General features: G+C 42.8%; 1 protein-coding gene, 1 long non-coding RNA gene and 1 pseudogene across 11 annotated transcripts in view; 1 reads left to right on the top strand and 2 right to left on the bottom strand.

The window, feature by feature from the left end:
- Nucleotides 1-4,256: 4,256 nt before the first annotated feature.
- On the bottom strand, nt 4,257-36,004 carry Adh6 (alcohol dehydrogenase 6 (class V)). Of its 9 annotated transcripts, XM_063281977.1 has the most exons (11): nt 35,912-36,001; nt 27,548-32,224; nt 27,328-27,453; nt 26,815-26,916; nt 25,577-25,718; nt 16,536-16,623; nt 16,215-16,431; nt 13,526-13,786; nt 12,248-12,386; nt 6,148-6,286; nt 4,309-5,398 (listed from the first exon to the last, which is right to left on the bottom strand). In XM_063281977.1, exons 5-11 carry the CDS (start codon nt 25,716-25,718, stop codon nt 5,374-5,376), a joined length of 1,011 nt encoding a protein of 336 aa, XP_063138047.1. In that variant the 5' UTR covers nt 26,815-26,916; nt 27,328-27,453; nt 27,548-32,224; nt 35,912-36,001; the 3' UTR covers nt 4,309-5,373. The 9 variants fall into 9 exon arrangements, 8 of the variants coding, with proteins under 8 accessions (XP_063138044.1, XP_063138046.1, XP_063138045.1 ...); XM_063281974.1 differs by lacking the exon at nt 27,328-27,453 and having other exon boundaries at nt 4,305-5,398; nt 35,912-36,002; XM_063281976.1 differs by having other exon boundaries at nt 4,308-5,398; nt 26,815-27,456; nt 35,912-36,002.
- A 19,866-nt stretch (nt 36,005-55,870) lies between these two features.
- Nucleotides 55,871-59,947, top strand: LOC108350123 (uncharacterized). Its single transcript, XR_001836926.2, has 2 exons — nt 55,871-58,128; nt 59,646-59,947. It is a non-coding gene; the product is annotated as an uncharacterized LOC108350123 (long non-coding RNA).
- The window catches only part of Adh1-ps1 (alcohol dehydrogenase 1C (class I), gamma polypeptide, pseudogene 1), an 18,177-nt pseudogene continuing 12,311 nt past the window's right edge, over nt 58,060-63,925 (bottom strand). The window contains exons 8-9 of the transcript XR_005501336.2: nt 58,989-59,126; nt 58,060-58,090 (exon numbers count right to left, since the gene is read on the bottom strand). The product of XR_005501336.2 is annotated as an alcohol dehydrogenase 1C (class I), gamma polypeptide, pseudogene 1 (transcript). The remainder of the gene's footprint in view (nt 58,091-58,988; nt 59,127-63,925) is intronic.

The raw sequence follows: 63,925 nt of genomic DNA, 5'->3' as shown, positions 1-63,925 counted from the left end.
GCAACTTGCTGCTGGACAGATAGAACACGCATGTGTTATCTAAGTTTTTTGTTGGCCATGAGTCTGACAGCATAGAGGCTTAGCTTAGAAGGTCTCCGTTCCATGTGCTGACCAGAACTGCTGTCACCTCACAGGTCATCTCTGGGAGAATCTGCTTCCCAGTTTTTCCTCAGGTCACCAAAAGGCCTTGAGGTCAACTCCAGCCTCACAGGTTCTCTTCTCAGGGCTGCTACCCAAGATGCATCACAAAACAAGTTCACCACTCTACATGCAAACTGATTCTCCTACTTCACAGAAGCCATTGCATGCACTGAGGGTCAGCTACTCCCTCTGAGTTTTTTCTCATCTCATGGGCAGGAAGAATTTCCCCTCCGCTTTGCTGCCTGCTTATGATAATGCTTTTTATACTGAATTTTAATTATTTGCCTACCTTAGATGTTGGGCTGTCCCAATCCTCCAGGACATAGACTAATAAATGGTTAGTGCTGTGATTAGTTAACTGACTAGCAGAGCTCAGTTAAAAGACAAAGAAAAGCTAGTGGACTACATTAGGATCGTGAAAGTCATTCTGGTGGTGGGTTGTCTGGCCTTAGAAGGAAGTTAGAGAGGAACAGTTGGGAGCAGTCAACATGTTTTGAAGTCACAGTGTAGGGTAATGATAAATGCCACCACCAGGGAGAAGGCTAGCACTAATTTACAACCCTTAGTAGGAAATTGAGATGGACTGTGAAAGTGAACGCTTTAAACCATCACAGGCGTGGAGGAACCTCAGCATGGTGGCAAGTCAGGACTTCCCGGAAGGTGCTACTAAGACCCAAGTCTTCAGGCTACTCCGAATATCTCTTTATGACTGGCCTCTCTTACTGAGGCTTCCAGTGGAAGGACTTGGAGTTAACTGAATTGCTGGCCACATTTATTGTCCCCTTCTGAGGAGTGTTAAGTAGGAAACTTCTGTAACCTTCTCTTCAGGGTGTGCCTCCCAGTGAGTGTCAAGACTCTATTCACTCCCCCCACCCCCACACCTTTCTGAGTCTGAGAGGTTGGAGCTGCCAAATGCCAACCTTCCTTGACCACCGAAGAAGGCTGAAGTTTCATTGTCAATACAGGAGAGAGGAGAGCCATGGGGTTATCATAAGGGAACAAAGGGTTAAGGCTGAGCTCATGTGTTTCCAGGTTAACTTGAGTTCGATGAATGTATTAGTGCCATGCCCAATTTCAACAAACCCCAAGTTGTATGCTAAGACGAAATGTTGCTTTCTGCAAACTGACAGAGAGGCCCCATAGTTGAGGAATATATCACACAGCTCACTGGAGAGGCTGAGCTGGTGCCTGAATGGAGTCCTCACACTTATATTCTCATGACTTTGATGTGAGAAAGGACTTTGCAGGCTACTGAAAGAGAACATGGAGACCAGCTCAGCCATAAAACCTTTGCGATACAATCTGTCCTGCCTACAGAGTATGCTAGGACAATATTGGCACAGGGCTGTGAGTAACCAACCAATGCCTGGTTTGACCTAAAGCCCAGTCCATGAGAAGGATCTCATACCAGACACTGCTTAGGTTACTGAGAACTAGAGGCTAAATAGCTCAGAAACATAAGGTAAAACCAAACAGGATAGGGGGAAAAAGGAAAGAAAAAGAAGAAACAAACAAGAAAATAATCCCAAGTGATGTTGTGCTCTACTCAGACCAGAGCTTTATCCGGTCACCACCAGAGAGGCTTTCTTCAACAGCAGATAGGAAGAGATGCAGAGACCCACAGCCAGGTATTATGCAGAGAGGGTGGGCATCAGAATCAAATTCCTCTCCTCAGAGCTCAAGGAATCTCATGGAAGAGAAGGTGGAAAGATTATAAGAGCCAGAGGGGATGGAGGACCCCAGGAGAACAAGACTTTCTGAATCAGCTAAGCAGAGCGCATGTGAGCTCACAGAGACAGAAGCAGCCAGCAGAGGGACTACGTGGGTCTGCACCAGGTCCTCAGTGTATGTATTACAGCTATTAGGTGGCGTTTTTAATGGACTCCTGCCTGTGAGAGCGTATGGGTCCTAAGTATTGTACCTGCTCTCGGGACTCTTTTCCTCCTTTTGGATTGCCATGCCCAATTTCAATATGACAGCTTTATATTTTGCTTCATCATGTTTGTTATTATCTCTTAGAAGCCTGTTCTTTTCAAATGAGAGACAGATCCGGAGGGGAGAGGATATGGGGAGGATCTGGGAGGAGCAGAGGGAAACAATAATCCTGATATAGTGTATGAGAAAAGAATGCCTTTTGAACAAGTCAAGGATACCATTTTCAGTAGCTTGTAACACACCAACGTGAAGGGTCCCTTGTGATTATGCAGGAGCCGATGGTTCTCACTTCCAAGCTATTAGGGAAGAATGCAGTGTCAATCAATGTGGGGATGTTTTCTTTTTTAAGGGATTTATTTTGTTTGTAGTTCTCTCTCTCTCTCTCTCTCTCTCTCTCTCTCTCTCTCTCTCTCTCTCTCTCTCTCTCTCTCTCTCTCTGTATTGTGTACATATGAGTTCTGAAGCCTGCAGAAGTCATAGGATGCCCAGGAGCTGGAGTTACAGGTGCTGGTGAGCCACCTGTTGTGGACACTGGGAACCAAACTCAGGTCCTCTGCAAGAGCAGCATGTACTCTTCCTGCTGATCAAGCTCTCCAGCCCTGGGAGTTTTATTTCAAGTAATTGTATTTCTTTTTAATCTGAAACTCTAAGCCCAGATAAAATACTTTCTTCTCTCAGGTTTCTTATCAAACGGAAGTAACTAGGACAGGGGGCTTTATTTCACTTAACAATTAATGTATTTTTATTTCTATGTTTTTGAAAATAGATTTATGTTTTCATGTGAATGGATATTTTGACTGCATGTATGTCTGTATGCTGTGTACATGCTATGTCCATGGAGGCCAGAAGAGGGCACTGGATCTCCTGGAGCTGGAGTTACAGATCATTGTGCACTGCCCTGTGTGTGTGTGTGTGTGTGTGTGTGTGTGTGTGTGTGTGTGTGTGTGTGTTTGGAACTGAACCTGAGTCATCAGAAAGAGCGCTCAGTGCTCCTAACCATGAACCATCTTGTCACCGTCTTCCACTTATTTTTCACGGGTGTATAAAAGCATAAAGTCACACATAATTATGGAGAAGCCTGTGATTACACTTTAGGATGTTATATTATTCCTGAAAAATAATTTCTGTATGAGAACAGGGTTTGAAATCCTTTCTTTTGGAATGTGAAGCACACAGTGTGTTTTCTGCCCTCGCCTTCCACTGTCAGGAGCACAGCGGCCCTTCCTTTACCATGCTCCTGAACTAGCCTGCGATTGCATACTGCCTTTCACTCAGGTGACAGCTGCCCTCGCTGGGCAGAGGCCTTTTGGTTGGTAATCACACTTGTCTAAGTTTTCTTCGTTTCCTCTGCCTAGGGTACGTCGTCCAAGAATCCCTTGCCCATTTTCAGGCTCCAGAATGGTGCCCTCTGTTTCCTTATAGTAGTTTAGTGGTTTCAGTCCCTCCACTGAAGACTTCAGGGTGTTTAGGGTTCACTTTTGTAACTGGCAAGGGGGCAATCTAGCTTTATTTTTTCCATGTAGGTTAAGTATCTTATTTTCCATATCTAATTTTCCTAGAACCAATGATTGAAAAGACTCTCTTTCCTCTGATGTATCTTCATAGTTCCTTCTAGGCCTGCTGTGTTCAGTGTTTCTCTGGCCTCGCTGCTTGGTTCCATTGATCTGTGATTATGGTTTCTGGCTAAACCGTGGTGCTTCGGTCACTCCGACTCAGTAGTGTATTTTGGGGTACGGCTTCTGCTTTGTACTTTATGATCAGGATCACTTTGCCTATTTGCATTTTTGAGGTTTCACACGGATTTGGAGGCTATATTTTATCTGTGAGGAATTTTACTGGTGTTTTGTTAAGACTGCATTGAATCTGTAGATTTCTTTGGATAGCATAGACATTTAACAATACAGATTCTTTAATTCTTCAATTCACGAACAAAGAATTTTTTCATTTTATATATATTCAAATATGTATGTGTTTGAGACATGATCAGTTTAACACAATCAAGCTGTGTAGAATTTGCTATGTGACCAGTCTAGTCCTGAACTCCCACAGTCTGCCCTTCTTGGCCATCAAGATGCTTGGATAAAAGAAGTGGACCACGATGCTCTGCAATGTTTTATACTTTTTTTTTGACCCAATTTGTAAGATGTAATTGCCCACTTAAACATACAAAGCCCAGTACCATCCATCCCTTAAGAACATTAATAACAACCTATAAATACACAGAGCAGAATCTTTTTTTCCTCCATCTTTATTAACTTGGGTATTTCTTATTTACATTTCATTTGTTATTCCCTTTCCTGGTTTCCAGGCTAACAACCCTCTAGCCCCTCCCCCTTCCCTTCTCTATGGGTGTTCCCTTCCCCATCCTCCCCCCATTGCTGCCCTCCCCCCAACAGTCTAGTTCACTAGGGGTTCAGTCTTAGCAGGACCCAGGGCTTCCCCTTCCACTGGTGCTCTTACTAGGATATTCATTGCTACCTATGGGGTCAGAGTCCAGGGTCAGTCCATGTATAGTCTTTAGGTAGTGGCTTAGTCCCTGTAAGTCTGGTTGGTTGGCATTGTTGTTCATATGGGGTCTCAAGCGGAATCTTTTTTTTTTTTTTTTTTTTTTTTGGTTCTTTTTTTCGGAGCTGGGGACCGAACCCAGGGCCTTGCGCTTCCTAGGTAAGCGCTCTACCACTGAGCTACATCCCCAGCCCCTCAAGCGGAATCTTAATGTGAGCCTCCATTGTCCTGCCACAGCTTCTCTCTTGTTTTATACTTTTTATTGTAGGGATATTTCACCTTTGATTAAATTGATTTCTATGTTGTTAATTTATTTGCGAGATCAATCTCACAGCAGTTGTGAGATTGTCTCCTTGACTCCATATGAGATAACTTGCTGTTGCCATACAACCACACCGTGGGTTCTGGGGGTGGTGGTTTTGTGACCTAAACATTCGCCCATTTGTTTATCAGTTCCAGTAACTTCTCTGGTGGGATCCATACAGCGTGGGAAAGATTCAGTGAGTGAGGAAATGTGCATCCCTACGTAGGGACCTCCGTGCCATTGGAGCATCTTGGTGTGCCCTCCTCTGCGGACTCTGCCACTGGGCGACTCAAATCGACCCTCACAGCTGTAAAAGGGAGACTGTATTCCAACGGTACTGGGTCACAGGGGAAGATTTCGATGGTGTGAACAGGTGAGAACTTGATAAAAGATTGTTGCCGAGTGAATGAAAGGCAAGAAAATAGAAAAGCATTGCGTGGTGGATTCTTCTAAATCTTGACACGTGGTGACATATGTAGATCTCGTAGTTATAGGAGCAGGACACAGCGGATACTGAAAAACGAGAAGAAGAAAGAGAAAACGTTGGGGAAATTCTGAGGCACCATGTGGTTTGGATTCAAATTCTCCTGTTTTAGATCTGTAAACTAGAGTCACTTCCCCTGATATTGGGTAAAATTGAGCACAGATTAACAAGCTGGGAGAAAAATGGAAAAAGCAACATGAGGTTCTCAGGGTAATGGAGTAGGTGAGGAGCTTTCACTGAGCGAGGAGCTGATGTCATGCATGGTCCCCTCTGCTGGGAAGAGGTGCCAGCATTAGGAATCTTATAGACGATCCCCACACAGAAACAAAACCCGATAATGACAACAAAACCCTCTTGTAAAATGGCTTCGGTCTTTCTCTCCATATTTTACCTTACTGTGGGGGAGGCGTGGAGCATGGGCGTGAGCCAGCGCGTGCATAAGGCAGTCGGGGCTCTTCTATCATATCTATGGGGTCTGGGGCTTAAACCCAGGGTGCCCGTTGTTGCAGCAAATGGTTTTACCTGCAGAGCCATCTCTCCAACTCTGGAAATTGTGCTCCTAAACTTGGACTCTAACCTATGGGGTGGCATCGTCAGCTGCGTCTTGTATAAAGAAATAATGTGAACACTATCTACTACCTTAATACTTCCAGGAACACATCTAAGTCAGCAACAGGCAAAATTCCGGGGGTAAGGGGAGGTCTTTATGGAGTGCTGGAGCAGTGACAACCCTCTGTCCCCACATCCACACACAGACACAGGCGGCTTGCGTGATTACCATTGCCCACTTTTCATGAGCTGAACTGCCTCATTGGCCTCGCTGAGAGTCAGGGTGTGGGTGATCAGAGGATCTATGTTAAACTTCTTTGCCATATAGTCAGAAACCAGCTTAGGGATTTCTTCTTTCGTTTTCCAGCCTGGAAATGCACAAAATAACACAGACTTAGGAAGGGTTCTACTTGTGAGGTCTCAATATAAAGAAAGGCCGTGTTACAAATGGCATGCAGATTTGATAACACCATATATGCACGCATGAAATCCTCAACTGGTAAAAAAAAAAAAAAAAGATTAAAAAAGAAAGGATGATGGGAGGAAAGAAGGCCATGTTAAATGGTTAGAGGTGTTTTCTGCCTCATCCACTTGCCCCAGTCGGGAGAGGCACTATTCCTACCACACAGCCAACACTCAGGGTGTGCTACTCTGGGAGGCCTCTGGCATCTCTGACACAGAGGAAGAAATAAAAAAAAAAAAAAACAATAGAAACTAAATCTCATCTGTGGTGTTCCCACCTTAGATCTAATCTCTGTGGATCGTCGAATTCAAATGTATAATGAAGGCCACAGTCTTGGGATGCCTGACCTGAACGAATTAAAGGGGTAGAACTGGGGGCTGGGGAAGCAGCTCAGTTGGGAGAGCATGGGACTATGTGCATGAGGGTCTAGGTCTGCTCCTCAGCACGGAGCTCGCTGAATGTCTCCCTCTTTCTCTGCATGTGCATGCACACCCATGTGAGCATACATGCATGTGCTGTGTGTTCCCACATGCAGTTTCATGAACGATCCTAACAATCTATGGGAAGAGAAGAACATGTTGGCAGCAACTCCAGAGGAGCAGAAAATGGATGTGTGGAAATTATTCAAATGGGTCCTCTGACTGTAAAGATGAGGCCAGCTAGGGCAACACAAGCCGCAAAATGTATTGTCTCTTCTCTTCCGAGTTTCAAAAAGTGTCGATATTTCACACTGTGCCAAGCACTTTTGGCAGCTGCCTGATTATTTTTAAGATAAAATAGGTAAGAAGTACTGGATGCTCTTCAAAGGACATGGATACCATTTTTTTAATACCCACATGACAATATACAACTGTCTATAACTGTTTCTAGGGCATTTGACACCCTCTTTGGGCCTCCATGGGCACACTTCGTATCTGTGGTGCAGACATTATGTAGGCAAAACATTTCACACATATAAAAATGAATTAATTAAAAATCGTGATGCACGCCATGTCACGGCTTATCCTGCAAAAGAGAAAAGATTCATTTTTATTAATATTTTAAATGATGTGTACGTGTGTATACGTGTTTGTATGTACATGTGTGTTCAAGCATGTATGTGTGTGCAGGTGCCGTAGGAGGCCAGAGACATTGGATCTTCTGATCATGTGGGATTTAGGAATTCAGGTCCTTTGCAAAACACACATGCTTGTAACTGCTGAGCCGTCTTTACAAGCCTCATGCTTGCTTTTCTCTGTTCCAATTAACGTTGGGTTCTCTAGCCTTCCTACCTAGTCCAAAACAGTCCCAAACTCTTCCAAAAGCTAACTTTGCTATACATAACTAAAAATTCTAACTAGTGGTATCTGTCCCAGACTATGACTCTCATCAGTTTTTCTTTATGTTTTGTTTTGTTTTTACTGGTGATATAATGAAGCATTTTTGTACGCATGTAAAAATACTTTTGTTGTTACTTCTTATTTTAATGGAAGAACATTAAGAAAGGCACTGGGCTGGGGAGATGCCTCAGCGGGTGGAAGTGCTGTGGTGAAATTCTGGAGATCCCTGACTGGATCCCTGGAAGCCTTTAAAGGTGGAATGGAGTTTTCTACCTTTGAATGGAGTGGAAGAGAATTTTGTGGGACTTACTCCACAAACTGTTCTTTGACCTCCACACATGCACGAAGGCAAGCATTTTCCCACCTTATTACATCCACACACTAAAATAAAGTAAAAACGATTAGAGACAGAAGGTCCCAGGCACATAGACAAAATTAGGCAGTGTTTCTCAAAGACAGAGAGGACCATGTTGTTTCTCAGTGAGGGCACAGATTGCATTTTGAGTAGGGGAAGTTCTTCACTATACACACTGTAGGAACTTAGAGGAACTACTTGCCCAACATAAACAATACCCTCGATTACAAACGGTAAAACCAGAGAACTGCCCTCTCTCTCAATAGGAGGAATTAACTTCATTTATGATCACTGAATGAATATTTGAGTAGTTGAAGAATTTGTTTATGAGGGTTAAGATAATATGGTCTATTTTTACAAAGCTTAGTTAAACATATGCCTTTTGAATGAACACCTCACCGATTGACAAAGGATGAGAAAATAGCTGTGGTGTATACCCAGTGATCTAAATAGAGGACCTGGGGCCACAGTGTTCAGCTGAATCAGGACTTACCTCCCTTACAGGTCTTGCCACTTGCTCAGGAAGTGGCGAAGTCTCCTAATATCTAACAATCCATTGCCACCAATAGCTTGGCCATCATCATTCCCAGCATTCAGCAATCTCTTAATTTCATGTGTTTGTTCAAGAACTCAGAGTACCTAGAGTCTTCTTAAAAATGGGATTGTGCGGCGCTGTGATGGCTCAGCCGTCACAAGCACCAGCTGCTCTCCCAGAGGGAGATTTCCAGCACTCATAATTTAGCTCACAACTACGACTTCAGTGCAGAGGACCGGGCACCAGGGACTCAAGTGGTGTACAGACTGACATGTAGGTAAAACATGTACATACATTGTAATAAATAATCACTAAAAATGAAAAAAAATCATGTTGCTTGCAGATAAGCTGAGAAGCTTAGGCAGGGGTACACACTTTCATTTATTTTCTACTTTTTAAATATGGGAGGCAGAGGCAGATAGCTCTCTGAGTTTAAGGCCAGCCTGGTTTACAGAGTGAGTTTTAGGACAGCCAGGACTACTTGAAAATCAAAAGGAAAAAGTAAATAAGTAAAAATCCTCTAAAGTTTTAAATAATGGCAAATCAAGGATTTCATGAAAAGATTTATTTCTCAGGATAAGAGAATTTGCATTTGCTTGCTATTAAAGTGCCCTTCCCCTTTGATAGTATTTCTTGACAATTATGAATGTACCATTTTTCAGACCATTGAGTTGGTATGATGACAACTCATTTGTCTGGATAAGATTATGCTGCCTGACAATAACTATTAATAGTTGAGCATATATGTGAAAGAATCCCAGTGAACATTTATATAACTAAACTGGGGTGCACCTACTGATTTTAATACTGTTAAAGTTTGGGTCATTTTGAATCTAAGACTTTAGCATTCTGTCACCAAGTTATATTCCCAGCCTCTACCAGTGGTTTTCAACCTGTGGATCATGACCCGTTTGGCAAACCTCTATCTCTGAAAATATTTACATGTGATTCATAACAATAGCAAAATTACAGTTAGGAAGTAGAGTTCAAACAAATCAGTAGCTTTCCTGTACTCAAAGGATAGACAGGCTGAGAAAGAAATTAGAGAAATGGCACCCTTCACAATGGCCACAAATAATATAAAATATCTTGGTGTGACTCTAACCAAGCAAGTGAAAGAGATATATGACAAGAACTTCAAGTCTCTGAAGAAAGGAATCGATGAAGATCTCAGAAGATGGAAAGGTCTCCCATGCTCATGGATTGGCAGGATTAATATAGTAAAAATAGCCATCTTGCTTTAAACAATCTACAGATTCAATGCAATCCCCATCAAAATCCCAAGTCAATTCTTCACAGAGTTAGAAAGAGCAATTTGCAAATTCATTTGGAATAACAAAACACCCAAGATAGTGAAAACTATTCTCAACAATAAAAGAACTTCTGGGGGAATCACCACCTATGACCTCAAACAGTATTACAGAGCAATCATGATAAAAACTGCATGGTATTGGTACAGAGACAGGCAGAGAGATCAATGGAACAGAATTGAAGACCCAGAAATGAACCTACATGCCTATGGTCACTTGATCTTTGACAAAGGAGCTAAAACCATCCAGTGAAAAAAGACAGCATTTTTAACAAATGGTGCTGGTTCAACTTGTGGGCAGCATGTAAAAGAATGCAAATGGATCCATTCTTTTGCCCTGTACAAAGCTCAAGTCTAAGTGGATCCAGGACCTCCACATCAAACCAGATACACTCAAACTAATAGAAAAAAAATTGGGGAACACATGGGCACTGGGGAAAATTTCCTGAACAGAACACCAATGGCTTATGCTCTAAGATCAAGAATCAACAAATGGGACCTCATAAAATCACAAAGCTTCTGTAAGGCAAAGGACTGTCAATAGGACAAAACGGCAACCAACAGATTAGGAAAAGGACTTTACCAATCCTACATCCAATAGACGGTTAATATCGAATATATACAAAGAACTCAAGAAGGTAGACTCCAGAGAATCAAATAATCCTATTAAAAATGGGGTACAGAGCTAAACGAAGAATTCTCAGTTGAGGAATACCTAATGGTTAAGAAACACCTAAAGAAATGTTCAACATCCTTAGTCATCAGGGAAATGCAAATCAAAACAACCCTGAGATTTCACCTCACACCAGTCAGAATGGCTAAGATCAAAAACTCAGGTGACAACAGATGCTGGCGAGGATATGGAGAAAGAGGAACACTCCTCCATTGCTGGTGGGATTGCAGACTGGTACAAGCACTCTGGAAATCAGTATGAAGGTTCCTCAGAAAATTGAACATAGTACTACCTTAGGACCCAGCTATACCACTCCTGGGCATATGCCCAAAAGATGCTCCAATACAGAACAAGGACACATGCTCCACTATGTTCATAGCAGCCTTATTATTATAATAATAGCCAGAAGCTGGAAAGAACCCAGATGTCCCTTCAACAGAGGAATGAATGCAGAAAATGTGGTACATTTATACAATGGAGTATCACTCAGCTATTAAAAACAATGATTACATGAAATTCTTAGGAAAAATGGATGGAACTCGAAAATATTATCCTGAGTGAGGTAACCTAGTCACAAAAGAACACAAATGCTATACACTTGCAGATAAGTGGATATTAGCCCAAAAGCTCTGAATACACAAGATATAATTCACAGATTATATGAAGTTCATGAATAAGGAAGACCAAGTATGGATGCTTCAGTCCTTCTTAGAAAGGGGAACAAAATACTCACAGGAGGAAATATAGGGACAAAGAGTGGAGCAGAGAAGGAAGGAAAGGCCATCTAGAGACTTCCCCAGATGGGGATCCATCCCAGATACAGCCACCAAACCCAGTCACTATTGCTGATGCCAAGAAGTACATGCTGACAGGAGCCTGATATAGACATCTCCTGAGAGGCTCTGTCAGAGCCTGACAAATACAGAGGCAGATTCTAGCAGCCAACCATTGGACTGAGCATGGGAACCCCAACAAAGAAGTTAGAGAGAGGACTGAAGGAGCTGAGGGGGTTTGCAACCCCATAGGAAGACAACAATATCAACCAACCAGACCACCAGAGCTCCCAGGGACTAAACCACCAACCAAAGAGCACACATGGAGGGACCCATGGCTCCATCCACATATATAGCAGAGAATGGCATTGTCAGGCATCACTGGGAGGAGAGGCTCTTGGTCCTGTGAGGGCTCTTTTATGCCAGGGTATTGAGATTAGGAGTGGGTGGGTAGAAGGGAGAGCATCCTTATAGAAGCAGTGGGGAAGGGGAATGGGGGAGGGGAGAGGGAGGAACCAGGAAAGGAAATAACATTTGAAATATTAATATACAAAATATCCAATAAAATTGAATGAATAAAAATAGTTTTATGAGTGGGGTTCCCAGGACATGAGGGACTGTATTAAGGCATTAAGAAGGCTGAGGACCACTGAACTAAGCAGTGTTTTGTTCTTGGTTCTACCAGTCAATTAAAAATATTTTTTCTCTCCTTGTATGAGATAAAGCGCATGGGGAGACCAAGGACACAGGTAATATCCTCTCTCTTAATGTGGGTTTTAAAAAGTTGAAACAAACACCGTGATCTAGAATTGACCAATGTCCTTTTTAAGGCTCTTCTGACCCATTTTTCTCTCTCCTACTTGTGTCTCATCTTTGCCATTCACTGTTTCTTCCATACATACCTCCCAAAATAGACCCTTTCAGAATGCGTCCTGAGAAGAACAAGTGGCTTCTAATGCTGAGTGTACTGGTGAAAGATGCTAGGGCTCCAACAGTCACGCAGACCCCGTGGTCCTTGTGACAGGAGCCCAGGGCAGCTCCCTGTTGTGAAGCAAAGCGAGAGAGAAAAGGGATAAACCACGGAGGTCAGAGTCAGACACAAGTCTTGCCCAGTTTGACTGCTTAATGGCCTATGAGTTCCTTTCTGGCTTCCCCTTTCGTTTTTGAAATTGTATCGATATTATAAAGATGTTCTATAACATAGCTAAGATATTGTTTCTGCCTAGAATAGCCCTTGGCATTTTAGAATTCAACAAACAGAATAAAGAAGAAGACCGTTACAGCTGTGGTAACAAAAATTATTGTTTTTATAAGGAATGATAGTGTGGGTGGTTGGAGTTGATGTTTTTCTTCTTCTACATATAAAATGGGATATTCAGATGTTTGCATGAGATGACATGCTAATAAAATGGCTACCTGCCATCTTCCCATTAGTGATTTTCAAAGCTATTTCTCAGAACAAGGCTGGGATAAAGGCTTTGCTGTGTATTCCTCAGGTGAGAGGATTATCTACAGTGAACCGTAAGAAAATTCTGAATGCTGGAAAAAAAGACCAAGCTTGGAAAGGAATCCTCTTTGCTTTCTATGTAACTTCCATGCAACAAAAATACATCCAAGACCAAAGGAAGACTCTCCTCAGAGTCTGACGTGACTGACTGCCTTTCACTTTTATCTCCTTGTATGAACCATGTTCAGGCAGAAAAATCACTACTGTTTTTCTCCATGTTTTGGAAGTGACCCATTGAATCAAGGTGAGGATAGGATTGTCTTGTTTCAGAAGCTTACGTCTAACATGAAAGATCTTAGTGAAATGAAGAAGGTCATTCATTGTTCTCTAGGACAATTAGGTAAAGCCTGTTCTCATCTAAGTTATTTGCCTTGAACATCATAGTCGTCTCAGGCTACTTGTTGTTATGCAGTCTCTGAGTGGGAATTCTATATGGTTAATTGAAGGAGATGTATGTGGGAACAGAGAGGGAAAAATGAACTCAAGAGCAGAGCTGTCATTTGAGTGGGACAGTGAATGGACAGGGCTCTGGTGGGCATGTCGCGATGGGCATGTGGTGGCCCACAGGAAATTAGAAAAATGTGGAAGGAAATGTAGTATTCTCACTATGTTAAAATAGTAAGCAACAACTGGTGTAATATACTGGTAATTTTCACTTCCAAAGGTCACATACCACTGCTTCTGTGTTCCCAGTGACCTCAAAGCAGAAGTCCACGCCACCATCTATCATATCGGATAAAACTTCCTCAATGGGTTTCTCGAAGTCCCGTGGGTCGACGCAGTCAGTGGCACCCACTGTCTTGGCCTTCGCAAACCTGTCTTTGTTGATGTCCACGGCAATGATCCTGGCTGCTCCTGCTGCTTTACAGCCAATGATGACAGACAGACCGACACCTCCGAGGCCAAACACCGCACAGGTGGAGCCTGGGGTCACCTAGGCATAAAGGCAGAAACTCAAAAAGCAAAAGGAAGGCGAACTTTCCTTCTCTGTGGTAGAGAGTGAAGCCGACACATGACAACTGAGGAGCCTCTGCCAGTGCACTTTCCCCAGTCCTGTGTGTCCTTACCGACCTATGGAGGCCAAGGCAGTTGCTTTCCATGAGACAGAAGGAAAGGACGTTTTCAAGTAAAATACATCAAGAGAATCTTAGTTCTTCAGGCTATTTCTAGGTGTGCGATACTTATAGTGCAGTAACAAAAACCTACCTACAAGGGTTCAAGTCTCAGGAAGGAATTAGCATGAGGAGAAGTAACACAATAAAACCTTCCTGGATCTTTCATTGGGGCAGATGATTTCCTTAGTTGTAAGAGAGTTTTGAGTTCTTTCAAATACCTCCTTCATCTTCTTGCAAATTCTCTTTCTCTTTTCTTCTGGGTATCTGGGAACTATCAGAGTCATCACTTCTGATGCAATCAATTCTCTCTCTCTCTCTCTCTCTCTCTCTCTCTCTCTCTCTCTCCTTCTGTCCCTCCTTCCTTCTGTCCTTCCTTCTGTCCTTCCTTCCTTCTGTCTTCCTTCCTTCTGTCTCTCCTTCCTTCTGTCCTTCCTTCCTTCTTTTTTCTTGAGCAGCATGCAGTTTGGCACCAATTTAAATCAAACCCTTCCTACCTGTTATAGTTTGCAGTTTGAACATGCCCTAAAGACACATGTGATAAAGGCTTACTCCTCAGCTCTTGACTTGTGAGTAAGTAGCAGACCCTCTTGAAGGAGCCTAGTGGAAAGAGAACATTCAGGCACACGCTCTACAGAGATTCTAGGGCTCCAGCTCACCTTTCTTTTTGTATCCTATGTCTTTCCTCTGCTCCTGAATTCCAGCTTTGTCCCACTCTGCATTACCTGCCACAGCTTACTGCCCCATGACACCCCAATGCTAGAGAGCCAAACCAGCATGGACCACATGTCTGAGGTAGTGAATAAGATAAACTCTCCTTCCTCAAAATGTGATTGTTGTAGGTATCTTCTCACAGTGACATACAGGAGACAGAGACACATCCCAATCTCTGTGTGTAGCACTGAGGCTGAAGGACAGTGGACAATGCAAAGGCTTAAATATCAATGGCCCCTGAAAGACTTGAAGCTGGGGAGGTTAGAGCAATATTTCAGGAGGAGGAGGAGGAACAGGAAGAGGAGGAAGAGGAAGATGAGGAAGAGGAAGAGTAGGAAGAGGAGGGGAGGAGGAGGAAGAGGAGGGAGGGAAGGAGAGAAGGAGGAGGAAGAAGAGGAGGAAGAGGAAGAGGAGAATGAGTTTAACTGTGGCCTATTCAATCAAGGGTGAGATTCCCTGGCTGGTGCAGTCACTACTTTGCTAGCTCTTATTTATTGCTACACTTGGACCTTGTGCACACCAGGCATGTATTCCATCCTTGCTGTACATCTTCAGCCTCCTTTAGCATTACTTCTGATTAATATACTATTCAACTAGAATGTATGATGTCTTTGTAAACAGATAAAGAGAGGGGGATATGTTCTATGGAGGTGTGGTGAAGTTTGGGGGAAGGGGGTGCCTCTGTGGGCCCATGTTGAAGCATCCCTTCCTCCTGAGGGATCAGCCACATGATGGCAGTATAAACTTCAGGGAAGAAGAAGAAGAAGAAGAAGAAGAAGAAGAAGAAGAAGAAGAAGAAGAAGAAGAAGAAGAAGAAGAAGAAGAAGAAGAAGAAGAAGAAGAAGAAGAAGAAGAAGAAGGGGGAAGGGGGAAGGGGGAAGGGGGAAGGGGGAAGGGGGAAGGGGAAGGGAAAAGGGGAAAGGGGAAGGGGAAGAGGAAGGAGAAGGAGAAGGAGAAGGAGAAGAAGAAGAAGAAAAAGAGGAAGAGGAGGAGGAGGAAGAGGAGGAGGAGGAGGAGGAGAGTAGAAGCTGGTCATGAGCATGTGGAGACAGAGGGGGAAGGGGGGATAAAGGGGGAAGAGGGTAAGAACAGGAGAGAGCAAGAGAGAGAGGAGGGCAAGCTGCCCCTTTTATAGTATCAGGCATCCCTGGCTGTTGCCAGGTAACTCTAGGGATGGAGCTTAGACAGAAAGCTAACAATGGAAACTTGATGAGTTTTTTGTTTGTTTGTTTGTGTTTTGTTTTTTGTTTTGTTTCTCCCAGATGAACTGTGAAAAGCTTTCCTATTGCTCGTTGAATGAAATGAACTGGAGACTGGAAAGATACGGTTGTATTATATTTAAAGTCTGTATACTTTTGCTCCTGGATGGCAGTGGAGTGCCTGTGCAGGCAATCAAATAATTTAGTCAACGCAACAGTGCCTAGCAGTAAGCTTACGTCTGTTTCTTCTGGTGGTATGACCAGGCAGTGCTCTGATGTGAGAGGTGTTTCACCTGTTCTCACTAATTCTACTTGTATGGATGTCAGTGGTCCTCACCTTGGCAGAGTTGATGGCAGCGCCGTACCCAGTGGCAAACCCACAGCCAATTATGCACACCTTCTCCAGAGGTGCACCTTCGTCAATCTTGGCGACTGAGATTTCCTTTAGGACTGTGTATTCCGAGAAGCTGCCGAGAGCGATATACTGATGCACTAACTTTCCCTTGCAGGTAATTCTGCTGGTGCCTTCAGATGCCAGGTGTGTCTTTGACAGTCTTTGATAGATGTAAGGAAACAAATTGTACTTTTTATTAAAACGCATAAATCTCCTCAAGTGAGACTGAATTAGACTTTGACAAAGGCAGCTATAGAATCTTACCTAATTTCTGTACAAATATTGTTCTTGGAATTCAGGCAAGTTTTGCATTCCCCACACTGAGGGATACATAATAGGATAACTTTATCACCTAGAAATGCAAAGTGATTTATTAGGGTGAAGTAGCAGAGTAGTCTTGTCTCTTAGGATCTCAATAGCAAACCACCGAGAACGTGATGATGGAGAGTTATTCCCACATTTAACTGTGCTTGATCACAAGCAGATATTGTAAGTGTCATCATCCAGGCATGGCTGAGTCTCTAGGAGCTGGCCTGGGTCTGCCCACCTTGTAAGGCACACTTGGGATACCATGGCAAGCAGTTTAGTTATGTGCTTTTAAGAACCCTAACCCTAACCTCACTACACCTCCGTCAAACATATCCCTTCCTCTCTTTATCTTTTTATAAACACATCCTATGATGCTGAGACTGATGTCACCATCCTCAATGGGTTTGGAGGCGATCTGCAACCAACCGTAAAGCCTTTTCCTGATATCAATATGACTCTTTGTATTTCTTTGTTCAAATCAGGAGGGGTGATCAGAGTGTTTGCTTGGGGTGAGCTTGTTGACTGATTTATTGTAAGTTCCGGCCAAGCATTATAATCTGTTATAAATCGTAATTTTAAAGCTTTGTTAGAATTTAGGCTCTTCTGGTTTAGTTCTAGGAAGTCAAAGACCCCCACAATGAAAACACCAAAACTGAGAAGAAAGAAATTGAGGACATTAGAAAAAGGAAAAGACTCTCATGCCTGTGGGTCGGCAGCTGGATCATTGTGAAAATGACCATCACATCAAAATAAATTACAGATTCAGTGTAATCCCTATGAACCTGTCCATGACATCCTTCATGAAAATAGAAACCTCCCCTCCCAAAAATAATCCTACAATTCACATGGAAGACCCAGGACGGCCTACACACTCCTGCACAAAAACAGCAACGCTGTATTGCGTATCATATGATATTTACGTTTCTATGACAGCACTGTAATGTTCGTGGTCACGTGGATAAGAATAGAAGACCCAACCTTAAGTGTATATAATTATTGTAGTCATTGGATACTTGGCAAAAATCTAGTGATGGGAAAACTGGATGTCCAAATATAGAGGAATGAAATTAGACCCATATCTCTTCCTTTTTCTCCTCTTCCTCAAAAAAAATGAGAAGTAGGAGGAGAAGGAGACGAAGGAGAAAAAGAAGAAGAAGAAATAGAAGGAGGAGTAGAAGGAGAGGCCCCAGAGCTGGCCCTATGCCAAGCTCTTCATATGCAAATCCTTCCAGAAGAGAGCTGGACTCCCAAGAGTGCTGACAAACCTGAGAGCACAGGCAAGACCACCACTTCTGCTCAAATACCTGGTCCAAGAGGGACCTGCCTGGATCCCTCAGGACACAGGAACCAAGGAACAACCTGGGACAGGATCCTTCCAGTTTCTGTCTGTGCTCTGGAGCTGACCCTGTGCCACAGCTATCCATACCTAGATTCTGCCCAGAAAGAGCTGGTCTCTCAGGAGTGATGATACACTGGCTTACAGGAGGGACAAGCAGCAGTCAGGGACAGCAAGAACAGCTAACACCAGAGATAACCAGATGGTGAGAGGCAAGCACAAGAACCTAAGCAACAGAAACCAAGGCCACCTGGCATCATCAGAACCCAGTTCTCCCACCACAGCAAGACCTGGATACTCTCAACACACTGGAAAAGCTCGATTCAGATTTAAAATCCCATCTCATGATGATGATAGAGGACTTTAAGAAGGACATAACTCCCCTAAAGAAATACAGGACAACACAGGTAAACAGGCAGAGGCCCTTAAAAAAGGAAACACAAAAATCCCTTAAAGAATTACAGAAAAACATGACCAAACAGGTGAAGGAATTGAACAAAATCATCCAGGATTTAAAAATGGAAATAGGAACAATAAAGAAATCACAAAGGGAGACAACCCTGGAGATAGAAAACCTAGGAAAGATGAGGAGTCATAGATGCGAGCATCACCAACAGAATACAAGAGATAGAAGAGAGAATCCCAGGGGCAGAAGATATCATACAAAACATCAACACAACCATGAAAGGTAATATAAAATACAAAAAGGCCTAACCCAAAACATCTAGGAAATCCAGGACACAATGAGAAGACCAAACCTAAGGATAATAGGTATAGAAGAGAGCGAAGATTCCCAACTTAAAGGGCCAGTAAATATCTTCAACAAAATTATAGAAGAAAACTTCCCTAACCTAAAGAAAGAGATGCCCATAAACATACAAGAAACCTACAGAACTCCAAATAGACTTGACCAGAAAAGGAATTCCTCCTGTTGCATAATACTCAAAACAGCAAATGCACAAAACATAAAGGCAGTTTTGTCAGAATTACACTAGACTTTTCACTAGAGTCTATGAAAGCCAGAAGATCATGGGCAGATGTCATACAGACCCTAAGAGAACACAAATGCCAGCCCAGGCTACGATATCTAGCAAAACTCTAAAACATAGATGGAGAAACCAAGATATTCCACGACAAAACCAAACTTACACAATATCTTTCCACAAATCCAGGCCTACAAAGGATAATAGTTGAAAAACTCCAACCCAAGGAGGGAAACTGCACCCTAGAAAAAGCAAGAAAGTAATCTCCTTGCAACAAACACAAAAGAAGAGAGACACACAAACATAATTCCACCTCTAACAACAAAAATAATGGGAAGCAACAATCATGATGCCTTAATATCTCTTAACACCAATGGACTCAATTCCCCAATAAAAAGACATAAACTAACAGACTGTATATGTAAAGAGGACCCAGCTTTTTGCTGCATATAGGAAACATACCTCGTTACACAGACAGACACTACCTCACAGTAAAAGGCTGGAAAACATATTTTTAAGCAAATGGTCCCAAGAAACAAGCTAGAGTAGCCATTCTAATATTGAATAAAATCGACTTTCAACCAAAAGTTATCCAAAAAGATAAGGAAGGATACTTCATATTCATCGAAGAAAAATCCACCAAGATGAACTCTCAATCCTAAATATCTATGCTCCAAATGCAAGGGCACCTACATTCATAAAAGAAACCTTACTAAAGCTCAAAGCACACATTGCACCTCACACAACAATAGTGGGAGATTTCAACACCCCACTCTCATCAATGGACAAATCATGGAAACAGAAACTAAACAGAGACACGGTGAAACTAATAGAAGTTATGAACCAAATGTGTTTACTAGATATTTATAGAACATTTCATCCTATAACAAAAGGATATACCTTCTTTTTAGCATCTCATGGTACCTTCTCCAAAATTGACCATATAATTGGTCACAAAACAGGCCTCAACAGATACAAGAAGAATGAAATAATCCCAAGCATCCTATCAGATCACCACGGACTAAGGCTGTTCTTTAATAACAACGAAAATGACAGAAACCCCACATATATATGGAAGCTGAACAATGCTCTACTCAATGATAACTTGGTAAAGGAAGAAATAAAGAAGGAAATAAAAGACTTTTTAGAGTTTAATGAAAATGAAGGCAAAACATATCCAAACTTATGGGACACAATGAAAGCAGTGCTTAGAAGAAAACTCATAGCTCTGAGTGCCTCCAAAAAGAAACTGGAGAGAGCATACATTAGCAACTTGACAGTACACCTAAAAGTTCTAGAAGAAAAAGAAGCAAATACACCCAAGAGGAGTAGAAGGCAGGAAATAATCAAACTTAGGGCTGAAACCAACCAAGTAGAAACAAAAAGGACTAGACAAAGAATCAACAAAACCAGGAGCTGGTTCTTTGAGAAAATCAAAAAGATAGATAAACCCTTAGTCAGACTAACCAGAGTCACAGAGAGTGTATCCAAATTAAAATCAGAAATGAAAAGGGAGACATAACAACAGAATCTGAAGAAATTAAGAAAATCATCAGATCCTACTACAAAAGACTATATTCAACAAAACTGAAAAATTTGGATGAAATGGACAATTATCTAGACAGATACCAGGTACCAAAGTTAAAGCAGAATCAGATAAACCATCTAAACAATCCCATAACCCCTAAAGAAATAGTAGCAGTCATTAAAAGTCTCCCAACAAATAAAAGCCCAGTACCAGATGGGTTCAGTGTAGAATTCTATCAGACCTTCATAGAAGACCTCATACCAATACTCTCCAAGGAATTCCACAAAATAGAAACAGAAGGAACACTACCCAATTCCTTCTATGAAGCCACAATTACGCTTATACCTAAACCAAAGAAAGATCCAACAAAGAAAGAGAACTTCAGAACAATTTTCTCTTATGAATATCGATGCAAAAATACTCAATAAAATTTTCGCAAACCAAATCCAAGAGCACATCAAAATGATCATCCATCATGATGAAGTAGGCTTCATCCTAGGGATGCAGGGATGGTTTAATATACAGAAATCCATCAACATAATCCACTATGTAAACAAACTCAAAGGAAAAAAAACCCACATGATTATCTCATTAGATGCTGAGAAAGCATTTGACAAAGTTCAACACCCCTTCATGTTAAAAGTCTTGGAAAGATCAGCAATTCAAGTCCCATACCTAAACATAGTAAAAGCCATATACAGTAAACCAGTAGCCAACATTAAACTAAATGGAGAGAAACTTGAAGCAATCCCACTAAAATCAGGGACTAGACAAGGCTGCCCACTCTCTCCCTACTTATTCAATACAGTTCTTGAAGTTCTAGCCAGAGCAATCAGACAACAAAAGGAGGTCAAAGCGATACAAATTGGAAAGGAAGAAGTCAAAATAGCAATATTTGCAAATGATATCATTGTATACTTAAGTGACCCCCAAAATTCCACCAGAGAACCCCTACAGCTGATAAACAACTTCAGCAAAGTGGCTGGATATAAAATTAACTCAAATAAATCAGTAGCCTTCCTCTACTCAAAGGAGCATCAGGTTGAGAAAGAAATTAGGGCAATGACATCCTTCACAATAGTCACAAATAATATAAAATATCTTGGAGTGACTCTAACCAAACAAGTGAAAAATCTGCACAACAAGAACTTCAAGTCTCTGAAGAAAGAAGTTGAAGATCTCAGAAGATGGAAAGATCTCCCATGCTCATGGATTGGCAGGATTAATACAGTAAAAATGGACATCTGGCCAAAAGCAATCTACAAATTCAGTGCAATCTCCATCAAAATTACAACTCACTTCTTTGTAGAGTTAGGAAGAGCAAGTCTCAAATTCATTTGAAATAACAAAAAGCCCAGGATAGTGAAAACTATACTCAACGACAAAAGAACTTCTGGGGGAGTCACCATCCCTGATCTTGAGCTCTCCTACAGAGCAATCGTGATAAAAACTACATGGTACTGGCACAGAGATAGATAGGTAGATCAATGGAATAGAATTGAAGACCCAGAAATGAACCCACACACCTATGGTCACTTGATCTTTGACAAAGGAGTTAAAACTATCTAGTGGAAAAAAGACACCATTTTTAACAAATGGTACTGGTTCAACTGGTGGTCAGCATGTAGAAGAATGCAAATTGATTCATCCTTATTTCCTTGTACAAAGCTCAAGCCCAAGTGGATCAAGGACCTCCACATAAAAACAGATACCATGAAACTAATAGAAGAGAAAGTAGGGAAGAGCCTTGAAAACATGGGCACAGGAGAAAATTTTCCTGAACAGAACACCAATGGCTTATGTTCTAAGATCAACAATAGATAAATGAGCCCTCATAAAATTGCAAACTTCTGTAAGGTAAAGGATACTGTCAAAAGCACAAAATGGCAACCAACAGATTTGGAAAAGATCTTTACCAATCCTACACTTGATAGAGGGGCTAATATCTAATATATACAAAGAACTTAAGAAGTTAGCCTCCAGACAACCAAATAATCCTATTAAAATGGGGAACAAAGCTAAACGAAGCATTTTCCACCGAGGAATATCGATTTGCTGAGAAGCACCTAAAGAAATGTTCAGCATCCTTAGTTTTCAGGGAAATGCAAATCAAAACAATTTTGACATTTCACCTTACACCAATCAGAATGACTAAGATCAAAATCTTGGGTGACAGCAGATGCTGGCAATGATGTGGAGAAAGAGGAACACTTTCCCATTTTTTGGTGGGATTGCAAGGTGGTACAACCACTCTGGAAATCAGTATGGAGGTTCCTCAGAAAATTGGACATAGTACTACTCGAGGACCCAGCTATACCACTCCTGGGTATATCCAAAAGATGGTCCAACATTTACTAAGGACACATCTTCCACTATGTTCATAGCAGTCACATTTATAATAGCCAGAAGTTGGAAATAACCCAAATATTCTTCAACAGAGGAATGGATACAGAAAATGTAGTACATTTACCCAATGGAGTACTACTCAGCTATCAAAATCAATGACTTCATCAAATTCCCAGGCAAATTTATGGATCTAGAAAATATCATCCTGACTGAGGTAACTCAGTCACAAAGAACACACATGGCTTGAACTCACTGATAAGTGGATATTAGGCAAAGAGCTTGGAACTCCTATTATACAACTCACGGACTCATGAAGCTCAAGACAAGGAAGACCAAGGGGATGCTTCAGTCCTACTAAGAAGGGGGAACAACCAATCAAGGGAAGTAGAAGGTGGGAGGGACTTGGAAGGGAGAGAAGAAGGTATGGGGGAAAGAGGAGCAGAATCAGCTATGGGAGGAGATGTACAGAGGGTCAGGAAATTGAACAGAGGTGTATAGCAGTGGGGGACGGGGCACTGTGGGTAGCAACCAGAAAGTGCCAGATACCAGGAAAGCAAGAGCCTCCCAGGACCCCACAGGGACGACATTAGCTGACCCCACAAAGGGGAGGGAAAACCTGTTGAGACCATATGCAGAGGTTAGTCATGGCTTCCTGGTTGAGGGATGTGGCCACCCACCCATCTCCAAAATTTTAACCCAGAACTGCTCCCGTCTAAAAGAAATTCAGGGAGAAAGAGTGCAGCAGAGCCTGATGGAGAGGCCATCCAGAGACTGCTGACATGGGCATCCATGTCACATGCAGACACCAAACCCAGAAACTATTGCTGATGCCAAGAAGTACTTGCTGACAGGAGTCTGATAAGGCTGTCTCCTGAGAGGCTCTGCTCTGCCAGATCCTGACCAATACAGATATGGATGCTCGAAGCCAACCATTGGACTGACCACAGGGACTCCAACGGAGGTCAAAAGAAGAAGTAAAAATAGACAAGAATAAGGCCATAAAAAGTTGTTCGCCCACCTTAGCAATGAGGCATATTCAAATTTAAACACCTTTGCAAATTCATCTTACCCCAGTCAGAAAGGCTTAGGATCAAGAAACCAACTGTCAACAGATGCTAGTGAAACACGGGGAAAGGGAGGTCCCAGTTCCTGCTGGTAGCATTGTAGACTAGAATCCGCTCTGCATTCACAGCCACCTTGGAAATGAGCATGGAGAATTCTCAAAAAGTTCAAGGTTTATCTACGGTATGACCCAGCTAAACTGTTAGGGTTTTACTGCTGTGAACAGATGCCATGACCAAGGCAAGTCTTATAAAGGACAACATGTAATTGGGGCAGGCGTACAGGTTCAGAGGTTCAGTCCACCATAGTCAGTGTGGGAGCAGGGCAGCATCCAGGTAGGCCTGGCGCAGGAGGAGCTCAGAGCTCTACATCTTCATCTGAAGGTGCTAGCAGAAGACTGACTCCCAGGCAGACAGGATGAGGGTATTAACGCCCACACCCACAGTGACACACCTATTCTGACAAGGCCACACCTCCAAATAGTGCCACTCCCTGGGCCAAGCATATTCAAACCATCACCCTGTTCTTCAGCATAAGCTCACAGGACTCTATATTTGACTCCCACGTACTTGCCCACCATATTCATTGGACTTACTGAAAATAGAGACAGAATGGAAGCTGCCTGGATGGTCGTCAGCTGACTAAAGTATAAGGAAACACAATTCATTCACACAACAGTATCATTTCCAGCTGCTTACAGATAAATGGGTGGACCTGGAAAATAGACTCATCGACAAACAGAACCCAGAAAGACAAACGAACACTAAGTGTTCTCTTCTGTCTGTGGACCCTAGTTCTGAATCCATGAATTTGACTCTCAAACCTGAAATAACCCCAGGAGCCAGGAAATCAGAAGGAGCCATGGGAGAGGCAGAGGGAAGTTGTTCCAGAGAGAAGGCTGTAGGACAATGATGTAATGGAGAAGGGAAGGGAAGGGAAGGGAAGAAAGGGGTGAGGATTAAACTGGGAGGGGCAAATAGGGGATACACAGGGAGAAAGAGTGAGGGGTGACAAACAAGACTAAATATTTGAAAAAGCCATGATGAAAGATTATTTGATAAGCTTACTTAACAATAAACATGTAACAAATATGTATATACACACATGCATTACATACACAGGCCTACATACACATATCTATACATATATACACTTATATACATACTATACACACATTTACACACACACATATATATATATACAAACATGTACATATCTAAACACACACACACACACACACACACACACACACACACACACACACACACCCATACACCCAGTTTAAATTTAATTGTCACATAAGGTGACAGCACTTCCTCCAGGAGCCATAGGCCATCTGAACTCCCAATGCCCATGAAGGGACACCTCCCTTCAAGTTTCTGATTAAGGGGATCCAAGAGACCCAACCCATCAATATAGGCCATTGCCCTCACTTTAATTAAACAATTGTTCAGCAGTGCATTCCAGTTTGCCAATTTTCTGTAATTTTCCTCCTTCCTTGTGCCTTTATTGGGTATAGATTTGGTGCGTTCTACGTCAAAATATAAATGTGACGAATAAACCCCACTACAGTTGTGCTGTAACTCAGAAACAACTACGACTCCTCCTTGCAGAAGTGGGTAGTGTTCCGCCTTTCATTTTGGTTGCTCCATCATGACACGTCCGAGGGATGGCCTTTAGTCTGTTTCCCGCTGTGGGTTCCAAGTCTCGCAGTTTCTCCGAGATGGGCTTTGCGTCTTACCTGTTCTTACGCTGCTTACTCCTTCCCCCACACTCTCGACTATCCCAACTCCTTCATGGCCCATAATCATGGGGCAAAACTTAGAAAGTTCTTGTGTGTCCAGATGTTTTATGTCTGTGCCACAGACTCCTGTGGCCACCATCTGTGTGGAAAGCACAGAGAATAGAGGTTGGTCTGTTGTGAAGGCTTCAGACTCGATGTTCTCTTGAGGTTCCCAGTTCGCTCACCTCTACTCGGCTCTCACCATTGGCACCTGTAAGAGTTGTTTGTGTAAAGGAACCCAGTGTTCTTCCTTTACTCCCGATTTTAGCTAAAGTTTCAGTTTATCTTGCAAAGATCCTTAAAGTTTTGTTAATAGTCCCACTTCCTTGCAAGTCCTAATGGTGTTGTGCTCGTGACGCGGCGATCAGACGTACATTGAAACCTCATGGTTCTAGAGATGCACCCACAATTCTGGTCTGTGTTTATTATTCCTCTCAGCTGGCTTTGTCCCGTTATCTACAGAAGGCGGGTTTTCTACCTTTATCTATCATAATCATCTGAATAATAATGGCTACCAGGATTACCCCCATTCAGCCTCTCCACCGCTCACCATAATCTGCACTGCTCTGTATTTTGGATCAAATGCACAGGTGAGAGAATCAGACTGAACCTTGTCAGATAATGGTTGGGTGTCTTTGAGTCCAAAACTGTTTGTTTGGGATGAGTTGCGACCTGGTTGGCGTGTAGTCATTGGGGATTGCTAAATGACATATGCTTCACTCAGTAAAGAATAGATACCGCCGAAGGGTGCAGAAGACACTATAGATCGTGTCGGTAAGGCAATGTAGAAAGAGCTCTCTCTCCATAGTACATCAGTAAAGAACACATACACTCCACCACTGAAATGAAAATAATCTATTGACCTTGAACCACAAGTCAGATGGACTGCATTCTAACTTGCTGGGAGCCACTTAGAATCACCTGGGCATGGGGGCCACGCCCAGCCGATGGGCTCATAATTTGAGATGAGATGCAGTTAGCATTTCCCAAGCTCCCTAGTGATTCCAAGAGCGTGACTAAGCTTTTAAAAAGTGAACTGGTTTTCTTATTCTACGTAGCAGTGTAAAAATGTACTAATCCTCCCTAACATCTTCTAGGCAAAAGAATATGTAGTTTTATTTTCATATAGAAAATTCTGGGGAGGATAAATGGTGAACGGCTTTGGTTTTGATGTCGAAATGCTGAGTTTGTTTTACCTTTATTCGAACCTCCTTTGCTTTAGGTGGGGCCACTTCGATCTCCTCAATGGCAAGTGGGGCTCCAGGCTTCCAGAGCACAGTGGCTTTGCATCTGATCACCTGGGTACAGCAAATGAAGAGGGACAGGGATGTGAGTAAGTTTAGGAAGACTCTTACATCAATCATTACCAGAAAGCACTTAATTCACCCATACTCAAGAGGAAAAAAAGGAAAAAGTCTACATCTATACTGAAGGTGGTGGCTCCCACCCCAGTGTATTGTTTTTGTTCTGCTTTCAGCTTCTATATTCAAGTCAGTGTAGCAAATGTCGTTTATATTTATAGGAAAGCACACATATAAATGGACGGATAGCTTTCTCTCTCTGCTGAAACTGTCTTGTTCTGTAGGCCAGTCTGCTTTTGAACTTGTGATCGTCCTGCCTCCGCATCTCTGGGCTGCCATTGTAGGCCCCTGCCACCCATCCTCACAATGTATGTGCTATTATTAGGAATGAAATAGACCACTAGTTACTTCAGAGTTGTGGTATTACGCCTTGTGCCAGCCTCATCTTGCAAGAGGGTCCTGAGGACGGGTGTTTGGGAGCGGTGGAAAAATGACTCGGAGTCAGTGATGAATGCAAGCTGACAGCGCTGTGATCTGCTGGAGATAGCTTTCTCATTCAGATGCAAGCCCAGACTTTTATTTGCATAAGCTACTTCCTTAGAAATTGCATATCAGTTTAATCACTTACCCCAGGTTCCATTTTGATCATTTCACGAATCAGCATTTTATTATGACCTTGACCCATGACCCTTAAAAATACAGAGCACATTTGAGGCAAATGAACCAGATAGCAATTTTTTCCTCTCTCTTTTAACATGGCAAGTCCTATGCGGAATTACCCATTATGCCGAAGCCATGATGAGTGCCACCTATAGGCTTAGATTTCTCAACACTTATTTTAAAAAGGGTTCTCAAACACTTCAACACCGCCCCCCACTTCTAGCTCTCCATCCAAAGGTAAGGGAGAAAAGACGGTCAGTAGGACAAGGGGATATGGGCCTGATTAGAAGTAGTTCTTTAGGGCGATTCCAATCTCTGTCAGGATAAAATACCAGGATACCAGCAGTAATGCCAGGTTAAAAGTGTCACCAAACACAGATCAGCAAGGATGGCATAATCCAGCAGAAACTGCCAAGCCTCTGCCAAATTGGCTGGAATCAGTCAGCAGAATGACCAGCACCAGCTGGAACATCAGGGTTCTCTTCTGTGCCTCTCTCAACAAAGTGAAGATCAGCGAAGATGCCAGCAAGAGTTTCACAGCTAGTTATGTAAGCACCCTGCCCTCTCTCTTGAGTCCTACTTATACCCTCTCAAAGATCACATGTCCTCCATGGGTCTTGCCTCATCAAAATACCATGCGAGTCTGCATCACATGACACAACCAGAGACTTCCACTTCATAGAGGAATGCAAATAGATCTATATTTCAACTTATACAAAACTCAAGTCTCAAAGACCTCAGTGTAAAGTTACTTACACTAAATCAAATAGAAGAGAAAGTGGGAGAACAGCCTGAGCACATTGGCACAGGAGGCAACTTCCTGAACAGGACACCAACAGATCAGGCACTAAGGTCAACAATATAAAGAACTCAAGAGGGGTTGGGGATTTAGCTCAGTGGTAGAGCGCTTGCCTAGGAAGCACAAGGCCCTGGGTTCGGTCCCCAGCTCCGAAAAAAAGAACCAAAAAAAAAAAAAAGAAATTAGACACCAACACACCAAATAACCCAATTAAAAAATGGAATATAGAGCTAAACAGAGAATTCTCAACAGAGGAACCGCTAATGGCTGAGAAGCACTTAAAGAAATGTTCACTATCCTTAGTCTTCCAAGAATTACAAATCAAAATGACTCTGAGATTCTGTTTATACCCTTCAGAATGGCTAAGATAAAAAAAAAGCCCAATGGACACATGTTGACAAGGATTTGGAGCAAAGGGTACACTCCTCCATTGCTGGTGGGAGTGCAAACTTGTACAACCACTCTGGAAATGGATTTCACAGTTTCTCAGAAAATTGTGAGTAGCCCTACCTCAAGGTCCAGCTATACCACTCTTGGGAATATAACCAAGAGATGCTCCACCAGACCACAAGGAAACTTGTTCCACTATGTTCATATCAGTTTTATTCATAGTAGCTAGAAACTGGACATGATTCAGATGCTCTTCAACCAAAGAATCGAGTTTTAACGGTGTGGTTCATTTATACATTGGAAAACTATACAGCTACTGAAAATAAGGAAATCATGAAATTTCCAAGAAAATGATGGAACTAGAAAATATCACCCTGAGTGACGTAACCCAGACTCTGAAGGACATGCATGTTGTGTACTCACTTATAGTAGATATTAATCATAAAGCACAGGATACTCACGCTTCAATCTACAGACTCAAAGAAGCTAAATGACAAGCAAGGCCCAAAGTAGGATGCTTGAACCTCACTCAGGAGGGGAAATAAAACAGTCATCAGAGGTGATGGAGGGAATGTGGAGGGGAGTGAGGTGTGTGGGGGGAATCAGGTGTAGGGAGAGCCTGGGAGAGAGAGAGGGCAAGGAGAGTGAATAGACATTGGTGAAGGGGGTGCGGTTGTCTCTAGGATGTATCAGGGACCTGGTGTGGAGGAGGCTCCGGGGAGTCTATGGGGGGGACTCTAGATGAGACTCCTAGCAGTGGGGGATATGGAGCCTGAAGTGGCCACCTCCTATAACCAGGCTGGACGCTCAGTAGAGGGATAAGGACACCAACCCACTCACAAAACCTTTGATCCGAAATGTGTCCTGCTTACAAGAAGTGCAGGGACAAAGATGGAGCAGGGATGGAGGGAAAACCATCCAATGGCTGGCCCAACTTGAGGTCACATGGGCAAGAATCAATCCCTATTAATGATCTCTGTTATGCTGGCAGACGGGAGCCTAACGCAACTGTCCTCTGAGAGGCTCTACCCAGCAGCAGATGAGAAAAGATGCAGGGACCCACAGCCAAACATCAGATGGGGCTGGGAAGCCTCGTGGAAGAGTTGGTGGAAGGACTGAGGTCCCTGGAATGCATAGGGACTCTATAAGAAGACTAACAGAGTCAACTAACCTGGACCCTTGGGGGCTCCCAGACACTGAACCATCAACTGAAGAGCATACATGGGCTGGACTTAGGCCCCATGCACATATGTAGTGATGTGTAGTTAGTCTTCATATAGGTCCCCCAACAACTGGAGCAGGGTTGCTTACCTGGACTCTGTTGCCTGCCCATGGATCCTGTTCCCCTAACTGGGCCGTCTTGTCTGGCCTCAGTGGGAGAACATGTGCCTAGTTCTGCAGTGGCTTGAGGTGCTAGGGTGAGTTGGTACCTAGGGTGGACCACCCCCTTCTCAGAATGAAGGGAAGGGGGGGTTGGGGAAGGTTCATGTGGGGGTGTACCAGCAGGAGGGAGCTGCAATCTGGATGTAAAGTGAATAAATGAATGAATTAATGGGAAAAAGGACTGTCAAATAATTATCAAGATTATTCAAGTCAGATAACTATTAACCAGTTTCTTTCAAATCCCTGTAAATGAATACTTTCTTATTGCTTATTACTAAAATTATTCAAGTCAGATAACTATTAACCGGTTTTTTTCAAATCCCTGTAAATGTATACATTTCTTGTTGCCTGTGGGAGGTTCTTATGACCGTATATGGTAGGTTTACCCAGGGAAAGAACACAAAATGTGAAGTTGAACATCTCCCTTCCTTACCCAGGATGGTCTCCTTTCAAGCTTACCAGAGCTTTGTTAAGTGCGTTCTTTTAAGAACCTTCTCATTGTTTTATTCATGTTCTCGATCACTTGCTGTTTTTAAGTGTGTTAGCCTCTGCTGTTACCTCTCCTGCTTCCTCTCCCTTCTCCTTGCCTTGGTCTTATTCTACTCTTCTATTTCTGGGTCATGAAGTATGATCTGGAATTATTGATGTGCAACTTTACTTTTCTGACGTGCTGACCTAGTTTGGTAAAGACCTAATTTAGTGTGGATTTAATGGTGTCACACATATGTTGATGGCCATTTTCAGTTTTATTCACCGTGGTATGTTAAGAAAATTCCTGGGTTGGAGATAGTTCAGTGGTTAAGACCATTGGCTAACAATCAACAATATGCCACCAGCACATATGTAACAGCTGTGTAGCTTGGTGTTGATTTGGAACTCCTAACAGTAAGAACATGGGCTGTCTCTTATTCTATTGCCTGCCTTTGGGGACCCTTTCCCTCTAGTGGGGTGACTAGCCTCAATAGGAGAAGATGCACCTAGTCTTACTACAACTTTTTATGCCAAAGCTAGTTGATATCCATGAGCAGCCTTCACTCTTCTGAAGAGACAGGGAGGAGTGGATTGGGGCGCGGGTGTTGGAAGGAGGAGAGTAGAGAGAGAGGAGGGAGGGGAAACTGCAGTTGGGATGTGAAGTACTGTAGGGATTTGGGGGTGCAGACCACTCTTAACTGTTTTGAGCTAATGATATGGTTGATGCAGAAGGGGCAGTAGCCAGATTTCCTCAGAGAGGCATCAATCTAAGAGGCCAAGGTAATGCTTAGGTGATGGCTAAGACTCAGAACATAGCATCTGTTTGGTGGTAGCAGGTATTTTAGGAATGCACCATGCACCTGAGTAGCACCTGTAACATAGGACAAGCGAGACTTTTATTTCAGTGATTCTACTGAGAATGGAGTTAGAAAAATAGTCGGGGCAGCTTTGCCTTTATCAGAGAAAGAGAATAGGTGAGAAAGCCATTTTAAGACTCCTCAGCAGGTTTCGTGAGTTTTTGACAAGACTGGTGATTTTGTTGCCACCATTGTTCACCAGAAGATGTAGATCGTGGAGGAGCCACTAGTCTGGCTCAGGAGTTCAAGGAGCCTTTCACCAGCCAATTTACGTTCAGAAGTCAGTTGCTGAGTTTCTATTACTGTATCCTCATGAGGAAGAGACAGTCAGTGAGGAAGATTTTTCCACATTATGATTAACACAAGTTAATAAGATATTTAGTATCCTGAAACTTAGTTGTCTGGCTGTCTGGACACTATATCATAACCTTCATTCTAGAACCCTGTAGAAGGATACATTTTCTTTTTTACACCTTGATTGATGTAACTCATATTTGCCAGATCAAAGTGTAACTGTGTAATCAGTTGTTTGCTACACAGACTTCTGCACAGGGAGTGGACGCTTGGAAATGTAGAAGTCAGTCAAGGTAACTGTCCCATGGTTAGTGCACTTTCAGCAATAGATGCCTAAGTCCATGGACCAGCTACGATGGCCAGTGGAGGTGGCTAGCATGGGCCAAACTTGAGAGAAACCCAGATGCTAGCTGTTAACATCACAAGCAGGCGGCAGCAGCTCATTGGTAATCTAAAAGAGAAGTGTATTTTTTAAAATAGGATTGCGTTACAATGTCCAGGGATACCCACCATTTGGGTGTCCTGAATAATTTTTCAACCTGAGTTTGACAACATAGCCTTTGGCTGTTTACTTTTATCAGCAAACATGCGAAAGGTAAAAGTTTGAACTTGCCCCCTAGACAAAAGTTGAAGACAAAAGAAAGAAAAATAGTCGGGCCCTGGAACTGCCTGTTCCAGGAACTAGCTGATCACAGAAAGAGTAATTGCACCAGCTGGTTCAGCCACTTTGTTCCAGGAACTAGCTAACCGTAATAGCAGCTGACCATAGTAGCAGCTGACCATAATAGCAGGAACTGGTTAACCATAAAGTTAGATTAAAATCTTAAAGAACAATCATGAGAAACAGGAGGTTCTTCCTTGTGATTCAGTATGCTTTTTCCTTTAAATACCCCTTCTCCCAGTCATTTGAGGTATAACTCCTCTATCCCTGTGAGGGATACGAGTCTCGACCCCAGTGCACTGGTTTCTTTTGTCCCTATCAATAAACCTCATGTGATTGTGAAAGAATAAAGATTTTAAACTATCTCCCACTGACCCTGCTGTGAGGACAAGTGTACCTCACAGCAAAGAATAACATAACATGTTTTGGGGAAATAGTCTGGCCATATAAGGCCTGACTAAACAGTCCTGAGAAAAACAAGAACTAGGGTCAGCTTGCCCCAGAAGCAGGGTGGCCTAGAGTTGAACTGAACCCAAGTTGTAAACCAATGAAATTGCTTTGTGTGACTGTTGCTAACTGCCTATGTAATTTTCCCTATAAATCCCTTCCCCTAATTGGGCTTGGGGTCGACTCCTCTGTCTCCTGTGTGAGATATGTGTCGTCCCCAGAGCTCTGGTTCCCCAAATACACCTCTTGTTTATTACATCAAGACCGGTTTCTCGTGAGTTCTTGGGGGGTTGCGTCACCTTGAGATTTGAGTGGGGGTCTTCCCCACCCTGGTGGTCTTTCAATTGCATCAAGGACAGTCTCTAGTGAGTTCTTGGGGGGTCGTGTCATCCCGAGACTTGAGTAAGGGTCTCCCCACTCCGTGAGTCTTTCACATGAAGGGTTCGAGTGCAGAAAGACACACAACAGCTGTCAGAAGTACACATCTAAAGATAGTGTGCTGTTGTTGGTAAACACAAAATTTAAGATTTGGCCTCAATATTTAAGAATATAGGGCTGCTTTCACTTCCTCTACAGAGAAAGACATCACAGTATTGAAGTAAGCTAAGGTCTTGTCTTGTATCTGGGCAGTGTGTATATTTGTCAGGAAGAGATTAATTACTGAGAATTTTGTCCAAATAATCTCTCATATGGTTATGTATGATGTCTGAGGACTATATAGTTTATTGAGCTGTTAAAGAACATTGATTATTTTAATTCTCATTTTTTTTTCTGCTGGGTATTTAAGATCATGTAGGTGGTTAAAATGTATCTTTTTGTTTCCTTCCAAGAGCAGTTGAAGACCTGGTTCTCCTGTATGACTTGGGCTTGGGAGAAGTCCGTGGCTCATCTAGTCCTTCTTTTGCCTTTAGTCCATCTATGTGAGGATGAGCCAAAGGTCTTCTTGACTGTTGCCATTTTCCCTGTGTTGACCAACCTCCTGGCAGACTGGACACTGGATAAAGTCCATTCAGTGGCTTATACAAAGCCCCCCAAACAAGAGAACAGACGAAACCCCAGTTACAGAGCATTTTGAAAGATGTTGTATAGTTCCCTGGGACTTAGCTAATATTTATAACAAGGGAGAAGATATTCTGTTTTAATTTCTCTGACCTCATCAGTGTAGGTTTCCAAGTGTGGTTATTGACCGCCCAGAAGTTCAGGTGTACTAATTTGTTATATTTAATTAATCTGTAATGTTATGGTAAAGCTTGACCAGAAATTAAAGTGTGGCTGTTGGATCAACAGATATTCCTGTCACTCTGGAACTGTTAGAAAAGAAAGTTTGACTCTATATTCACTAAACTGAATTCAACTAAGGTTTGCAGATGGTTAAAAAAAATCTGGAAAGGAAGATTTACACAATGAATTTATCAGTAAAATATAAATGAAATAAAATTGTGCTTTTTGAGTTTGAATTACCTAAGGTGCAATCCACAGACCACAGGAAGCTCAAGAAGAAGGATGACCAAAATGCAGATGCTCCCACTCCTTCTTAAAAGGGGGGAAATATGCATAGGAGGGGATATGGAAACAAAGTTTAGAGCAGCAACTCAAGGAATGGCTATTCAGAGCCTGACCCACACGTGGTCAGTGTGTGTGTGTGTGTGTGTGTGTGTGTGTGTGTGTGTGTGTGTGTGTGTATCTCCACCAAAACTAGATAAGATTGATGAAGCTAGAAAATGCATGCTGAAAGGGACCGGATATAGATCTCTCTTGAGAGACACATCCAGAGCATGTTCAATACAGAGGTCAATGCTAGCAGCAAACCACTGAACTGAGAACAGGATGCCCTTGGGGTGAATTAGAGGAAGGATTGAAGGAGTTGAAGGAGCTGGCAACCTGATAAAAACAACAATGCCAACCAACCAGAGCTCCCAGGAACTAAACCACTACTGAAAGACTATACATGGACTGACCCAGGGCTCCAACTGCATATGTGGCAGAGAATAGCATTGTTGGGGCACGAGGGGAAGGGGAAGCCCTTGGTCCTGCCAAGGTTGGACCCCCAGTACAGGGGAATATTGGGGGGGCAATAAAGGGGTGTATATGGTGGGAATACCCTTATGGGGGAGGGGGAGGGCAGGGAATGGGGCTTATGGACAGGAAACTGGGAAGGGGAATAACATTTGAAATGTAAGGAAATATATCTAATAAAAATTTTTAAAAAATTGTGCTTTTTGTAAAAGAATTGAGGAAAAGTGCATGCAAAGAAACTAAACACCCAAGGTTTTATAATTAATTCCTATATTGATTTCTTCGGTCTCAGATTACACTTTTAATTTCAAATATAATTAAAATGGAAAGAAAGCCTATAATTCTTTGTCCTAACTATTATTTGTACTGTTGGTATAAATTTTTTTGACCATTTGAACACTTGGTTCTTCACTGTTCTTAGGCAATATTCAATTATGGCTTAAATTGTTATTTTTATATCACAAATGCCATGTATATTCATTACAAGAGATTTTGAAATGGAAGAAAAAAACCCCACCTCTATGTTTATCACTTTCTCCTTACATTGAAAAGCCTTTGCCTGTCCTCACATGGAGTCTACTTTTCCCATCCGTTCACAAGTCCTTGGTCCTGCTAAGGTTGGACCCCCATGTTGGGGGTTGGTGGGAGGGAGCACCCTTATAGAAGGGGAGGGGGATGGAATAGGGGGCTTATGTCTGGGAAATCGGGAAAGGGAATAACATTTGAAATTTAAATAAAAAATATTCAATAAAGAAAAATTAATGGGGGAGAAACACATTCTCTGCATGGATAACTTATTTTCTCCTAGCCGCCCCCACCCCCTTTAAATCACATGGGACACCCTGGACACTTTAGGAATCAGAGTTGTTTTGCCCAGAGCAGAGTTCTAGCTTAGGGAACGCTCCTATCCCTTCAGCTGACTTCGGTCGCTGTGCCTCGAGTGTAACCCGAGTAAAGTAAAAGTACACAGCAGAAGCAGCAGCAGCCAGATGCCAAGAGAGGTTATCCTCTTACCTTTCCCTGGGTGCCCATTTTCCTTGGGAAGCTCGCTTTGGAAGTGTCCTTCTGACTCTGGCCTTTCACCTCTACCCAGAATGCTCTGTGTCCTGTGCTGTGAACTCTGGATAAATAGCATTCGTGCTGGCTGGTTCTCCAATCACAGCCCTGCCTGACCTGTGCTGTGACATTTGTACTGTTATAGTTCATCTATAAACCCATCACGCTCAGCTGGCACTGAGGTGTTTGTTTTTAATTAGTTTTTTTTTACTTTTATCACAATATATCAAATAGACAAAGTGCATTAATTGTATAAGACTGAGTTAAAAGAAACTACTAAGCAAAGGCCATTTTAACTGTTCTGGAACTTCCCTCCCACCCATTCTTCTGTTGTGCACTCTGATAATAATATCCTTGCACATTTGTGGTTTTGTTACTATATATTTTCTTTCTTATAGAAGAGTTTTGTTTATTAATCAGTTTGTGTGAATAGACTCAGAGTGTATAACTTCCCTGTGTTCTCCCCTTAGTTCTGTTCATTGATCCTTCACAGTGCCTTTAGTTGTAGTTTATTAGAAAATAATACCGTTGAACTCTCTACTGTATGAACCCACCATAATTCATGCACCCCCTTTCCTCTCTGGTTCTTTTCTTTCTAATCATGGAGAGTCAGCGGCTACATAAAAACTCTCTTCCTGCGCCCTGCTGCACACATGCTCCAGTTTGCTTAGGGGACATTCAGGGCTGACACAGACAGCGCATGCTAGCAAGGCAGCACTGACTGTTGGACAAGGAAGCGCTTTTGCTCAGGATGCTGAAAGCCATTGGCTCCAAAGCTGCCAGAGCCACTCTGCTGCAGTTGGGGCGCCCTTTAGTCACTGATGGAGAACAACACCCACTGTCCCTCACTGTGGCTCTGGGTCTCATAGTGTCCTCCAAGGACAGGAGGAGTGCTGCAGCCTGGAGGACCAGTGCCTACCTGAGCTACGTGGGGTCTGAGCACTGGTGTCATGGGCCAGAGTTCTCCAGAGTCACACGTGATGGCAGTTTGAGAAAAGGGATGTCTCCAAATGGTTATCAACTCACAAAATTTTTAACATTATATTTTATCTTTAGGTTTACAAACTTAGACCAATGCAAAAAATCATGTATCCTCTCACAGAGGCTGAACCACCAACCAGAGAGCATTCATGGGACAGACCTAGGCTCCCTACACATATGTGACAGATGTGTAGCTTGGTCTCCGTGTGGGACCCTTGACAATGGAGCAGGGGCTGTCCCTGACTCTGTTGCCTGCCTTTGGATCCCTTTTCCCTAACTGGACTGCATGTCCAGCCTCAACAGGAGAAGATGTACCTAGTCTTACTGCACCTCCATGTGCCTAGGCAAGTAGCTGACACTCATGGGAGCTTCTTTCTGGAGAGAAAGGGAGGGGAAGTGGTGGGAGTAGGTGAGGGGAGGGGAGGGACTGGCAGAGGAGGAGAGGTCTCAACTGGGATGTAAAGTAGATAAATAAATTAATAAAAAATCCCTAGTTATACTTTCCAGACAGACCATTGTATAAAATGAGCCTTATATAGTCAATGTTTTGTAATATTCTTCTAAAATAAATTTTATTCATTATTTAAAAATATCATCTACCCATCATCGTAGATGGTGTGTAGAGGAGTTCGCTGTCCCCCAAGTTCCTCGTGCTGTCTCCTGCTTCAAAGTTCTGCCCCACAGTTGACTGTTTCTCTCTGAGGTCTGGCTGTCCTCTTCTGACTTTATCCTGGCTGACAGCTCCTTTCTTTACTACGGGAGTTCCCGGATGTGCAACTGTGGTGGTCAGAGCAACTCATGGTTACAGAGTGACTGGACCTCTGTGACTGGATGCAGAAACCTCTGCTTAGGTCAGCAGAGTTGAATGTGATACCGTGGTGGTTTGCAAGGATGTGCAGCTCTTTGTGATCTTGATTTCCCCGATCATCACCGAGGATGAGCACTTTGGTGTCTGGGGTCAGGTCACACAGCCTATACATGACTTAAGGGGACGATGGTGTAAAGATCGTCATTATGTGTGTTCTTTCCTTATAGACTCTTAGCTCTTTGTTTCACATATTTAAAGTTGTTTGTTACATTTACGCTGTGTGTGTGTGTGTGTGTGTGTGTGTGTGTGTGTGTGTGTGTGTTTTAGCTGAAGTGGTCAGGCTTGAAGGCAATGGCCTTTACCCGCTGAGCTTCCTTGCAACCCTGGTTTATATAGTTTACATTTTGACCATGTCCACGTTCCATATTCTGTGTTTTTAAAGTTTAACATATTTTTGCTGTCCTTCCTTGTCGGTGTGTTCTCTTCAGTCATGTCAGTAGTTAATTATTGAATTAAGTTATTTAATCAAGTTTTAAAGAATAGATCATGCTCTCTCTTCCACTTTCTTCATAGCTGACCTGTAGTTCATAGCAAGTGCCAGAGTGTACAGTAAACCAGCCAGGAACTAATCCAGGTGAGGTGAAGCATCGATGTCTGGTCAGCATGACTTTAGCCAGTGCAGAGTCAAAATTTTGTGTACTCCAGCCAAGTGGTTTATTTTTCTTACACATTTAAATACTTTAGAAAAAAGTTTCTGCAAGACAATGATCACTACAAAGTTTTAGACTCGACTGCATTGAAACTCTCTTACAAAGCACATCTCTTTAGCAAAGTGCCCGTGACTGTTACTATAAGAATACATTCTATTAAAGAAAAAGCAGTGCTCAGATAAGGGCCTGGGGAGGAAGGATTTGTACTAAGCATAAAGATAGGTCCTATTGATGGAACATCCAAAGCACACGGTACCTCTTGCATAGGATGGGTGTAGAATTTAGACCCCAGTTCTTCCTCCTGGCCCCGTGCTCCCAGAAATAAGCCTCAGACTCAAAATTTAATTACAAATACCTTGGCCATATAGCTAAGTTCTTCTCTGACTAGCTATAACTTAAAACATCTCATTTATTCTAACCAACATCCTACCATGTGTCTGGTTCCGTGAGCTTAGGTATAATTTGTCCCTCTTGTCACATCTTCCCAGCCAAATTTCCCACACCTCCTCTATCCCAGTATTCTTACTCCTCCTGGATGACCACTTTCTATTTCCTGCCTACACCATAGGCCAAAGGCTCTGTAATTGACAGGTGATGCTCCCATACAGGACAGGTGGGTTCTATTCACCGAGTGACCAAGCTCAGGATTAGGGCCTAGACGATACTCAGGATTTGGGGGGATTCAAGTGAAGTCTGGCGCCATAGAATAGCAAAAGATTACCAGCTTGCTGGACAATGTCCACTTCAGCTTTCTGGATGAACAGGTATTATTTCCTTCACTTGAAGGGGAAAAACCTGCCCGCTTTAACAATTCTGCTTTCTCTACCACAGAGCTTCTTAGTCTTGACCCCTTCGGTGGTTGACTGACCCTGTCACATATTAAATATCACATATCTGGAGTCACAGATCAGATATCCTTGCACATTAGAATTCTAAGGTATTCACATTAGAATTAGTTAACAGTAGCAAAATTATGGTTATGAGGTAGCAATGAAACACTTTTATGGCTCTCTTACTTCTGCTTCAACACTTGCCTCTGTTTCTCCCTCCTCAGGTTCTACAGCTCCCTTGGCCAGAATCTCTACAGCACTGAGAAGCTCCATGCACCCCCTTTAATTTCCTTCTTCCCACTGTTACTAATTTGCGGTTAGGCTTCTCATTATTTCTTGTTTGCACTGCTGTAGTAATCTTGATACTGAGCCTCCTGTTGGCACAGCTCTGTTTGCAGTCCCTGTTTTAAAGCGCTAGACTAATATTTCAAAGGAAAAGCATCAGTTCAGGACTCCCAAGACCAAGTTTTCAGCCCAAAGGGGCTTGATTTGCTCCTGAGGGACACAGGGGGAGGGAATAAGAGACAAACACAGGAGATAGTGCCAGGAAACCCTGCTGCTAAGGTTGAAGTCTGACATTACCAGAAAGCCCTGAACTCACAAGATGGCTGACTCCCTTTGTCAGCAGGGCTTCTCCTTCTCTGGTCCTGGGGAGCTGGAGACCTGCATACCCTCTACTTGTGAATGTCATGTAGCTTAATTACAGGCTCAGCTTCCTTTCTCATGACTAGGAGCCAGCTCAGCAAGCACCTGAGATTTCTGGAATGCCTCCCATGCTTATCTCAGTACCGTATCCTTCAGTCAATGACCTTTGCCCACCCCTTCCTCAAAACTATATAACCTCTCGTTCACTGAAAATAAAGTTGATCTGTCTCTCTGAAGCTGATCTCCATGTGTTGAGCCATACAAAACCCTGTTTGTCCATTCTGTTTCCTGTCCTTGGCCAGTGGCAGGCAACTCCTGGGAAGAAGGGAGAACTGCAATAGATGAGGGAAATGGGAACAAGGGAAAGGGGTGTTCGCTTACAGGTGATTCCACTAGGCTCGTCCCAGGGGCCTAGCAATGGCTTACATCATCACCTGCCATCATCACCTGTCCCTGCCAGGTGTGTCAGGTGCAGGCTGCATATAGAAGGAATGGCCATCACTCCACCTCTCTGTGTTCCCAACGTTCACTTTCTTCCCCTACCTAGCCTTCTCTGTGCATCCCCTCTTCTCTTCCCTCCTAGCTTCGTCCCCATCTGTCTGCCTTCTCCATGTCAACTCAACCCCTTCTCTAGGTCATCACTCCTCTCCCTTCCTCTGATCTTGTACCACTTCCCTCACACCAGATCTGTTGCATGGTGTGATTACTCAGGGACATAGCTTGGTGTGGTGGTTTGAATATGCTTGGCCCAAGGAAAGTGGCACTGTTAGGAGGTGTGGCCTTGTTGGAAGAAGTGCGTTACTGTGGGATGGGGATGGGCTTTGAAGTCCTTTGCTCGAGGTCTGTCCAGTGTGAAAGAGACAGTCTCCTTGTTGTCTTCAGATCTAGATGTAGAACTCTTAGCTCTTCCAGTACCACGTCTGCCTGGATGCTGCCATGCTTTCCCACCATGATAATAATGGACTGAACCTCCGAAACTGTAAGCCAGTCCCAATGAAATGTCTTCCTTTATAAGAGTTATCTTGATCATGGTGTCTCTTTATAGCAATAGCACTCTAACTAAGACAATTGGCATGGGTCTCCCAGGTACCTCCTCAGTGCATTATATTTCATAATAAAGGGGAGAAGTATTTGTCCCCAGAGGACAAAGGACTGCCTTTGGATAGAATGGAGACAGAAGTGACACATAGGAAAATGACAGTTTGTAAAGGTACAAAAGGAAACCCTGTGTTAGAATGAGGTGTTTAATTTTAATTGGGTGTGTTAATTACATTATCCAAAGGGGACTTTCAATTGTTGGACTTCAGTACTTTGATAGCTGGCTCTTGGAAGTCAGCCTTAGGAGGAGGAAGTGGCCAAATAAGGGAATAGACCTGGTGGCCAGCTTTAGGAATGGAATCTAACGGGTTTTAGAAGGGCACAGGGAATGGGGGAAGGGCAAGGCCTGCCTGAACCACGTTTGCCACAGTCCAGATGATCAGGGAGTCGCTTCACCATTCCTAACAGCTTCTTTTAAAAAGCTTTTCTCTCTTTTTCCTTAGTGGCTTTTTAAAAGTCAGATACCTTTTCTGACCTAAAAGCATGCAGAGCTCTCTAAATTCTTGGAGATCAACCTCAAAACTCACTCCAGCTTTCAAGAACATTTATCCCCATACTATATTATACTTTACCCTTCAGGTTTCTTGGTTTGTGTTTTGCTCCCCAGTGCTGTCTGTGACCTCCCCTGACCCTCTTGCTTCTGTGCTGACATGACTGGTGCTGACCCACAGCCTACTGAACTCTGAGACACCCTTCAGACATACAGGCTCTGTTTTGCCCACTCTTTGCTCTGCTCTTTAGGAACATGATACCCACATGAGCCTAACCGATGTCATGTTCTGTTATTTTTGTCTGTTTGGGTGACTCCCTCCCCACTTTTCAACTTCTTAGTTATTGAGGTGCTATACAAACATTTAACACACATCCACATCTACTACAAGAAGAAGGTTCTCTGATGGGCATTGACTGAGACACTGGACTACAGTTATGTTATTAGGACTGAGAAGCCATTTAATTTATAAAGTCTATTTCCTAGAGTACTTTAGAGTCCTAGGAAACTCCAAGTACTGAGTAAATGATGGTCCAGTAGGATGTCTTCTTTGGAAGTGCAGTAAGCATTGACACAGGTTGGGCATCACAGTTTCCCATGTGCTTGTGGTCTTTTTTTATGCTAGAGTCCCCCAGGCTTCTTTGAAAGTAAGTGTAAACTCAGTTCCCAGAAAAAAGCTATAGTTATATAGAAGGGTCTGCAAAGCAAGTAACTAGTTGGAACCCATGATGGTCCCGAGCTGGAATGTTGGTTATCCAGCTGTACAGTCCCCTCCACTCACCACCACATTCTTCTGTCTGTCACTTGGTATCTTTGGTGTACTGAACTAGTAGGGCACCGTTCCCTCCATTTACTCAGCTAAGCATGGCACCGAAGGGTGGGAATCCTACAGCCGAGCCCTGCTTTGCCATGACCCATGTACCCGAGGTCTCTCCTCTGGTGTACTTGAAAATTCCTTGATCTACGGCTCATTCTGTACTCTACCCACTTCCACATGGATGATGTTTCTCTGGGAACCTGAAACAGTGTTTCACGGCCGCCATCACTTATGTTTGGCTGGAAGTAAAGCATTTATTATTCCCTGCAAGGTGAGAGCAATAAAAAGGTGGGGAGAGGATTCGTTGTCAGGGGAACAGTGAGACAGCTCAAAGTGTCCTGCTTAGGATCTTGGGTGGCATTAGATAAAGAAAAGTCATACTTTTTGAATGACAACTCAGGGCAGTGGGCTGGCTTTGCTTCAATGTTCTGCATACCTATCTCCAAAAAGAAGGGTCTAGAGGCATAAATAGCACCTCATCTCACTAACGGCCTATCTTAAGCATGCCTTCAGGAAAATCAGCGTTCCTCGGGGATGGTCCAGAGATCAACAGACCTAAGCTGCAACTTAAGTTTTTACTTATTATTTTTGAAAATAAATTTACTTATTTTGTGTATTGCACATGCATGCACATTGTACCATGATGAATGAGTGGAAGTCATAGGACAACTCCCAAGAGTCAGTTCTCTCCTTCCCACACAGGGCAGTGGAACTCAGGTCCTCGGGCATGGTGGCAAGCAAATGCACTTGCAGACTGACCCTCGTGGAGCATTATATTTTAGTTTTATCAATCTGCAGATTCTTTTTATTCCATCAATACATGGCACAACCCACAATCATGTGCAGAATTCATCTGTCATGTCTTATCTGTGTCTTTAATTTCTTTTTAATTAATTAATTAATTAACTTTATAGGGACAAAGATATAGCAGAGACAGAGGGAATGGCCAACCAATGACCAAGGCCTCCCCCCCACAGCTACTCCCCCCATTTCTTCCTCCTCTTCTCCTCTGAGAAGGGGGAGGCATCCCTGGGCAACCCCTCACCCTGGCACATCAACTCACTTCAGGACTAGGTGCATCCTCTCCCACTGAGGCCAGACCAGGCAGCCCAGTTAGGGGAATGGGATCCACAGGCAAGCAACAGATTCAGGTAGAGCCCCCACTCCAGTTGTTGGGGAACCTGCATGAAGACCAAGCCGCACATCTGCTACATATATGCGTGTGTGTGTGTGTGTGTGTGTGTGTGTGTGTGTGTGTGTGTGTGTGTCGGGGGGTATGTCCAGTCCATCCTGGCTCTTTGGTTGATGGTTCAGTCTCTGCGAACCCCAAACAATTCAGGTTAGTTGACTGTTGGTCTTTCTATAGAGTCCCTGTCTTTTTCAGATCCCTCAATCCTTCCCCCAACTCTTCCACAAGACTCTTCGAGTTCCATGTAATGTTTGGCAGTGGGTCTCTGCTTCTGTTTCTGTCAGCTGCTGGGTGGAGTCTCTCAGAGGACAGTTATGCTAGGTTCCTGTCCGCAGGCATAACAATCTCATTAATAGTGTCAGGGATTGGTTCTTGCCCATGGGATGGGTGTAAATTTGGGCAGGTCATTGGTTGACCATTCCCTCTGTCTCTGCTATATCTTTGTCCCTGCGTATCTCATAGGCAGGATACATTTGGACTGAAGGTTTCCTGGGTGGGTTGCTGTTCTTATTCCTCCACTGAGAGTCCTACCTCGCTATAGAAGATGGCCACTTCCAGCTCCATGTGCCCCATTGGCTAGGAGTCTCAGCTGGAGTCACCCCATAGACTCCCTGAGGCCTCCTCTAGGCCAAAACCTCTGGCAATTCTAAAAATGCCCCCTCCTTCCCACCACCAATTTCCCTTCTCTCTCCTGCTCTCTTTGCACCCAATCCCCCACTTGATTCCCCATCCTACCCAGTTCCCTCTCTCCATCCACCTCCAATATCTATTTTATTTCCCCTTCTGAGAAAGATTCAAGCATCCTCCCTTAGCCCCTCATTGTTCTTTGGCTACTTTGGGTCTGCGTATTGTAACGTGGTTATTCTCTACTTTATGGCTAAGATCCACTTGTAAGTTGAGTGAGTACATGCTATGCATGTCTTTTGAGGTCTGGGTTACTTCACTCAAGATGATATTTTCTAGTTCCATCTATTTGCCCTCAAAATTCATGATATCCTTGTTTTTAATAGCTGAGTAGTTTCCCATTGTATAAATGAACCACATTCTTTAGTTGATAGGCACCTGGGTTGTTTTCAGTTTCTGGCTATTACCAGTAAAGCTTCTATGAGCATAGTAGAGCATCTTTTGGGTATATCCCCAGCAGAAGTACAGCTGGGTCTTGAGGTAGAACTATTCTCAATTTTCTGAGTAAAAGCCAAATTGATTTCCACAGTTGTTGTACAAGTTTGCACTACCACCAGCAATGGAGGAGTGTTCCCCTTTCTCCATATAATCCCAGCATATATTGTTACTTAGATTTTTGATCTTAGCCATTCTGACGGGCATAATGAGGAATCTCTGATTTGTATTTCCCTGATGACTAAGGATGTGGAGCAATCCTTTAAGTGTTTCTTGGCCATTCCTCTGTTGAGAATTCTCTTTTTAGCTCTGTACCTCATTTTAAATTAGATTATTTGGGTTCTTGATGTCTGAAGCTCTTTTCTCAATCTCTAGGTTGCCATTTTGTCCTATTGATAATTTCCTTTGACTTTCAGAAGGTTTTCAGCTTCATGACGTCCCATTTATTAATTGTTGGTCTTAGTGTCTGGGCTATGGGTGTTCTGTTCAGGAAGCTGTCTCCTGTACCAAGGAGTTCAAACCTATTTCCCACTTTCTGTTCTCTTCTATGTAGTGTATGTGGTTTTACATTGAGGTCTTTGATCTACTTGGACTTGAGCTTTGTGCAGGGTGATAAATATGGATAAATACTTGCATTCTTCCATATGCAGACATTCATCATTTGTTGAAGATACTCTCCCTTTTCCATTTTGTAGTTTGTCTTCTTTGTTAAAAAAATCAAGTGTCTGTAGATGTGGGGGTTTATTTCTGGGTCTTATTCAATTCCATTGGCCCAGTCTGTTTCTATACTAATGCACTGCAGTTTTTATTACTATTACTCTGTGTAGTAGGGCTTGGAGTCAGGGATGGTGATACCTCCAGAAGTTCTTTTATTGTTTTATCTACCCTGGATTTTTTTTCCATAAGAAGTTGGGAATTGCTCCTTCAAGATCTGTAAGGAATCGTGTTGGAATTCTGATGGAAACTGCATGGAATCTGTAGACTGCTTTTGACAAGATGTTCATTGTCACTGTTATCATGGGACAATGTCTTCTGATATCTTCAATTTCTTTCTTCAGAGACTTGAAGTTCTTATTGTACAGGTCTTTCGTGTGCTTGCTTAGAGTTACACTAAGATATTTCATATTATTTGTGGCTGTTATTAAGGCTGTTCTCTATAACTTCTTTCTCAGACAGTTTATCATTTGTATAAAAGGAGGGCTACTGATTTTTTTTTAGTTAATATTGTATTCAGCTACTTTGCTGAAGGTGTTTATTAGCTTAGGAGTTCTCTGGTAGAATTTCTGGGGTTACTTATGCATGGTAACATATCATCTGCAAATAACAATGCTTTGACATCTTCCTTTCCAATTTGAATCCCTTTAATCTTCTTTAATTGTCTCGTCCTTCCAGCTAGGATTTCAAGTACCTTATTGCATAGATACAAAGAGAGTCTGCAGCCTTTTCCCTGACTTTACTGGAATTTAATTTGATGTTGGTTATTGACTTTCTGTATAGTGAATTTATTCTGTTTAGGTATCCTTCTTGTACCTCTGATCTCTCCATGACTTTTACAATGAAAGGCTTTTAGATTTTTGTCAAATGCTTTCAGTATCTAATGAGATGGTCATGTGGTTTTTTTTCTTTTAGTTTGTTTATATGACGTATTACATTGATGGGTTTTTCATATATTGTACCATCCCTGAATCCCTGGGATGAAGCGTACTTGATCATGGTGAATGATGTCTTTGATGTGTTCTTGTATTTGGTTTGGTGAAATTTTATTGAGTGTTTTTGTATCAATGTTCAAAAGGGATATTGGCTTGAAATACTCTTTCTTTGTTGAGTCTCTGTGTGGTTTAGGTATCAGGGTGACTGTGGCCTCATTTGGTAATGTTCCTTCTGTTTCTATTTTGTGGAAAAGTTTGAGGAGTATTGGTGTCTTAGTTAGGGTTATACTGCTGTCAACAGACACCATGACCAGGACAACTCTTGTAAGGACAACATTTAATTGGGACTGGCTTACAGGTTCAGAGGTTCCATCCATTCTCTTCAAGGTGTGGGCAATGTTCAGGCAGGCCTGGTGCAGGAGGAGCTGAAAGTTGTAAATCTTTATCTGAAGGCCACTAGGAGAAGACTGGCTTCTAGGCAGCTAGAATGAGGGTCTTAAAATCCTCATTCCACAGCGACATACTTCTTCTAACAAGGCCACACCTGCTCCAACAAAGCCATACCTCCTAATAATGCTACTCCCTGGTCCAAAGCATATTCAATTGGCATTAGTTCTTTGAAAGTCTGGTCAAATTGGTACTAAAACTATCTGGCTCTGGGCCTTTTGAGGTTAGTGGACTTTTAATGACTTCTACTTTCTTAGGGACTCGAGGATTATTTAAATAATTTACCTGATTTTGATTTAACTTTGGTAAGTAATTCCTACTTAGGAAATCATCCATTTCATTTAATTTTTCCAATTTTGTGGGGTACAGGCTTTTTGAAGTAAGACCTAATGATTCTTTGAATTTCCTCAGTGTCTGATGTTATGTTTCCCTTTCATTTCTGATTTTGTTTATTTGGGTACTGCCTCTCTCCCTTTTAGTTAGTTTGGCTAAGGTTTTGTATCTTTTGTTGATTCTCTTAAAGAACCAGCTTTTTGTTTGGTGGATTCTTTGTACTGCTATTTTTGTTTCTAATTGATTTCAGCCCTGAGTTTGATTATTTCCTGCCATCTATTTCTGTTGGGTGTGTTTGCTTCTTTTTTTCCTAGAGCATTCAGGTGTACTTTTAAATTGTTGGTATGAGGACAGTCCAGTTTCCTTATAAAGGCACTTATTGCTATAAACTTTCTTCTTAGTTCTGCTTTCATTATGTACAATGAGTTTGGGTTGAATTCTAGAAAGTTTTTACATTTCTTTATTTCTTCTCTGACCCAGTGATCATTGGATAAGAGAGTTGTTCAGTTTCCCTGAGTTTGTAGGTTTTCTGTTGTTGTTGAAGTCCAGCTTTATTCCATTGTGGTCTAATAGGATACAAGGGGTTATTTCAATTCTCTTATATCTGTTGAAGCACTGTATGGTCAGTTTTGGAGAAGGTTCCATGAGATGCTGAGAGGAAAGTATATTCTTTAGTGTTTGGGTGAAAAGTTCTGTAGATATCTGTTAGGTCCATTTGAATCATAACCTCTCCTAATTTCATTATTTCTCTTTTTAGTTTCTGTGTCAATGACCTGTCCATTGGTGAGAATGGGTATTGAAGTCTCCCACCATAAATATGTGGGGTTCAATGTGTGCTTCAAGACTATAGTAATTTTTTTTGTAGGAATGTAGGCACCCTTGCATTTGGGGCATAGGTGTTCAAAATTGAGACATCATCTTGGTGAACTTTTCCTTTGATGAGTATGAAGTGTCATTCTGCATCTTTTTTGATTAATTTTGGTTGAAAGTGTTTTTTCTTAGATATGAAAATGGCAACTCCAGCTTGTTTCTTGGGTCCATATTTGCTTTGAAAACCTTTTTCCAGCTTTTTACTCCAAGGTAACATCTCTCTTTGTTGCTGAAGTGTATTTCTTACTTGCAGCAGAATAATGGATCCTGTTTACACATCCGCTCTATTAACCTGTGTCTTTTGATTGGGGAAATTGAAACCATTGTTATTATGAGATATTAATGACTAACAATTGTTAATTAGTAATTTCTGTTATTTTGTTGTTGTTGTTGTTGGTGGTGGTGGTTGTGGGGTGCGTGTTTGATTTTCTCTTTCTCTCTCTCTCTCTCTCTCAGCTTTGCTGGTGGGAATGATATATTTATTGTGTTTTCTTGGGTGTAGTTACCCCCTTTTGTTTGAGTTTTGGAGTTTTCCTTCTAGTATTCTTTGTAGGGCTGGATTAGTAGAAAGATATTATTTACATTTGGTTTTATCATAGAATATCTTGTTTTCTTATCTACAGTGATTGAAAATTTTACTGGGTATAGTTGTCTGGGCTGACACTTGTGATTTCTTAGAGACTGTAAGACATCTGCCCAGGGCCTTTTGTCTTTTAAAGTCTATGTTGAGAAATCTTATGTCACTCTAATAGAGCTACCTTTATATATTACTTGCCCTTCATCCCTTGTGGTTTTTAATATTCTTTGTTCTGTATGTTTAGTGTTTTGTTTATTATATGGCAGGAGGAATTTCTTTTCTGGTTCACTCTATTTGGTGTTCTGTAAGCTTCTTGTACATTTATAGGCATCTCTTTCTTTTGGTTAGGGTAATTTTCTTCTATGATTTTGTTGAAGATAATTTCTGGGCTTTTGAGTCGGGAGCATGTTCTTCTACTTCTATTATTTTTAGGTTTGGTCTTTTCATAGTGTCCCAAATCTCCTGGGTGTTTTGTGTTAGAATTTTTTTTTTATCTTTAGCAATTCTTTTAATTTCTTAGAAAATTGTGAGCAGTTTATTAGATTCTCTTTACCTTTCATGCCACTAACATTTTTAAAGTAAGGACACCGCTTTCTTCATCTGAATTTATTTTTAAAGTGGGAATTTCTCTCCAACAACTTTCATGTTTTTTAAATGACCAAGTGCCTTTTGATGATTCGGTGAAGAAACACAGGTCACTTTTCTTGAGATACCCTTCTGAGAACCTGTTCTCGGCAGTAACACTTTAAACTTTTGCCTTAGCTAAAGCTTCCTTAGGTGTGCATGTATATTTCCATTATGGCAAGTATATGCTTACATAACAGGAAGAAATGATGTTATTACGGAATCTTGCTCTAGCATGTAGCAACTAGCCAAAGCAAAATGAAAGTTTCGCATTGGTGTAACAGGAATTTCTTAATGTTCATGAGGAGTGTTATAAGGTCTCTGGCCAGTGACTAGATTAAAGAGGGAGATATAGAAGAAAGATGCTATCAGGCTCGGGAGATCTCAGTCAATAACAAGATCTCAGTCCTACACCTTACATGTATAGGACCTGGGTTTGATTTCTAGAACCCATGTTCTAGCCCCATGCTTGGCTATGATGGCTTTTGCTTATGACCTTAGCACTGGAGAAAGAGAATGATAGAAGGCTCCTTGGGGTTCACTGGCCAGCTAGCCTAGTCTACTTGGTGAGCCTAGGCCAATGAGAGACCCTATTTCAATAAGGTGAAGAGTGTTCTAGTAGATTTCACTTGAGGTTGACCTGTGTCCTCCAGCTTCACACACATGTGCACCTGCACCGCCTCTCCCATCGGCACACATACCACACATGCATTAAAATAATATCATTGTCCTTAACACAGTGGGATGAATCTTTGGCATCTGGCTTGGGGATGGACACAGCAGCGGTACCAGGATGCAGAGAAGAGCACGGGGAAACTACAGGTCAGGCCTGAGTGAGCCGTGATGGGGAAAGGCCAGTGATCAATCCGTGAAGGGCTGTTCCCTGGGAAAAGCAAACCCTTTCCTGCCTTTAAACACAGTTAACATGTGAGTTATGTGGATGCCTAGGCTCTGTCATTTTTCAGTGTTCTTTCATTTTTAAAAATCAATAGATCTCTAGAGGGTCTCATTTGAAGAAATGGAAAACATTTTAAAGAACCAAGAGGCAGGATCTTCAAGGCATTTTTTTCCCATGGTTGTCCTCCAGGTTCTTAGCCTATTTTCTGAAGGCACACACCATGTCTACATCTGACTCCCCTATCCCTGTCCCAGTCATTCCCTGTTTTAATATGCCAGCCCCCTTGAGAACTGACTCAGAAGGGTCACTCAGATCTACCTGCTCCTTAAAGGTCACTCACCTAAGTTCATGTCACCTGGTTTGCAGTTCTGGTGACTTTCCCAAATCGCCAGCCAAAATATTACTAGAATTTCAGCATAAGGTTAAGAGTTTAATATGAAATTCTCTTTATTTACCTAATATCTACCTACCTACCCACCTGTTGTTTACCTACCTACTATCTATCTATCTATCTATCTATCTATCTATCTATCTATCTATCACTGTACAGGTTGTAGAATGGCAGCTTTATGGTCTTGGTTCAGGGGTTCAAGGACTGTGTCTTCTATGTTCTTTCTTCTGGGTAATAGTTCTCTTAGTTTGAAGATCAATCTTTTTTTCTTCTTTAATCTTTTTTTTCCCTACTCATGAACTGATTTTGTTGTAATCCAAGGGTAATCATTAATTCTTAGAGTACTTATGATATAAAACTATGGAAGAAAAGAAGTCAGTAATGTAGCTTTCATAAGTCCATTAGTATCTATCTATCTATCTATCTATCTATCTATCTATCTATCTATCTGTAATCTAGTTACCTAAATCTGTAATCTATCTAAAGTATCTAAATTATTCTGTTTAGGCTGATTGATTTTGTGCCACCCAGAATGTCGAAAATGGAGCTATTGACTCTTCAGTACCAGGTCTGATTCCCAGAAAATGTCTCTGAAGGACCCATTCTGGCAGGGTCTCAGTTGAGTTCCTAGCTGAGGACCTTTGTTCCTTCAGTCTCAGTCCCAGGGGAAAAGAGAAGCCCCCCCCTCGTAGGCTAATTTTATTATGAGGATGGTGGCCATTTTAAGCTGCTTGTTGTCTCCTCACTGACGTGAAGTAGTTGCTTGCTTTTGTTAGTGAGTCTTACCTTTCACTTCACGTGCAAAATCCATCAATGTAGGGGACATGTTTGCTTAGTGGAGCAGGAGCTCTATTTGAAGTTTGTTTGATTACAAAGTTTATATTTATTATCCAGCTACTGTTTTGGCAGTTTTAGGCATTTGATAAAATTTGGACTCTGTAATTTTCCTCTCTTTTATTACTGGTGGTTAGAATTCTGAACTCTGGGACATTGTCAATTCACCCTTATTATTTAAGTTAATAATTGCCTGGTGATATTGATATACTGGTTCTGTTTGGAACTCTGGAATAAAAGATAACATTTTTCTTCTTCTGGTGAGTATATACAGAATAACATTGACATATCAAGTAAATATAATTTTCCTAATCATTCAGATTTCAGATTACAGAATACGTCTTCAGAAAATTGTGAGCAGTTTATTAGATTCTCTTTACCTTTCATGCCACTGACAGAGAAAGAGGAACACTCTTCCAATGCTGGTGAGATTGCAAACTGGTACAACCACTCTGGTAATTAATGTGGAGGTTCCTCAGAAAGGCAGAGAGAAGAGAGAGAGAGGAGAGAGGAGAGAGGAGAGAGGAGAGAGGAGAGGAGGAGAGGAGGAGAGAGAAGAGAGAGAGAGGAGAGAGGAGAGAGGAGAGAGGGGAAAGGAGAGAGGAGGAGAGAGGAGAGGAGAGAGGAGAGAGGAGAGGAGGAGAGAGGAGAGAGGAGAGGAGAGGAGGAGAAGAGGAGAGAGGAGAGAGGAGAGGAGGAGAGAGGAGAGAGAGGAGGAGAGAGGAGAGGAGAGAGGAGAGAGGAGAGGAGGAGAGAGGAGAGAGGAGAGGAGAGGAGGAGAAGAGGAGAGAGGAGAGAGGAGAGAGGAGAGGAGGAGAGAGGAGAGAGAGGAGGAGAGGAAGAGAGGAGGAGAGAGGAGAGGAGGAGAGAGGAGAGGAGGAGAGTAGGGAGGGGGAGGAGAGAGGAGAGGGGAGAGGGGAGAGGGGAGAGGAGAGAGGAGTAGAGGAGGAGAGAGGAGAGGAGGAGAGGAGGAGAGGAGGAGAGGAGGAGAGTAGGGGGGAGGAGAGAGGAGAGGAGGAGAGGAGAGAGGAGGAGAGGAGAGAGGAGAGAGGAGAGAGGAGAGGGGAGAGGGGAGAGGGGAGAGGGGAGAGGAGGAGAGAGGAGAGGAGGAGAGGAGGAGAGGAGGAGAGAGGAGAAGAGGAGAGGGGAGAGGAGGAGAGGGGAGAGGGGAGAGGGGAGAGGGGAGAGGGGAGAGGGGAGAGGGGAGAGGGGAGAGGGGAGAGGGGAGAGGGGAGAGGGGAGAGAGAGAGAGAGAGAGAGAGAGAGAGAGAGAGAGAGAGAGAGAGAGAGAGAATGCCCAATGGTCTTTCTAATACAGGAGCAACTTGGCTGTTGCTAGGTAACCGTTGGGCAGAGCCTATAGGGATTGCTAGCAGTCATTATTCAGGTCTTATTTAGGAAGCCATATTCTGGAGGTATTTTAAGTGAGACCTCCCTATCTTTCCAGGAAGCTGACTCCCTGGTCCTGCATGTCTTAAAGCCTTTCCACTCTCCTTCAGCCGAGTTGCCTGAGTCTTAGGCGCAGGAACTGTGTTGTAGATGTGTCTGTTGGGGCTGGGCTCTCCAGGGTCGGTTCATTTCTCCATTATGACCTGCTGTGTGGTTCTCTGTAACAGTCTCATGCTATTGTAAAGAGAAGCGTCTTTGATGACGGGTGAGAAGGGTGATATATCTGTGGGTATAGGTGTAGGATTCAGCTGGTTGTCGTTATATATTTATTCATATATGTGTGTATATATAAACATATATATGAACAAGAACAATAATAATAAGAGGCGAACCCCTGAGAGGAAGGCACTGCAGGGGTTAAAGGGAAGACAGGGAAGCAGGGAGCTATATTTTAGTTAAAAAATTTTAAGAATAAGTTGTTTCTTATTTCCTCTAAAGGATAGTTGTGGGTTTGTAAGACAACTTTGGAGCTCAGGGTAGGGCTTTAGAAACTGCAACAGTCACAGCAGGAGTGAAGAGACCTTTGTGTCTCTCCCAGGGCTCTCAGAATACTGAGGCAATCAGTGGGACCGTAATTTCCCTAGGAGTCTCCCGCGGGGGGGGGGGGGGAGGGAGGAGGCGGGGGGGGGAGGGAGGAGGCGGGGGGGGGAGGGAGGAGGCGGGGGGGGGGGGCTTTGGGGCAGCCGGGCTAGGGGTTTGTCTTTTCAGGAAGAGGTTTCCTGCACTGTGGAGGACTTGAGTCGGGAGTCAAGTGATGAACCAGGACTGCTCGGTTCTGCAGAGCTCCTACTCCTAGTCTGTTCTCCTCCTGTGCTGCCTCCTTATGTAGACACCGCTGAGTCTTTCTTGGTTCCGGGTCTCTCCTTGCTTCAGTAGCTTACTGGTTTGTTCTCTACTGTGAATGACTGAATTTCCATAGTTGAGAACATCTGTCAGGGACACTCCCCCTTCTTCCTTTCCTAGAAATAGCTCCTTTTCCTCCTTCTGCTTCTGCATTATCTAAAATTGCCTTTACACAAACAAACAAACAAACAAACAAACAAACAAAAACCAAAAAACTTTCTTTCTGTTGCAAACTTGGTTATTTTTTCTTTAAAGTATAGAATTTCTATGAATTCCTGATCATAAAACATTGACGGGTAGGGTTTTTTTTTTTTTTTTTTTTCATTTTTTTCAAATGGTGTTGGGGCAACCTTTCTTCACGCCATGTGAAGGCGTGTCTCTGTATTTTCAAGTGTTGATTTTGTGTTGGCAGAGAACTAAGTGCTGGCAAGATTTTGGTATTGTGATTTCTATGGCTCATCATCGGGCTTTCTGTTTTGTAAATGTTTGTCCTTCCTCACCAGCCTAAAGGGGATGGAGAATTGTATCAGAGGTCGTCTCGGTACTGATTGGTTGTAATAAGGGTCTAACGACCAATAGCTGGGCCAGGAAGTCGGTGGTCGGGTGGGAGGGGGCAGAACTTCTGGGCACAGGAGGCCACAGGGAGAAGAAATCAGACTCAGGCAATCGAGAGTGTACTTGGAGGGAACAGCTACCACAGTGGAGAAAGAGGTTTAGAGCTAGTTACATAATTGGGTTGTAGGATAGATAAACTTCCTGGGGAGACTGCCCAAGCGAAAGTCCCAAGTTTTAAACCATATTAGAAGGGAACCGGGCAGCAGGCAGACGATTGAGACCTCAGTTTCCTAGCTCTAGAAACAAGATCTTGATCACAAGTGCAATTTGGGCTCTTTGGGGACAATAAAAGACTTATATATTGAAAAAAACCCCAACCCTTCCAATGTCATTATTTATGCTGCTGGTGGGTCTAAGAAAGTCCGCTCTAACACGGTACGATTAAGTGGCCAGTTTTCTTGTGGAGGTTGTTACGAGGAGGCCCCAGGATGTGTGAAGGCTCGTGGGGCAAAGGAAATTTATCTGATCATCTCTCACCATACTTACGAAAGATGTAGCATCTTAAGTCTTTGGTAAAACCGGGATAATCTTGAGACACAGTCTTGAGACACTCTCAGGGTGAAAAAAAAGGAAATGAATCGGATAGACAGCACAAAAATTGGTCCCAAGCCCAGACATCATCAGTTAACATATAAGGTTGCAGACATCAAGAGAAGGGACCTTACCACCAAAGTGGGAAACACAATGTGAGGAAAGAGAAAATGTTTGGGGGAGAAGCTGCCTTCTGGTGTTCCAGCTGGGGTTTCTATTGCAAGCTAAATATCCTCGACTTTCTTATATTTGGGGGGAAAACGGAAACATTTAGTTACAGGCAACTGGCGTCAGCTTCCACAGAGAACTGAGGTCTTTGAAAGAAGGTGCGTCTGTCTTCAAGACGATAAAGGCTGCTCGATCTGTCTTGTTTTAGCCTACAATTTTCTGTAAGACAATAAATTACTCCATGTTTTTGTATTTGCTAAGACTTGTTTTGTGGCTAGAAATGTAAATATTTTAAAGTTCCTTGGGCTGTTGAAAATTGTCTTTTCTGCAGCTGTTGGAAGGAATATTCTGTAGATATCTGTTAAGTCCAACCTCTCTATGGTGCAGTTCGTCTGTGGTGAAGTTTCATTGCTTATTTTTTATGTCTGGATGATCTGTTTGTTTATTTGCATAGGTTATTGAAATTACCCACTATTATTATGTTGAATCCATCCCTTTGTGTCCATTTGTAGGGGTAGTCCTGATGTTAAGCTCCTGTTCCCCAATTGGTTCTTAATCTGTCAGTAAAGAAAGCCATGGGCCAATTGCTGGGCGGAAGGGATAGGTGGGACTTCCAGGTCCCTGGAGGCAAGCAGAGAGATATGAAGGAGGAGAGGAGAGTTCCACAGGCCTCTCTGATCGAGAAAAGTTGACCAGCCATGTGAGATCCCGAAACTGAGTGGCCACACAGCCGCTCCTACAGGCGTGTGATCAAGGGGGTTAGTTTAGGGCGGCGAGCGGTATGGAGCTACAAGTATTGATGAGGACACGCTTTTCCAGGTGGGAGACAGTAGTGACCAGCAGTTGTGCCGAGAAGGTAAGTTGAAAAGGAACAACTGTGTGTGTAAGTGCACGCATGCACACGCGCATCTTTTATCGTGGATTCAAGGGAAGCTGGGTGGGGGCTGTAGTGCAGCCCATTCCCTGAGATAAGGCCAGGGATCAAAAAGCTACACACGACATCCATTAGTGTTTCTTTTATGAATTCGAATGCATGTATGCATTGCTTTTTCCATTGTTGTATCATTTTTTTTTAAAAAGGAAGATCTTATTGTTTCTACTGGTCGGGTCTGAGGGTATAAAGTCATTCAAGGGGGTCATGTTGGTGGGAATGTGAGGTCACATTGCATCCATAATCAGGAAGCAGTGAGAGATCGCAGGATACAGCACACTTCCCCCTTTTACATTTTACTCAGTTATAGACTCCAGTGAAGCCAAAGAACAGGGTCAAGGATGGGAAGGACTCAGGCAAATCCTTACAAAAAAGTGGTATATGGGGGAAAAGTCAGCAAAGCAGAAAGCTTTGCTCCCCCCCACTTATTGTCCTAGAGATTGACTACAGCCATTAGAAGAAGCCAGGGATACTCCAGAGTGTGTGCAGGTGACCCTTGGATCATCACAACACTAAAGCGCACATTACTGAACGGATTTAGGAGACATGGGATACATGAAGTACAGTGAACATATTAAAGTCATGCAGGAAAAGCAGGCCCAAGAACTCTGTCAGCCACACCAGACCAAGGCAGTGCATGCCTTCATCTGAGTCCTATAACGAGGTAACACCTAGCATTAAGATAAAGATAGCATTCACTGACCACTCAGGATATGCATTGAGAGACCGTCAGGCATATGCTTCACAACTGTCTCGGGGCCTTAAGCTCAGCTCAGTCTCTCGTGTTGAGATGGTGTACTCAAACTGCCATCTGCTCATCTACCCCTTACCTGTCTAGGTCTGTGTCCTGGCTGGCTTTACACCAACTCGACACAAACTAGAGTCATCAGAGAGGAAGGAGCCTCAGTGGAGGAAATGCCTCCATGAGATCCTGCTGTAAAGCATTTTCACAATTAGTAATCAATTAGGTGGGGGGAAGCCCAGCCCATTGTGGGTGGTGCCTTCCCTGGGTTGGTAGTCCTGGTTTCTCTAATAAGCAAGCTGAGCACGCCATGGGAAGCAAGCCAGTAAGCAGCATCCCTTCATGGCCCCTGCATCAGCTCCTGCCTCCTGGATCCTGCCCAGCTTGAGTTCCAGTCCTGACTTCCTTTGGTGGTGAACAGCAGTGTGGAAGTGTAAGCTGAATAAACCCTTTCCTCCCCAGCCTGCTTTGTGGTCATGGTGTTTGCTGTAATGACAGAAACCTTAACTAAGACAATCTGCCATCCATTGATCCACCCTGGTCCTGCCCTGTTGTCTCTGTTCTGGTCTCAATCCCGACCCTGAAGCCTGACACTACAGTGGTTCTCAACCTATGGGTCATGACCCCTTAGAGTTTCAAATGGCTTTTTTCCACAGGAGTCACCTAAGACCACCAGCACCAGGAAGCATAGATATTTACATTAGGATTCATAACAGTAGCAAAATTACATTGATGAAGTAGCAACGTAAATGATTTTGTGGTCGGGGGTCTCCACAACATGAGGAACTGTATTAAAGGGTCTCAGCGTGAGGAAGGCTGAGGACCACTGAAAAGCAACAGCTCAGGTTGGCTTGTCATCAGTACAGTTTAGTTCTACTAGTTTCTCTGCTTCTCAGTACCTCTAAAACCCCCTGATGTCTTGTGGCCCCTTAACTCATGAGAGGCATTCTACAACCTACGAATATCATAAGTAGAAACATTTGCTGGGTGATGCATGATATGTGATCTGAGAATTAATATTAATTCCTAAAATTGTGGTAAAGCGGCCTATGCTCACCTTTGCCAGACTATCAAGAAAAGCTGACGTATCTGACAAATTGTTGCCATAGGAACAGTGGTCCCTAGTGAGCTCATTGTTACCCAATAAATGCTGAGACTGGGGAAAGACACAAACGTGCTTGTCTATGTTGCTGACAAAAGCATCTGGGACGGTGGGGCACGGACTCTAAGTAGGTTTTCAGTACATACAGGCTGTGCAAAACAGAACACAGCTCAAGTGGGCCTTTAGCGTGGATACATATCTCATCGGCGATCAATTCCTGCTTCCCCTCCCTTTGATAGTTAGCCTGACACCCAGACATGAGTTTTGAGATAGTTTATTTTCTTTAACAGTTTTAACTCCTTAAAATTGCGTGTGTATGTCTTTCCAGTTCTGATCGCCATAGTTCGCAGTTTAATCCTCAAGGAAGTAAAGAAGCACAGAGAGCACTGTGGGGATGCTTGTGTGCCAGCCACCATCAGGGTCTCATAGAGAGGACGCAGCGGATGCTGAAACGCAAGAGTAAATGCTGATGTGACTAACGGAGGTAGCCCAAAGCCATTACAGCCATTGCACATAGCAGAGGGGAGAGACTTTCCCGCCTTCTCCATTTCCCAGCTCCACTCTCTCACTGCCCCTCCTCTTATAGACACTGAAAATACCTGTCATCAAGGCCCGCAGAGACCTGTCAATCATGAGGTCTGAATGGACCAATGGGAATCATGCAGGATGGCAGCAGACAGCCCCAAACAATCAGTCCCTCAGCTGTGGGTACATTTTACTCCATGACCTCTTGCCACTCCTCCAGTGACCCCTGCCTAGTCGGGTGGGAGCCAGAGTAGTAATTCCCCAACATTTTTCTATTTTCTAATTGTGAAAGGCCATGTGAAGACAACCACTGGGTTGCAGTTTGAATAGAAATGCCAACCATTTTGCTGTTTCTCTCAGCACCTGTGGCGCCATGCTCTTGGTCACCGCCAGATTATAGTCATCAGGAGGAATGACGGACATCGTGCTCTCTGTTAGCAAGCTCTCTGATGGATAAGGCAGTCTGTAGCCACCATTCTACAACGCTCATCAGTTTACATTTCTATTTATTTGTTCTTTTAAGCAAATGCTTATTCCTAACCAATGCCTACACTTGACGAATTATAGTTGAGGCTGGTGTTAGAAATCAAAATGTGATATTCAAAAATTCACCAGACAAGTTAATTACCATTTACTGTCACAAGTCCTCATGAGGGTAATAGAAAGTTATATGGGAGCATAGGGGACTTGTCATAAAAATTTGACTGAAAGTCACATGTATGGATGGCACTACTCCCAGGAATGTCTTGTACACACACACACACACACACACACACACACACACACACACACACACACACAATTCACACAAATACTTACCATTTTCCCTCTCGCAACAGTTTGAATCCTTCATTGATTTCTGGAAAAGGCAGCCTGTGGGTTATAAGAGGTTCTATGTTGAATTTTTTTGTACGTAGTCAGTTACTAGTTTAGGGATGTCATCTCTGGTTTTATACCCTGTAGAAGGAAGGAAAGGACCAAATTAATGGGATGAGAAATGTATCAAAGCTGACTGAAGACTCCAGAGATTAATTATTATAATTAATAATTTATAATAAATTTGATAATTTGTAAAATTATCAAAGTATTCATGGATACAGTAAGCCATTCATTTCCCTATTTGTCCTTTACCCGAGTACCAAAGCAGTTTGTTCCATAGAAGAATCCAGTCACCGATAGAATGATAATTACCAGGGCCACAGGAAAGCCCTCCTACCTGATGCTCTCATGGCTAGAACCCATGTGCCTAAAGCTCTTCTTTGCCTTGAGGGTCCTAACCATTTCCTGCAATGCCCACTAGCTGATTGATCTGGGTTGCCAGGCTCATTTCACTCAAGATCCTGAGATTAACTCAGATCAAATCAGCTGGAAGCTGAACATTATAGGAAGTAGTCAGTGTCCTGAAAACAATGGAGTTGTGGGCCGATGGTCTGTGAGCATGACTGCGTTGAATCTGTTACTTCTGTTCTTTTACAGAGAAGAAAAAATACCAGCACAGACTCATTTGAGAGCATACACCCAATGACCTAAGACCCTCCCAGAAGACTCACCTCCTAAAGGCCACAGAACCTATCAGTAATACCATCCTGGGGGCCTCGCACACCTGAGGGACACTAAGGATCCATACTTTAGAAACAATGCAACATCTGACGATCGCACAGCTCGCTGGTTATGCAGGTTTTCCCCTGACCTAGAAACCTCTTAGCATAAAACTGGAATAAGAAGGTGATGTCTGTTACAGCTTCTTCCATCTATAATGAAGTAATTCTTTTGTTTATAACATTTTAATTTATTATTTGGGAATTTAATAATTCTTTTTAAGGGTCCAAGTCTATTAGTTTGATTCATTGGTGACTGAGCACCAACCGTTAAGTATCTGCCATGCCCTTACAGCTCGCCATTACACTTGCACATGCGCTCACACTTGGTATTGTAAATAGCACCAGGAGAAACACACGGCCCAGCAGGAAGGGAATAAGGCAGTTTGTAGATTTCAACACTGGGGCTATAGTAGCTGATAAAAATAAAGGCACAGAATTGGGGTCTGGAAATGTGGTGGCCAGGCACAAAGCTAGTAAACCCAGATACCTGGAGACAACACATTCACTCTTCTGGCAGTTGTGTGGGATTCTAGGGTTCTCCTAAAAGCATGGATGAGCCTCTCAGTTAGCACAGTGCCTGACAGGAAAGAAACTACAAAACTTGAAGAATGTCAGTCTTATCAAAGGAAGGCAGCAAAGACTCTTGTCTGGGGATAAGAAAAACTGGAGGCCCATGGTCTAGTGATGGCCTGACAGGCAATTCTTCCCCTGATGTTTACTTCCCAGCTTTTCTAGCTTGCTGAGTGGGTACTGCTCTTGCTGCAGACTGTATAGACCTTTTGTGCTGAACCAGAAGGCTGTACTTGATAATCCCTGAGTAGTCACAGACATGGGTCTGAACCCTGTGGTACACACTTGAGGTCATCTTGGCTATACAAATCCCATATCTTCCTATTTGAGGTGAGTTTCAGTTTCTTCTTCCTGTTGCTTTGATAAAAAATATCCTGACTTGGGCTGGAGAGATAGCTCAGTGCACATGCCCTATTCCAAGTGCTAGGTCTCATTTCACTCAAGATCCTGAGATTAACTCAGATCAAAGCTGGAAGGTGAACATTATAGGAAGTAGTTAGTGTCCTGAAAACAATGGAGTCTGAGGACCTGGGATCAATTCCCAGCAACCACATAGTCATTCACGACCATCTGTAACTTCAGATTTAGAGGCTCCAAGACCCTCTTCTGTTTAGTCTTTGAGAGCACCAAGCACAAAAATCATGCATATGCAGACACACAGCAAGGCACTCACACATAAAGAACAAATAAATATTTTGACAGAAGTAAAACAAACATCTTTTTCCTATAAATTAACTACCACAGGTTATTTATTTTTTACCTCAACAGAAAATGGACACAGATGGATGGTTAGCTGCAAAGAAAAGCCTAGCTATTCTCAGCACTCAGTTACTCTTTATATGGGTTCGTTTGGGGGAGTTTTACACAGTTAGATAAGTTTTGAGTGTCTGAAAGTTGAAAGTTTTATAGTGAAAGACTGGTCAGGGGAAACATTCTCTCTGTTATATGATCAACTGGGTAGCAATCCAACTTCATATTCAACTCCCACAAAACCGTGTCAAGGAAAAATGGAGAGGGCCCCAGATATTCAAGCCAACAAACAAACACACGTTGCCACCAAAGCAAACCCAAACCACTTTATCTTTGGTAGTCTCAGGCCTGTTTTCTTGGGTTGTGGGTTATCGTAGCCAACACCTCAACTGATGGCTTATTCTTTGCTTATGTGTTAAGTGCTTAATGTATATATTTTCCATTTAGTTCCCTCTCTATAAGAAAAGCTACTGCCTAACCAAGACTGGGATTAAGAGTTTGAATTGCTTGCTTAAGGGTAATGCCCATGGAGAACTCTGATAGCCCAAAGACAAGTTTTTCAATTCCAGACCTTAAATTAACAATCAATCGATCAATAATTAATCACCAATGGCCTGTCATCGATCACTAATCATGCTTGAGCATTCTGGCTAAGGCTAGGGTAAGAGATAATATGAACTGTACTGTCTAATAATAAGGCAATGCTAGTCATATGTGGTCGCTTACATTTATTTATTTAAATTTTAGGCAAGGTCTCAGGATGTTGCCCTGGCTACCCTAAAACCTACTCATTATGCACATTAGGATAGCCCTGAACACACACAGATCCACTTCCCTCTGTCTTCCCAGCACGTGGAATAGGCATGTGCCACTGCAGCCACCATAGTTCTTTGAACTTAAATAAAGTAAAATTAACCATAACTGATTCATCAGCCTTCCAGCCTGAGTGGCCAATAGCCACATGTGAGACCAGATCACAACATTAGATAACATGGCCTCAGAACATCTAACACTGCACTGGCTTCCCGAGACATGTTAGTCTTGGAAGCATGTGGGGTATGTGATCAGTGATGGAATAGAATCTAGAAGAATGCAGATCGATCCATGCTTATCACCCTGTACAAAGCTTAAGTCCAAGTGGATCAAGGACCTCCACATCAAACCAGACACACTCAAACTAATAGAAGAAAAACTAGGGAAGCATCTGGAACACATGGGCACTGGAAAAAATTTCCTGAACAAAATACCAATGGCTTATGCTCTAAGATCAAGAATTGACAAATGGGACCTCATAAAACTGCAAAGCTCCTGTAAGGCAAAGGACACTGTCATTAGGACAAAATGGCAACCAACAGATTGGGAAAAAATTGTTACCAATCCTACAACAGATAGAGGGCAAATACCCAAAATGTACAAAAAGCTCAAGAAGTTAGACTTCAGAGAGCCAAATAACCCTATTAAAAATGGGGTTCAGAGCTAAACAAAGAATTCTCAGCTGAGGAATATCGAATGGCTGAGAAGCACCTAAAGAGATGTTTGACATCCTTAGTCATGAGGGAAATGCAAATCAAAATGACCCTGAGATTCCACCTCACACCAGTGAGAATGGCTAAGATCAAAAACTCAGGTGACAGCAGATGCTGGCGAGGATGTGGAGAAAGAGGAACATTCCTCCATTGTTGGTGGGATTGCAAATTGGTACAACCACTCTGGAAATCAGTCTGGAGGTTCCTCAGAAAATTGGCCATTGCACTACCTGAGGACCTAGCTATACCTCTCCTGGGCATATACCCAAAAGATGCTTCAACATTTAACACAGACACATGCTCCACTATGTTCACAGCAGCCTTATATATAATGGCCAGAATCTGGAAAGAACCCAGATGCCCTTCAACAGAGGAATGGATACAGAAAATGTGGTACATCTACACAATGGAATATTATTCAGCTATCAAAAACAATGACTTTATGAAATTCATAGGCAAATGGAGGGAACTGGAAAATATCATCCTGAGTAAGGTAACCCAATCACAGAAAAACACACTTGGTATGCACTCACTGATAAATGGATAGCCCTAAATCTCGAATTACCCAAGATGTAATCCACAGACCACATGAAGCTCAAGAAGAATGACCAAAATGTGGATGCTTCACTCCTTGTTAAAAGGGAGAACAAAAATATCCATAGGATGGGATATGGAGGCAAAGTTTAGAGCAGAGAGTGAAGGAATGGTCATTCAGAGCCTGCCCCACATGTGACCCATATACCAAAACTAGATAAGATTGATGAAACTAAGAAATGCGTACTGACAGGAACCGGATATGGATCTCTCCTGAGAGACACAGCCAGAACATGTCAAAGACAGAGGCAAATGTTAGCAGCAAACCACTGAACTTTGGAAGAATTAGAGAAAGGATTGAAAGAGCTGGAAGGGTTTGCAACCCCATAAAAACAACAATGCCAACCAACCAGAGCTTCCAGGGACTAAACCACTATCCAAAGACTACACATGGACTGACCCTGGGCTCCAACTGCATATGTATCAGAGGATGGCCTTGCTTGGCACCAATGGATGGAGAAACCCTTGGTCCTGCCAAGGTTGGATCCCCAGTGTAGGGGATTATTGGGGGGGGGGCAGTAAGAGGTGTGGATGGGGAGGGGAACACCCTTATAAAAGAAGGGGAGGGGGAGGGGATAGGGGGCTTATAGACAGGAAACCAGGAAAGGAAATAACATTTGAGATGTAAATAAAGAAATATCAAAAAACAAAACAAAACATAGGTCTTTGAGAAATTTATTAAGTTGATGTAAAAAAAAAAAAGAATCTGGAGGTA

Source organism: Rattus norvegicus, chromosome 2 (genome assembly GCF_036323735.1).
Source record: "Rattus norvegicus strain BN/NHsdMcwi chromosome 2, GRCr8, whole genome shotgun sequence".
Lineage (NCBI taxonomy): Eukaryota > Metazoa > Chordata > Mammalia > Rodentia > Muridae > Rattus > Rattus norvegicus.
The sequence above is the reverse complement of the archived record's forward strand: the minus strand, read 5'-3'. Positions and strand labels throughout refer to the sequence as shown.

Coding starts and splice junctions, on each gene's coding strand:
- Adh6 (XM_063281974.1), bottom strand. CDS start 27,676: ATGTTAAAAGAGAGAGGAAAAAATTGCTATCTGGTTCATTTGCCTCAA. Junction 16,432..16,535: donor AATATTTGTACAGAAATTAG/GTAAGATTCTAT, acceptor CATCTATCAAAG/ACTGTCAAAGACACACCTGG. Junction 5,399..6,147: donor CTCATGAAAAGTGGGCAATG/GTAATCACGCAA, acceptor CTCGTTTTTCAG/TATCCGCTGTGTCCTGCTCC.